This window comes from Toxorhynchites rutilus, chromosome 1 (assembly GCF_029784135.1).
Source record: "Toxorhynchites rutilus septentrionalis strain SRP chromosome 1, ASM2978413v1, whole genome shotgun sequence".
Taxonomy (NCBI): domain Eukaryota; kingdom Metazoa; phylum Arthropoda; class Insecta; order Diptera; family Culicidae; genus Toxorhynchites; species Toxorhynchites rutilus.
In genome coordinates, this window is record NC_073744.1 from 105,133,054 (window position 1) to 105,205,142 (window position 72,089).

Consider the following 72,089-nt stretch of genomic DNA (forward strand, 5'->3'; position numbering starts at 1 on the left):
GTGATTTCTTCGATATGGGGATATATTCACTACATCATGTCATATATTTCATATTTTTCATTATGAAATCCATATCCATGGCACCTATCGGTATCGAATTATCATCGACACCACGATTTTCGCTAAATGCTCCTTTCAGTTCGGCCTGTAAAAAACTTTTCTGAACTCTAATCCATCAAATTTGGAGCCCTGAAAAGGGCCGTTGATTATATGCTAAGCTAATATAGCACGCTCTCCTCGGATACGATGGGCCAGCTGGATGTCCTTGGGCATGATGTGACGCGTTTTGCATGGATAGCACACAAATTAGTATCTTCGAATAAGCCTCCTGCAGCGTCATAACCGCGGAACTTTGGAAGCGCAAGTCGGTTTTGAAGTCCTGAGCAATTCCACGAACCAAATGCTGCAAAGGTAGCTTGCGGATCAGCAATTCGGTCGACTTCTGATAGCGACGAATTTCATGCGAAGTTCTCGGTCGATAGCGATGTGGCTTCTTCACGCTTCCTGCGGCTGATGCGCTTATCCGAGCTGCTTTCGTGGTGCCTTACCACCGAAAGACTAACGAGCTGTCTGCTTAGTCCCGATGAAACGAGTCCTCACGGTGCGAGAGTAGAGTAAGGAATGAACGAAAGCAAGGGAAGTGTCATTTTATAAAACATAAAAGAATCGAATGTAAACCCCACCCTCTTTATTGTATAAGCTTACTGTATACTCACGAATATAATAAGGGTGGGATTTAGATTCTATACTTTTATGGTTTATAAAATGACGCTTCCTTTGCTTTCGTTCATTTCTTACTCTACTCTCGCTTCGTGAGGACTCGAGCTCGTTAGTCTTTCGCAGACAGCTCGTTAGTCATTCGGTGGTAAGGCAAACGAAGTCAGCTCGGATAAGCGCACCAGTAGCAGGATAGGTGGAGAAGCCACATCGCTATCGACCGGGAACTTTGCGTGAAATTCATCGCTATCGGAAGTCGACCGATTGCTGATCCGAAAGCTACCTTTGCAGCATTTGGTTCGTGGAATTGCTCAGGACTTCAAAACCGACTTGCGCTTCCAAAGTTCCGCGGCTATGACGCTGCAGGAGGCTTGTTCGAAGATACCAATTTGTGTGCTATCCATGCAAAACGCGTCACATCATGCCCAAGGACATCCAGCTGGCCCATCGTATTCGAGGAGAGCGTGCTATTAGCTTAGCATATAATCAACGGTCCTTTTCAGGGCTCCAAATTTGATGGATTAGAGTACAGAAAAGTTTTCTACAGGCCGAACTGAAAGGAGCATTTAGCGAAAATCGTGGTTTCGAAATAATTCGTTACCGATAATCTCTTTCTGGCAAAACGATGTGGTATGAATCACATTATTTGAATGATAGAATGAAGAAGTTTTCTGCCAATTTCCTTCAACCTCCAAACGTATCTTTCTCCCGTTTGTCGTTTTCGCGTTCGCTAATCCTTTCTCACAACACCCATTTCTAGTTTGAGAAATTGTTGAGTAAACATTGTTTGCCAGTGCGCGTAGAGTGGGAATTCTTAAAGATTCATTGCACCTCTAATAAATTGCCGAAAGACGTGGTCCTACGTTGATCGCACTTGATTGAAAAAATCCAAAACGAAATGTATTTGGTCGCAGCATTGTATGAGTAGAAAGCAAATAATCGCTCGAAAATGACTTGATTTTCGCGATGTGAAACATTTTCCGTTTTTCATGTTATGCATCCAATATTGGATACGAAAATTTCCACTGATGGGGAAAAAAATATTCAGAAGCTTTCCTGTTAATTGCGATTGATTGAAAAATAACAAAACCAAATGTATTTGATCACAGTGTTATATGGATAGAAAACATTAAAATAAACTATTTCGCATGAATGTATTTTTCAATTCCCAGGGGAACTGGCAGATTATTTTTAAGCAACTATGATAGCAACGAGAATTCCGCGCGTGTATGTGTGTGTGTGTGTGTGTGTGGCGGCTGCTTCGATGTTTCAAGCGGAACCGTGGCATCACTCTCCTCCTGATGGATTCCCTTTTGGCCTTAGGTGCACAAACAGGCTCTTGGTGACACCGTTCATCAGCGCTTTCATGATAAACGAAATTAGCTTCACTACAACAGCGACAACATGCTCCAATCGCTGTTCAATCATAACTGAGTGGGTTTACGAGCGGCGCTCGCTTATATACCGATTTTTGATTTCAATAGCCTGTTTTGAAAGCAATTTTAAGACTATTGAAACAAGTTTTTGGATGAAAAAGTAACAAGTATATGACACGTAGACATTTTATCTTTCAAATGAAGTGTTTATCATACCATTTCGTTCAGTTGTTTAAGAGCTATTAACGCTCAAAATCTCGGTCTCCGGCGTAACGCTTTCGTTCTCGAAACTTTGGTTTTACACCCCGGTATAGAAATGAAAGACGTAGTCCTACGTCAAAAGCTTGGGTTAAGCCCGGCCAGCCAAAATCAATCGCAAAACCGAATATTCAGTTCGAAGACATTTATTATGAGCTACTCAAACCAAATGAACTATCACAGGAGAGCCTTACCGATAACAATTGATGCATTTGAGCCCAGAAGGACAAGAGGTCGCAATACGCCGATAGACACGACGAGGTGATTCTGCAACATGACAACGCTCAGCCCCATATTGCAATTGGCGTCAAAAACCACCTGGAGAACATCAAATGGGAAATCTTACCCCACCCGCCGTTCCCTCCGATTACCATTAGTTCCGGTCGATGACACATGGCCTGGATGAGCAGCGACTTTCCTCCTATGACGATACCAAAAAATACAGCGTGGAATCCGTATGCTACCAGAAAGATGGGAGAAAGTTGTAGTTAGCGACGGACAGTACTTTGAATAATCTCTGACTTCTCTTCTTCTTTTAATGAAACGTCGAGCTTTTCAAAAAAAAAACTTTCTTTTGGGACTCTCATCGCGTGTGGAGCGTAGTCGCGATGGACTCCTAGCTGACACTATTTAACGCGTTCTTAACGTCGATCGTTATCACTGCGCAGTATCGGTTTCCTCTGTTTGGATGCTTTAATGGCTTTTTCGACCACTATGCAAATACCGTAGATCTCCCCTTCCGAAATCCAAACTGACTATCGGACAGTCCACGAGCTCCCTCCGTGCATTCCGTCAGCCTGTAAGAGGATGATTCTCTCCAGAAGTTTTCACAAGAGTGTCCAGCAGGCAAATGGAAATCCGGAAAGTAGCATTCGTCTAGACACTTATTGCTGTACTGAAAATATCAGGGAATACTAGGACTGCCGTTTTTAAAGCTACATTAGGGATTCCAGGCGCTTTCTTCGTTTTGAGACGCTTCATAACTTCAACTAGCTCATCGTTCGACACCTGCCTGCGTTCAGTGTTATCAAATCCATTTTCTCTATCTGGTCGTCGGGTCCTGCTACGGGAATAACCCTTCCACGATAATTTTTAGTTTTTCGGGACACATTCCGGAGGATGTCGTTGGGCCCCTGAGTTTCGCCATCACCGCTCGGTAGGTATTGCCCCATGGATTGACGTCCACATCCCGGCATAACTCCCTGAAGACATTTCTGAACTTATTTCAATTTTCGTTTGAAAAAAAACTTGAACTGTACACTCAATTTTTCAACGTCTTAATTGGAGATTTTTTTTTTTTTGTATTTTAAACATGAAGCAGAAATGTGACCATTTTATTTATTTTCTTATCACTACATGAGAGTAAAATGGATCGATTTTACGATGAATATAAGTCGCATTTAATTATCTATTTATTAACCCCGAAAAATTCAAAGTAAATTCATTCGTAAGTGGTAAATTTGAATTATTGGAATAACTGCACTGGTGTGGTTGAAATGGACAGTCACATCCATAATCACATCCAATGCATGATGGAAAGTGAAGGGAAGAATATTGGACTCTTTTTTATATTGCTTTCTCTTTTTGTGCTATTTCAGTCAATGAACGCACAAACATTGAGAGATAGCGAAATCATTCCTCTCGCGAGCGATAAACTTCTACGCTTCGTATATTATTGACTTGTTCATATCCCCCCACACTACATTTCCTTTATACCTGCATCGATGAAAATGTTCTATTTTTCGGCTTGTTTTAATTTCAGTAAAAACATGAAAAAACACATTTTTATAAAACATTTGGCCAATTATTTCGAAAACCAGTATACTAAACTGGAAAAAAAAGTTTTGGAAAACATAAGAGATTATTTTTGGGGATCTCCGTAGCCACATTGGTTGCGCGTTCGCTTAGTAAGCGATCGATCGTGAGTTCAAAACTCAGGGCCCTCATTGACCATCTTTGTGTTGTTACAGAATAGCTACGTCCACGCAACAATCATCAGCGATGGAGATCGATCCACGGTCGAAATAAGATCGATTCAACCATACAACTGCTCTGCTCTGCAAGACACATCGGGCTGCTGTTCTATAAATAACTCAATAATGATCAATCAACTGTCTCCGCTGTCCGGTGGTCCAACTGGATAATGGAAGAACAGAAAGAATAATCTTACGCCTAAAAGGCTACTGTGTGAATGTACCATATGTAATGGTAAAGAAGGAATACTGGCGAACGGCAACTGTGTAATGTGCTAATTATAGATATGATAACCATGTGACATGTACACGATTAAAATTCGGCTCTGTTACAGCTGAAATGCTAATGAGCCTTAAATAAATAAATGGGATAAAAAAAAGAGATTATCGGTTTTATGTAGGGGAGATAGGGGTAAGACGGACATGTTAAGGAAAACTTCAGTTTTTCGATACGCCTCGGCGCCCCTTCATGCTGTGCGGTGTTTTAGAGTTAAAGTCTGTTTCAGTTCGAATTTGGTCGCATAAAGTAGAACATTTCTCAGTATAAAAATAACATACAAATATGGAAAGGAAATCGTTTTGTAGGTTTTTCAATGAAATGTTAGGAAAAAAATGAAAATCATTCGTCAGCTGTACGGATGAATTTTCGAACTTTTCGTGTGATACCACTCTCAATTTTCTGCACAGCACTGCTGGTAACCGTATTTGCTATCTTGTTCCACCACTTTTCCATTTGAGCTGGTTCTTTGATGCCACATTTCTTCAGTTTACCTTTGATAATTGCTAAATATCACTTGATGGAACGAAAATCCGGACAATTTGGTGGATTGATAGTTTTTATTTCAATGAAATCGATCTTGTTCTCCTTATACCACTTGGCGACATCCTGTAGTGGCAGCTTGCCAAGCCAGGCCAGAAATTCGCCGGACTTTTGTGTGATCGAATGAATGATCAAATCCTGTTCTGAAGACACTACTCATTGTAAAATTTTTCCATTCATAGTTGCCCCTGTGATGAAAACCTTTGTTTTCTCTCCAAAACTACAGATCCCTTTCCAAATCATCAACTTATGGGCAAATTTATCGCGTAAACAAATTTGAACCTACCAGCAACACCCCCTTTACGCTAGGTAAGGTAAGACTATTTGCCCGAAACCCATTTTTACGTATGTTTCATCGACCGTTAAAATACATCCTTGATCAACACTTGCTCGTACACGGGTACGGGTTCTAGCAACTAGGTTTTGTTTCAGGAGGCGTTTACTGGCATGATGCGATCGCAAGCTTTCTCGCATACAAATTCGGCGAACTGTACTGTGGCTCGCCGTGAACTTTTTTCGCCAAATATAGCCTAGGATCGTTGTGGGCTGCTCGAATCGTCTTTGCTCGTAGATTCCGATCATATGTTCCACTTCTACGCCTGATTAGTTTCATCCGATCCAACGTAAGGGTCTCCCGGTAACGTTTGAGTACGGCATTTACAGTCGATTATTAAAATTTCAAGAATTTTGCGATCTTTTCTCCTGACAACGTCGGGTTATGAATGTGAGTGTGCAGAATTTTTTTCCGCCTTTTGCGTTTCATTGTCGATTACTTTGGAATGTGTCCTTCATTCTTGATGGAATTTTCACTACTATATAAATAAACCATCCGAATAAAAACGCTGTCAATAGTTTCTCCATGTGAAAACTAGGGGCACTGGACTGTATAAAAATAAGTGACCAAATGCTAACTGAAACACACTTTATTGCCTCCATACTCCGTTCTCCTGCACGCCGTCGAAAATCGTTCTTAGTACTCGTCTTTCGAAAACTCCGAGTACTCGCAGGTCCTCCTTGAGCATTGTCCATGTTTCATGCCCGTAGAGAACATCTGGTCTAATAAGCGGCTTGTACAGTATACACTTTGTACTTTGGCTCAGTCTGTTCGACCGCAATTGCTTTTGAAGCCCATAGTAGGCACGACTTCCGCTTATAATGTGCCTCCGAATCTCGCGGCTGTTGTCATTGTTCGCCGTCACCAATGGGCCAAGGTAGACGAACACGTCAACAACCTCGAACTCATCGCCGTCAATGGTCACACTACCGCCTAAGCGGCGTCGGTCGGCCTCGGTTCCGCCTGCCAGCATGTACTTCGTTTTGGACGCATTTATCTTCAATACAATCTTCATTGCTTCGTGTTTTAGTCTAGTGTACGCTTCAGCCATATTCTGCCGACAATATCCATGTCATCAGCAAAGCAGATTAGATTTGTTGAAAATCGTGCCTGTCGTGTTTATATCCGCTCTGTTCATAACACCCTGTAACACTATGTTGAATAGCAAGCAAGAGAGACCGAAGTTCCTTGTGGGATACGAATGAACTCGACAGTCCACCCGAAATTCGCACGCAGCATTGCGTACCAACCATCGTAGCTTTAATTAGCTCAGCTTCCCGGGAAAACCGTTTTCGTCCATAATTTTCCATAACTCTTCGCGGTTGATGGTCAAACGCTGCTTTGAAATCAATGAACAGATGGTGCGTGGGGAGTCTGTATTCATGGCCTTTCTGGAGGATCTGCGGCAACGTAAAAATTTGGTCTGTCGTTAACCGTCCTTCAACGAAGCCGGCCTGATAACTTCCCACAAATCTGTTCGCAATTGGTGATAGTTGGCGGAAAATAATTTGAGATAGCACTTTGTAGGTAGCATTGAGGACGGTGATTGCACGATAGTTCCCACAGTCCAGCTTGTCGCCCTTTTTTGTAGATCGGGCAGATTACCCCATCCTTCCACTCCTCCGGCAGTTGTTCTGCATCCCAAATTCACACAATCAGCCGGTGCAGACAAATGGCCATCTTAATAAGCTCCGCTCCGATGTCATCCTTCCCAGCGGATTTATTGTTTTTCAGCTGGTTGATAGCGTCCTTAACTTCGCTTATCGTTGGAGCTGACACCTCCTCCACGCTTGTCCCACCGACGAAATTGCTTTCCCCGCCGCCATGGTCCTCTGCTCCACCATTCAGGTGTTCGTCGAAGTGCTGCTTCCACCTTTCCGTCACTTCACGATCGTCCGTTAGAATACACCCATTCTTATCCCGACACATTTCTGCTCGCGGCACAACAAAAACCAACTCTGCATACTCCGCCTCCTCCAGGCAGCGCTTTTTCTCCCGGAAGATTTGGGTACGTTGCATCTTTTTCTGTCGATTTCATTCCACGTTCTGACGAGTGGCACTGCGCAACTTAGCCGCCCGCGCAGCGTTCTCCTCATCCATAACCCTTCTGCATTCATCGTCAAACCACTCGTTCCGCTGAATACGTTCCACGTGCCAGAGTATGTTCTCTGCTACACTGTTGATGGCTGTTTTAATGGTTTTCCAACAGCCCTCGAGAGGAGCTTAGTTCAGCTCGTCCTCTTCCGGCAGCGCAGCTTCGAGCGAATGCACGTAAATTCCGGCGACATCAGGCTGCTTCAGCCGCGCGAGATTTAACCGTGGCGGACGTCGGTACCGAATGTTGGTCACCACGGCGAGTTTTGGGCGCATCTTCACCATCACCAGGTAGTGATCCGAGTCAACGTTAGCGCTCCGATAGGATCTGACGTCGATGATATCTGAGAAGTGCCGGCAGTGGTCGATTTGTGTTTCTGTCTGATTAGGTGACCTCCAGGTGTACTTGTGTAGGAGTTTATGATGGAAGAAGTTACTACGAATGGCCATGTTCATGGAGGCGGCGAAGTCGATAAGTCTTAGGGCCATTTCGTTGGTCAGCTGGTGTGCGCTGAAGCCCCCAATTACCGGTTTGTATTCCTCCTCCTGATCAACTTGTGTGTTGAAATCCCCGATGACGAACTTAATATCCTGTTTTGGGGAGTGATCGTATTCACGTTCTAACTACGCGTAAAATTCTTCCTTGTCATCATTGGTACATCCCATGTGTGGGCTATGCACGTTGATGATGCTAATGTTGAAGAATCGGCTCTTAATTCTCAACCGGCACAATCGAGGACTAATTGGCCACCACCCAATCTCCCGCTTTCGCATCTCGCCCATCACTAAGAAAGCTGTGCCCAGCTCGTGTGTGTTGCCGCAACTTTGGTAGATGGTGTGACCATCCCTAAACGTACGGCTCTTCAATAGGCTCGAGTGCTTCCTTGGAAGTTGAGAGTTTCCAATCCATAGTCCGTTTTCGTCGAGTTTGTCCATGCCGATGCTCTTTTTTACGTGCAAGGCCTGCGACCAACCCCCTGTCTCGTCGTGCCAGTACTATTTAGAGTCCCACACTGATACGAGGACGGCGATTCAGCAGCCCCTAACCTGGAGAAAACAGACGCTCGGGTTTGACGAAGCATTCCCTCTACCGCCTTACTATAGTCTTACCGCGCCAACGTTCGCGTTGCACCCCCTCACTTTGTTATTGGCGGATTGACAACATTGTCCAGGCATGCCACCAGATGTCTCCATGTTTCGGCTGGTAGCATGACTCGCGGAGGCGTGAGGTAGGAACATGTGAGGACCAGAGCTCTAGTTAACGCTTATTTCCAGTTGTCAACTCATTATTTATAGAAAATGTTTATCCTATGTTTAAAGAAAAGACAACACTTATAGAGCGAGTAAACAAATTGGAAAAAAAGTACATTCGATTTTTCAAATATCGATTCTTTGGTGCCGATAATTAGTGAATCGATTCCTACGTCGTTAAGAAAATCGATCAGACCCGTCGATCTTTTTCTAAAGATCGCCCAATCCTAGTCTGGAAACAGTTAAAGAAAGACTGTTTTCCAAAGCTGACCTGGTGTAATCGGTTGTCACTAGCAACTGCTGAAAATTTCTTATTTTTCATCATGATTTATCACTGGTTAATTCTGAGTACTGAGTAACTCTGTTAATCAAATAATAATAATGAAAATATATTGTTAATAAATTAATGTTATAAGTTAATGTTAACAAAATCAATTTTTCCACTTTTTCCCAAAAATGACTTTTCTCAAAAATTCAAAACTTTTGACTACTCAACCGATTTAGATAATCGACATATCAAATTGAAGCTACTATTGAACTAGCCTTTCATTGAAAAATATTGAACATCAAAAACAATGGATTTAATTTGTGTATTTATAGATTGTAGTAGTTTTCTATTATTTTCATGGCTTTGGTCTAGAGAGCGCTATATTTTTTATATTTTATTTTGGAAAGCTAAGGACTTTTTACATAACATATTTCGATATCAGAGATGCTATTTTTTTTGGTTTTTAGATATGATTTTTCAAAGTTAATCCGTGGTCCAAAAAATCTTTTTTTTTCATTTTTCCCCAAAAATGGACACGTCATATCGACATACCTTGGATTCTGAAAACGCCTCACCTCAAGCATATACTACCTTGTAATTGAAAGCGTCAGAGAGAATTTGGGCTTATTAGTAGCGACACGTAGAAAACGTAACACACGAAATTCTTAGAGAAATAAAGAGAAATTTGTTATCAGAATCCATTCGTAATCGTTTCTTCCGGCGTAATCCACCACATTGGAGACCGCGACGTGAGTTCCGTTCGTACGCTCAATCGATTCGAGCAAGAGTCGCGATAGAACATCGAAATTTTTCAAACCGCTTCCTCGTCCTAACTTAAAACTACAATGTCAACACCACCAAGCAATGGTGGAATTTCTGGAACAATCGAACCTGCTGGAGCACCAGCCGTTGTTTCCGTGAAGCTTCCGGAGTTCTGGCAAGCAGAACCAGAAATGTGGTTCGCGCAAGCGGAGGCACAGTTTATTTTGACAAACGTAAACGTACTAAATTCTATCTTATTGTGGCAAAGCTAGAACAATCGGTGATATGCCTCATCACCGACCTGGTATCCAATCCACCGCAACATGATAAGTACAAGAAAATCAAAGAGCGTTTGATTTCTCGGTTCGGACTTTCGCTGATTAACTTCTCAAAATACTTTTCCTACAACGGATGCTTTGGCAGACAATCGGATATCCCCGTCTTGGATATCTTAGGTAGCCGTGATCCTGATCTTCCGCTTCATCTATATCTGTTCTTCAGAAACGCCGATGTCAACGTTTAATGATGTTTTCTTCGTCGTTTCCCTGTTTCATATCCCTCCTATCCGATCTATAAACTTTTACTTAGTCGCGGCAATACATACACACACTCTTTACAGATACACGGGCCAAAGGTTGTGCAGTCCACTGATCATTCAACAAGAGCCAAAGGTTGTGCCGCTCATGACAACGAGCTGATGTTTGTGCCGGCTAGTGACCATTCTATCCTGGATTCCTCGAGTCGAGAAGACGCACCACGCTAGATATGGGGTACAGACTAGGAGGGCGTTGCGGATTAATTGTCAGCTGCATCCCAACAGGAAGTATCCGGGTACACGTACAGAGCATTGGAGACAACAACATCACAATTACGAAAACACTTGTAATACTAACCTCGAGCCAACCGCGAGTAATCGGTTACATATTATTAACATAGTTATAAGACAAAAATTGTCGAAATATTGAACTCCCGGCCCCGTCAGGTTGACGCCATATCAGCCTTAATAAAAATATATATTTTGAATAAAAAAAAAAACGGATGCCTTAACACATTCGCCCTGTTTTGACTATTAGCGATGTGACGCTTCCCAAGTTGGCGGAAATGGCAGACAAATTGACCGAATTTCCTCAGGTCACGTCTGTCTCGTCTGTCAAATGAGGGGCTTGAGGGAGCAAATGGAAGTGCTCAGCATGGAGGTCCGGCGCTTGAAGCAAAAAGCAAAACAATATGACAACCGAACTGTGTTGGTACTACCGGAAGTATGGACAGCAAGCTGAACGTTGTCAGCAACCGTGTCAATTTCATGTTTCAAAAAACTAAGCCGGCGCTCACCCGATTCGACAGGAGTGAGCAAATCCTTCTCGAATGGACGACTTATGATATTTGATAAAACCAGCGGGTATCGTTTTCTTGTACATACCGGATCCGATTATTATTATATTAATTCGTTTATTTTTACAGGCTCAGTTACTTAAGTTTAAAGGAGCCGAATTCTTAAATATAATTTTAAAGCTATATATATATATATATATATATATAAACAATTTTCTTAGATCTATGGTTAGTAAGGTGGAAAACCGATTACTCGCGGTGTACTCGAGTTTAGGAGGGTGACATATTTTTAGGAGAAGGATGGGATATAAGGAAATTGTAACAATGTTGATGAACACTCATTTTTTAAATCTATTCGTATATCTATAGTGTATTTACATTTCAACTTATTCTACTGTTTATAGCAAGGGGACGAATTACCCGCTAAGGAAAGAAAGGAGGGTATAAGGATGTAGGGACAATCACACACGAAGATCTATAGCTTTAAGGAAAACATATATATGGGACATGTAATCAAGGTCTAACCGAGCCAACACATCTCTCACCGGCACATTGGGCTGCCTTCCTCTAGCCCGAAGGGAGTTTTCTAAATTCGATCTGGCAACAAGATACACCTCACACGACCAAACAACGTGTTCGATGTCGTGGTAACCTCGGCCACAAATGCAGAGATTGCTACCGGCCAGATTGAAACGAAAGAGTAACGCGTCTAACGAACAGTGATTGGACATTAGTCGGGAGAAGGTGCGAATAAAGTCCCGACTCAAGTCTAGACTTTTGAACCACGGTTTGAGGCTAACCTTAGGGATAATCGAGTGAAACCACCGGCCCAATTCATCTTCATTCCACTTGCGTTGCCAGTTAGCGATGGTATTTTTGCGGACTAAAGAATAAAATACATTGAAGGCGATTTGACGCTGATAAATATCGCCTTCAATTGCACCTACCTTTGCTAATGAGTCAGCCCTCTCATTACCCGGAATGTAGATACCGGATCCGATGTTTCTATTATACTCGCCACAAGAAAAGACAAATTCAACGGGCCAATTTCATTTCTGTTGCACGCTGCAAATGGAACATCGAATAAGACTTATTAGACCAAGTTCGTGTCAATAGACTACGGCCTACGGCGAAAATTAACGTGGAATTTTCTGATAGCTGACTAGCGCATGGCTTAGCTAATTGGTGCTGATTGACGCACTTTGGATTTGCGTAATAAAATTCTCATCGATTCAACGACAAATCTGCGATCGACAGGTGATGTGATGACCACGACCTTTCACAGTATAACTACTATTAACATGAACCATCCGTTCCACAACCCTTTATCAGGGTTCCGTCAGGTTACACTACCAGCAACAATGCGAAACGAGGCTCAACACGATGTTACGCACCACAACATCACCAAAGGCCCGCCAGTAGCGTCCAGAGCCCGCTGCCAATGAGGAGTTGTCGATGATGATGGAGTTAGGAATCTGCGCCCATCGAGTACCAGTTTGGCTAGTCCACTTCATTGTGTGCCTGAGAAGGATAGCCAATGGAGATTCGATGGAGATTATCGGAAGTTGAATAAGGTGACTGTTTCGGATCGATACCCGGTTCCACATGCGCTCGATCTGTTGAATTCGCTGCAAGGTAAAAAAATATTCACTACTATTGATTTAGAGAGAGCATATCACCAGATTCCTGTCGGAGACTGCAGTTATCACGCCATTTGGCCTTTTGGAATTCACAAAATGCAATTCGGTCTCTGTAACGCTAGCCAGACATTTCAGAGATTTATGAACAATATATCAGGGGAACTAGACTTCGTATTAGTTTTTATTGACGACATCTGCATCGCGTTATCATCAGTGAAAGAACATGAACATGTTCATAATGTTTTTGAGCGGTTACGAAAATATGGCCTAGTCATAAACGTGTCGAAGAGTAAATTCGCACAAAGCGAAGTTGAATTTCTGGGAAACTTGATCAACCAAGACGGAATCAGTCCGCTGCCATCTAGAGTTCAAGTGGTTTCAAGTTCAAGTGGTTTCAATTATGCATTACCGAATACAGTCAAGGAGCTTCGACGGTTTCTTGCTCTTATTAATGAAACGGTTTGTACCCAAGGCAGTTGATCTGCAACTGGAGCTTCGAAAACTTATTCCTGATAATAGGAAGAATGATAATAGAAAATTACATTGAGATGAAAATACATTGTTAGCTTTTGATCGTTGTGAAAAATCTCTGGCAGAGTCTGTGTTGCTACATTATCCAGATTCGAACAAAACGTTAGCGTTGTTGATTGATGCTTCTAACACTGCAGCTGGGGCCGTTCTTCAAGTTAGTTCTGGAGTTTCCTGGCAACCACTCGGATTTTATTCGGAAAAGTTCTCAGAAGCGCAAAAGAAACTTTTTTTTTCAACTTTTGGACGTGAGTTGACAGCTATGAAAATTGCAGTCAAATATTTCCGTTATTTTCTGGAAGGTAGAATATTCGTTATATTTACCGACCATAAGCCGCTTACCAGCGCTATGGGCACCATTTCTTCTAGTAGGCTTTTGCGATACATTTCATTGTTCACCACAGATATTCCCCATTTCAGTGCAATGGATAATACAGTTGCCGATGCTTTATTTATTCCGAATCGAGATTGTTACAATGATTGACAACCAGGAGCTTAAAAAACTAATGAATTCTTCAACGCTCAAAATAGAACCGATTCACATTTCAAATGTTTCCAGTTCAGTCTACCGCGGTGTTTCGATTTAAAACAGAAAACGTTTCACCATTAGGCTCCTTCGACCCTCCGAAATGCAGATTCCGTCATATTCAAGTAGACCTTGTTGGTTCTTTGCCTCCATCGAAGGAGAATCTTTATCTTTTAACTGTTGTGTATCGGTTTACTCGTTGGCCAGAAGCCATACCTTTGCCTGACATATCATAACCGCACCTACTGTTGCTAGAGCATTGACGCAGCATTGGATCTCACGACTTGGCATACCTGAAACGATTACTACGGATCAAGGGCGTCAGTTCGAATCCGAGTTATTTCGGGAAACGAAGTACATCATGGGAGCTCATCACATTCGAACAACAGCGTATCATCCTCAATCAAATGGAATGGTAGAAAGGTTCCACCGTACATTGAAATCAGTTTTAATGTGTAAAAGCCCAAATCGCTTGTGCGACGAATTGCCGTTAGTGTTACTTGGATAAAGAACAGCGTTCCGAGAAGATTTCAAGTGCTCTTCAGCTGAACTGCTGTATGGCCAACCATTACGAGTTCCCGGATAGTTCTTCGATCCACCTGTTGGGTCAATCAATCGATTCGAACTTGTCAAAACCTTGCATGACACATTTGCAGATCTTCGATCACCCAAACCAAATCATCACATGAAACCCAAAATATTCATTCACAAGGATCTGCGTACATGTGATCAGGTTTTCGTTCGAACCGACGCGGTGAAGCGTCCGCTGCAAAAACCTTATGAAGGTTTCATACGTGGAGAAAAACACTTCGAAATTCTAATTGCAGGCAAAAAGCAAAAAAATAATTGTAGATCGATTAAAAACAGCATTTATTTGTGAGGAGGACATTTCCAATCACCCTTATGATGATTCGCGAACACTAGTCACGCCAACCGGACATCGTAAACGAATCTTGGCGTAAATGGGAGCGCCTGTGGACACGTCATATCAACACACTTTGGTTTCTGAAAACGTGTTCACCTCAGACATATCCTACCTTGTAATTGAAAGCGTCAGAGAGAATTTGGATTTATTAGTAGCGACAAGTAGAAAACGTAACACGCAAAATTCTTAGAGAAATAAAGTTTATTCTGATAGCAAATCCATTCGTATTCGTTTCTTCCGGCGTTAATCCACCACAACGGGTCTAATGTTTTGAGATAAAATACAAAATTACCACTCCGGCGAAAATTTGAGAACCACTATATCGGTTTCACATGGAATGGCTGCATATTGAACTCAGAATGCATCAAATCGATTATTTGAACTGGAACCATATATTGCCTAGGTTCAAATCCTCAAATGATGTTAATGACCATCATTTGAGAATTTGGAGGTTATTACGTCCGTTTGACGAAAGATGATAGTGCTACCTATATGCAAAACAATTCTATGCCTTAGGATTGGCTGTTGGATTTTTCGGATCATTGTTCAAAGATGTAATACAACTTTCGTTTATATTTTCGTTCCAAACCATGTACCAAACTTTTGCCTATTTTATCTCTCTTTGGCTTCCAACGTGAATGTTTTACATTTTACATTTTCATTCTAACAAAGGTTTTTAATAATTTCCTACCAGTCCTGGTTCACTCCACTAAGTCACCAGACTTAAAATTGATTCATTGTATCAGTTTTCGCATCACTTTGTACATAAATTAAATTGAATAAATTAAATAACTTAAGAAGATTATCAATAAATAAATATAACTACACATGACTACAATAAAATTGTTATACATAGAATTAAAACAAGTTGGCGAGGATCTTCCGGGGCTTAAATATAAATTAGTTACTAAATGCTATCTTTTAATGGCTTTTGAAGCTTTTGATTTAATACTACGTTTGAATAAGTTATGTACAAAAATACTACAATGAGTAATTTGTATATTTGGTCTAAGGATTAAAACATAAAAAAAGAGTTTTTAAAACTGGAAATAATCACAAAATTGCTTTAAGCGTGGTTGCAAAAGTGCCTTCAAACTCTAGATTTGTCCAGTAAGTGGCAGCAAAAAGGTTACAGTTAGAATAGATAACATTTCGCTACCTCTAAACCATATCCGTGGCTTTATTCAAACTGCCATTTTTTCGTAAATTCTCATAAACTGTAAAATATGATCCAACGTTACTACAAGATCGCCATAGATGAAACCGTCACGTAAATGCCGGCTAGTTTCGTCTGTGTAATCATATTTTATATCTATTCTCTCGTCCTCGTCCAGAACTTGCTGTACGAAATTTTGGTCAATTTTAAGTACACATTCATAGATTTCACAAAGAACTTGTTTGAGGTTTTTTCTAACCTCCTCACGAATGAGGTTCAGCAGCTCCAGTCGACTCCTCTCATATCGTATAGCATATTTCGGGTCTTGCATGTCTTCTTTCATGCGTTCTATAGCTTTCGCAATTCGAATATATCGGCGAAATGATTCCTTCATTAACTGATAGAACGCTTTATGCACTTCCACGAGTTCCTTCATCGAAAGCTCTTTCAGTAGTTGGCTGAATGAATCATTTGAGTATTTCTTGGGTTCGCCGAGATCCGAATGAAGCCACTGAACGTGTGTGATACCAGTGTTATGCCAGTTGTTGAGAAAATCCTTGATTGAAGCCCCAAATATGGTTTGTGTCTAAAATGAAAAAGAATAACATTTATTAGAAATCTTTCATTACGAATGAAAATGCACAAATTTTGTGTAAATTTCCGCAGAGTACAATTGGTGATTAACCTTTTTATGACAAAGCAGGGCGTATAGGTTTTATATAATTTCATGGGAAATATTTTTCCCTATGGACCATAATAAGTTAGTTTATTATATCGGTATTTGATTTATTGGTTTGTAATACAAAAAACATAATAAAAATTATCAGAAAAATAAAATTAATAGTTAGATATGGTATTATACGAAAAAAATTCGTTTACTTGTGAAGCACAAGAGGACACTGCACATGTGGTCGGTGTTAAGTAAGACCGGACCATGTTTGACAGTTCTTTTTTTATTGTTTCAAACACACATTTACTGCCTCGGATATACATTTTATTTTTACACTAGCTGACCCGGCAAACTTCGTCCCGCTCAAAACTCGACAACTAATCAAGCAAATGAAGCCATATTTGGGATGTGAGGGTTTTCGGGTACGAGAAATGTTTCTATGATGGTATGACGCTCCTTCCTCCTCTGGAAAGGAGAGGTGGTTCCATAAAAATAATACACATATTTCAACCAAACATGACAATGGAAAATTTTCGGAAAACTCTGAAGAAAATGGAAAAATTAGAAAAATTCAATTCACTTGTGTACGAAGGTGGAAATGGATTTTAATGTGATAAAACGCACTCCTATATCGTCTTCTACCTATATAAATAAAAATGGATCGCAGAATATGTTGATAAGAGAAAAACGCGAGAATAGAATTGTCCGATTTAGGGCTGTCTTCATTCTATCATATTTCCTGTGTCAAACATTTATTCCATGTAACGAAAAAACATGTTATTTTCAAGTGGATGAAAAATCTTGAACGAGAATTGTGTCTGAAAATAATTTGATATTATAATGATGAATTTTGGTAGAAGTACTAGGATATTTTTTTAGTAAAAGGTAAATCCAACAGGGTCGATTAGAAGATCAATCAATAAACAGTTCTGCGATTGAACCCATGGTCGTGCGCTTAGTAAGAAAACGTGGATGGGATAACGAAAAATAAATTTTGGGCGGGACGAAGTTTGCGGGTCAGCTAGTAAATACATGAAGTCTGTATTCATGTCTAAATGTCCATTATCCAATCAGACAAATCAACAGTCAGGCAATCAGGCAAATCAACAATCTCCCTTGTCAAAAGAAACCGTACTATGCGCGTTTCTTGACATCGAAGGTGCTTTCAATAATGCTTCTTATCTATCAATGACACTGGCTATGAGAAGAAGACACTTCGATGACTATATAGTCGAATGGTTCCCTGGCATGCTCACACATAGACAAATCACCTCGAAGCTGGGAGGGCCGTCGATATATGTGATTGCAACAAAGGGTTGTTCACAAGGAGGAGCTCCATCATCCCTCCTCTGGTCACAGACTTCGAGGTCGTGGGCTTTGCCGATGATCTAGTCATAACGGTACGTGGCAAGTTCGACGACGTGATATCGAGCAGGATGCAGATGGTCTTAAACCTTACGCAATCATGGTGGATCACAGAAGGTCTGAGCAGTGTTGCCACATTTTCACCTGAACCAGAGGGGTAAAAAACCTTTCCCATCTGTATTTTTTCTACCATCGAAAACATTCGTTGTAGAGAAAAATCTATTCTATTAGCATAGAAAATATTCAGGTTTTTGCTATAAATACCACATTTAAATTTTCAATTCATTCGTGTGCTTGAGGATACCTCATAGTTTTTATGATTCTGCCACGATATATGATCTCAAAATAGCTTATTTTTGTTCTGAAAAAAATCGCTCGACAGTTGTCAAGGAGTGAGGTATAGTGAGAACTTTAAAAACAAGGAATCGAAGCGCAAAAATTGCGAACGAACCATCAATACTTTTTAGGCATCCAATTTTTGTCCACTGCACATGCTCGTTTGCTGATGCTGTGACGGGTATCAAGAAAAATTATACCGGTACGGAATTCATTTTTCAGCTCTTATATATTCCAATTTCAGAACCATGGAAACGACTCTAACACAACGTGAATGCTCGTCAAATTGAAAAAGTTTCTGGTATTTAACATTGGCGCAGTTTAACATAGGATCTATAGTGAAAAACGTACTTTTTCGTTTATTCCACGCCATTCTCAGAAGCTTCGAGATAAAAATTTGAAAAAAACTACTGAATGTGCAACTCTTTACGGTGTATCAAGAAAAATTATCAAAACAAAATTTCATCAAAAATTGAAGTACTAAAAATATATTGAAATTTTGAAAAAAAAAATTAATTTAGAGATTTAGTACTACTACTTTAATTCATCTTTAAATGTGACTTTCCTAGATATTTGTGATTTTTTCAGATTTTTTCCAGTGTTGCGCGGTACAATTTTTTTATATTTCCAAAGGGTCTAGCTGGGTAAGGGAGTAAAAAAGGGCCTTAAATCAAATCACCAGATGAATGTTAAATATTGTATAGGGTACTTAATAAAACATTTTGGTAGTAGTACCATATATTCGAGTCCTTATATGGTACACCACAGGATCTATGCTGAAAAATGTTCCTTTGCGTTTGTGACAAAAAAATTTAAAAAATACTGAAAGTACATCTTACTAAGGTGTATCGGTAAATATCTTCAAACATTTTTTTTCATAAAAAATCTAATAATAAAAAAAACATTTGGATATGCAGTACAAACATTTTTTATATATTTTCTGACATTTCGAAATTTTGAAAAAAAGATAACTTTGAGACCTCTGCTCTAATTTTTATTTAAATGCGTAGTATGTGTCTTTTTTCTACATGTGGCGTAATTTTTTTCCTGAATTTTTAAGAGCATTGCGAGACACAAACATAATTTTCTTCATCGTCTGCATTATTATTTTTATTTTCTTGAAATCGATTATTTTATTGTATTCGTGGTTTGTGATATTTGATTTTTTGATGAAGAAATTGTTTGAAAATTGTAGCATCATTAGTTAAATGTGCTGCAACAATATTATGTCACACGCAAAAGCACGCAAATTTTCTATATGCTCCTCTCATGCGACAACCGCACCACGCTTGCGAGAACAGCGCGACAGGAAGGCAAACCGAAAATAGAGATGTATGCGGCACAGCGAAGCAAAGTGAGAACAAAATCGATTGCTCGCACCAATACTACCCACAATCCAATCGACGAAAAAAACATCGACCTAACAACGACCGTAACGCTGTTACCTATTCACGATGACGCCCACAATCCAATCGACGAAAAAAACATCGACCTAACAAAGACCGTAACGCTGTTACCTATTCACGATGACGACGATTAGGTATCGACATCTGGATACGGCATTAGTTTGTATGAGGCAAACTATTCTCTATCATATTAGTCGGCCCGAATCAGTTTATATTTGCTAAAGTTTGTATGAAATTTTTTTCTTGGCATAATTTTTTCTACTTAAAGTACGTTGTCATGACCCTAATTTGAATTATTTTCTATAGACGTTCAGATATTCTCAAAAAAACTTGTCATTATAATATAAAATTATCTCAAAACATATTTTTTATGACGTTTTTTCACCACTTGCAGGCAATGATGATTTTCACTTACATAGAGTACTAATTTGATTAAGGAAAAATCATGTTCATTCATAATTTTCATTTTAAAAGTGTATTCATTCCTTCTGCAAATCCATACTGTCATGCCTATTCCCCAATATCGTCAACGCGGATAGTTCGTTAGTCGAAAATACTGAATAATTAAACAAACCAAATGGCATCACTGGTGGTTCTTTTTTCCACTCCGCTAAACTGTCATCTCAAACAAAAACAAATGGATCATACAACTGGTGAGTATGAAATATATTTCGGCTTTTTAATTAATTATTTTATCTTGTCTTATCAGCTTTGAATACATTTGACTCGTTTGCTTCCATCAATCGGTAAGTGAGAAAGATGATTTCTCCCATCACCACAGTGCGGATTTCCACTTCTATCACAGCAGCCAACAACATCCGTTTTCCTACAGCAGTAACCTCCAACCCCTGTTGGCAATGCCGGGGGACAGCATCAACAGCAGCAGCAGCAGAATTTGACCATGGTATTGTATTGCGAAGAACTTTCCCCATTAGAGGTTCCGTGCTTCGCGCACATTCAAAAATCCTCTTCAGACACGAAAACTCAACGACAAGGAGGTATTTATCAACTTGCTCAGCTGAATTACCACCCGGAGGAACCCGAATGCACTGATTCCGTTTTATAGTAGAATGAAAATAGGCGAGGTAAGCGAACGTAATCGCATGATATTTTAATGTTCGCATTTTTATCCGGATCCTACAACTGGTGAGTAGGGAATTCATTTCTGCTTTTCACTTACTAATCATTTTATTTTGTTTCAGCTATGAATACATCCGACTCAATCAATCGGCGAGTGAGAAAGATGATTTCCCTCATCACCACATTGCTTATTTCCACTTCTGTCACGCCAGCCAACAGCATCAGCTTTCCCGCAGCAGTATCCTTTAAGTCCAGGGTGCTATTCCGGGGAACAGCATCAACAGTAACAGCAGCAGGACCTGGCCATCGATAGTATTTCGAGCAATTTTCCCCATCGGAGATCCCGTGCTTCACGCACATTGAAGAATCCTCCTCAGCCACATATCTGTGTCATCAAGGGCAAGGAGGTATTCATCAATGTACTCAGTCGGATTTGAATCGTCAATCCAGACAACCCGGATGCACCGATTCCATTATATACCTTATTTTTATTATACATGGATTTTTATTATTTTTTTTCAATAAAATGATTAAAATCGATCAATGTATTTCCTTTTCATTTTCAATAACAAACCAATACAAACAAGCAGCAAGCAGGTCGACGCCTTGCACATGTTGGTGAAAAAGTGGTGTCAAGTTGTTCGATGAATGCATATGAAAGGTCGATAACTCGATTGCAAGGTGGCAGCATTTGAGGTCGATTGTTGACATTTCATCGACCCGATCTTGGCAGGCAAAACGGAATGTGGGTAGGAACCAGCAAGAGTAGCAGCGGCACGCGGCGGTACTCGATCGGGGGACTTGCTCTGTCACCACCGGCGTGAGTAGACGGGTTGAGTCAACGGTCGTCTGTGTTTTTTCTTCTCCAAGACGGGAGATAGAAGCGTCCTTTTTGTTGAAGTATTCAGCTTTTGGTGGTGATCCGACGCAGCCTGAATTGCTAGGGGAGACACGGAATACCTGGCGGTAGAAGAATTGTGTGGTGGCGGAAATTAGCGCCTTCGATCAATTGCTGAAGATTTGTGGTATTTTCGCAAAATGCGAGTGCAATATGGAGTGGAAGTGGCACGTGGCTGAAGGGTGGATTGGCGGATAAGTGGCTGGCTCAAGCGGCAAATTAAGCCGCGCAATTTTTGGTGTGCTGGTGCTGGTCGGCACTTGTGAAGAAATCACGGCACACGCGGTGCCCTGTGTAAAGAAGCAAGATGGCTGGAAATGAGTTGGTGAGTGAGCCGGCAACTTCCGGCGAGTGAATAGAGAAAAAGAAAAAAAAAAGTGACTAGAAATAAAGGCTGGAAAAGAAAAATAAGCGCTGTGAGCAGTGAGAAGGATAAAAGAGAAATGATAGAAAGTGAATTCGAAGAGAAGTGAAAAGGAATGAAGGGTGGGAAAGCAGTCGCTTCCGGTGAGAGAACAGAAAAGAAAGAGTGAATACAGGCAGAAATAGTGCGGAGAGAAGAGCGGCGGTTGGATGCTGGCTATAGGTCGACAAAAGTGTGTTCGCTGGAAGAGATCACGGATAGGCGGGAAGGAGTAAAGAATAGGAGCACATCTGAGGGAAGGAGCGAGGGAGAAGAGCGAAGAGGAGAGGAGCAGCCGCGCCGTTGGCCAGTCAGCCATATTAGGATAGTCCGGACTGAGCAAGGTGAGTGCGAGAGAGAGAGAGAGAGATTATTCGTGTGCGTGTGACATTAACCAATATTTACCTATACATACGTTTCATTTCCTGTTCAATGGCGGCTCGTGAGCTGGCCGAGTAGGCAAGTGAGAAGTGTGAGAGGCGAAGCATCTCACATGAGGACTATCAGCCCATATGTAGATGAGATTTCGTTACAAAATATTGATCGATACACCTTGATAAGATGTACTTTCAGTTTTTTTTAACATATTTTTGTCTCAAAGCTATTGAGAATGGCTTAAAAAAAAAGAAGAGAAAGAAAGAAGAAAAGAAAAGGCGCACCATATAAGTACCATATAAGGACTCAAATATATGGTACTACTGCCAAAATATTTTATTTAGTACCCTATACAATATTTTCCATACAGCTGGTGATTTTTTGGGGGCACTTTTTACTCCCTTACCCGGCCAGGCCCTCTCGATCATGTCTGTATATTCATAAATCATGTAGGACATACTGAGAAACGAAATACACCCAGGTTTTTTACGCGGTTTTTTTTACGAGTTTTTTTTACGCGGATTTTCGAATTAACGCGGTTTTTTTACGCGGATTTTCCAATTAACGCGATTTTTTTTTACGCGGATTTTCCAATTAACGCGGTTTTTTCTCGGATTTTCCGATTTTTGCGCGTAAACCTGAGCAACATCACTTCTCTCTCTCAGTTCATATCTCTCCCTTTCAAGCTCCCTCAGAGCGTATGCCGCACCCCATCACGATTCTCAAGAGAATTTTTATGTGACCTTTTTGACGTAGGATTACGTCTTTCGGGAACATATTGGGGTACAAATTGAAAATCGAAAATCGAGCGCACCGTGAAAATTGTCCAATTTCAAATGCTTATTGCTCAGTCATTTTATGATGGATTGATCAGATTTTTGCGTCATTCAATTCCGGCACTCTATAACATTTTTTTACATTGGCTAAAATAATATATGTCATGAAACTAACTATCGAACAATTGAAAAATCTCAACCCCTATCCTAACGGAAATACCCACTTCTGATTGGTCGAAATTGACGACACATGCGGCGGGTCCCTAACAGAGACATCTAAATCAAGCTGCCTGGAGGAAATCGGCATCGCAGATACATGAAAGTAGGGGGAGCTTTTATTTTCACCGACATGTATTCCCTAACAGAGATTTCAAATCCAAGGTGTCTGGGGGAAATCAGCATGTAAATACCCTCGTGGTCGATAGTTTAACTAACGACGCGCACAAATGGATAGTGCTCATTGTAACTAGCGTGGGCATTGCTGATTGCATACGTGCTGGCGGATAAGTTCGGAGTGATGAACGAGTTTTTTTTTGTTATTTTCGTTCCAATAAGAATATATCGATAGGTAGATTGAAGAATGATGTTTCAATGAGCTGAATAGAACTTATGCTAGATGGAATATAAATAAAATTAAAATTTGGAACTTTTATGTTGGTTGCTTCGTGAAATTTCATATCAATGACCGATCATGTATTTTGAAACTTTTAGCAGAACTGTAAGCGTAAAATTGTATATGGTAGCTATTGTGTTAAAATGACTTGAAATATGAAACAATTTTTTTTTCTCCCAACGAAAGTTCATGCGACAAGCAAAATTGGAAAAATGAAGGAGTATTCGAAAAAGTGATTCCACATATGCTCTATATATCGTATTGGGTGCTGTTCGCTCAATTGAAATTCGCCTTGAGGCATGTAGCATCGTGTTCCCAAATCATCGAAGGTAGATTGAAGAATGATATTTCAATGAGCTGAATAGAACTTATGCTAGATGGAATATAAATAAAATCGAAGAGTTTTACAATTTATCCAAAATCAGCATGCAGCAGATAGCCTAACGGAATCCTACGTCAACTATGCGGTCGTGTCTTGGATACAACCCTCCTGTGACTTTTTTCTTTACGGGGAGTTTCCAATTAACGCGGATTATCCAATTAACACCGTTTTTTTACGCGGATTTTCGAATCAACGCGGTTTTTTTTACGCGGATTTTCCAATTAACGCGGTTTTTTTACGCGGATTTTCCAATTAACGCGGTTTTTTTTACGCGGTTTTTTTACGAGGTACGTATCCCCCGCGTAAAAAAAACCTGGGTGTATGAATGATTCTTATTTTTTTAATGTATCATTCATTCACACAGCAATCACCTACAAATAACATCTGGCATTTGCAGCAATGTTTAAAAATAGTTGATTTCATTGGTTTTAACTTACTCCAGTGTTGAAAAAAAACATGTGGTGAGTTTAAATGCTCATAGCTATACGGAAAAAGATTTTTCAGTTTAGTTTGCACAACCACTACCCTTGATTATCCCTATTTGATTACTGTGTGGCATATCAAACGCGATGTCAATAGAGCTTAACATAGCGCTTAACCTGTGACGGGTTAGTACCATTACCCACCACCATTAGCGCAACAGTATGTAGCCGTTAAACGGGTAACGCTTCAACGCACACTCACACATAGACACGAGCCGAATATCTACTCCTCCTCACATCATTCTCACACTCTTTCATCGATACTCCACGAGGTAAGTTGCACAATTACCTGACGTTCAATTTTGGCGATATTTTTGAAAAAAAATACATTTTTTTTTTTGAACTGATTTAGTCAGCGCACAAAAATGTTTGTTTTGATATCACGGAACAAGGAAATGTAAACAAAGGCGCGGATTGCGTCAAAACATTCAAATATTCTGGTAATGGATGTTGGCTGGAAGATAATTTTTTTTTGTTTAAATCGTTTATTTTTACAGGCTCAGTTACATAGGTTTAAAGGAGCCGAACTCCTTACTGTATTGTTACTAGTATATATACATTTTTCTTTAATTCTAATGTTAATAATATAGGAAACCGATTACTCGCGGTCAACTCGAGTTTAGAAGGGTGACATATTTTCTTCAGGAAAAGGAGGGGATATGAGGATATGTTGACAATGATCACACTCACACTCTCAATCACACTCATCACACTCAATTCTTAAACCTATCTTATATCTAATATGTATTTACAATTCATCTTATTCTTAAGAAGGGATCCGATCTCTCACAAAGGAAAAGGAAAAGGAAAAACTAAGGGTATAAGGACAATCACACACGAAGATCGATAGCTTTAAGGAATACATATATTTGGGACATGTAATCAAGGTCTAACCGAGCCAACACGTCTCTCACCGGCACATTGGGCTGCCTTCCTCGGGCCCGAAGGGTGACTACTAAATTCGATCTGGCGACAAGATACAGCTCGCACGACCAAACAACGTGTTCGATGTCGTGGTAACCTTGGACTGGAAGATAATGTTTACTATATTTATTTTTATCACGAGAATCCATCATTCCTAGTAAATTTATGATTTCCGTTTTAATTTACCCCGAATTTCAACTTGGTGTACCTTATATATTTAACTTGATAAATGTATAAAAGTGTAATATGTGTAATATTATGGAATATAATTTCAGCCGATTTTTGTAATTTTCCTTATAAAATTCGGAACGTGTCAAAATGACGCGTAAACCTAGTGTTAACAACAACAAAGAATGTCGCTATTTTGACAAAAATCAATATTTCTAAAAAATCCTACGTACGATGACAGGAAATATATCTAAGATTGCATTAAAAAAGTGGTTGAAATCGGTCCACTAGAAAGAACTCCCATCAGTCTATCCAGGGGATAATCCAAATGACACTAATATTTTTTTGTTTGTTAAGTAATATTAGGCTGTCAAAAAAGTCCTGCGGTATTTTTTTTTGAATTTTCATTTGTTCATAAAATTAGTTACAATCATCTGTTTTAAGTCAAATATGCGCCGTTTTGTTCGATGACTTGTTCCCAACGAGATGCCAACTTCATAATACCTCTGTTATAGAAGCTCGCTTCCTTATTGGCAAAAAACTCGGATAGCAAATTTTCACAGGCCTCTTTTGTGGCTAACTTCTGACTACCTAGCTCGTTCGCCATGGACAAAAACAGGTGGTAGTCACATGGTGCAAGGTCCGGACTATACGGCGGATGCAATAGAACCTCCCATCCGAGCTCCCGGAGCTTCTGGCGCGTCACCAAAGAAGTGTGTGGCCTGGCGTTGTCCTGATGGAAGACAATGCGGCCTCTGTTTATCAAAGATGGCATCTTCTTCATGAGTGCTACCTTCAAGCGGTCCAGTTGTTGGCAGTACAGGTCCGAATTGAGCGTTTGGCCATAGGGAAGCAGCTCATAATAGATTATTCCTTGACAATCCCACCGAACACACAGCAGAACCTTCCTGGCCGTTAATGAGGGCTTGGCCACCGTCTGAGCGCTTCAGCGGGCTTCGACCACGACCGTTTGCGCTACACGTTGTCGTAAGTGACCCACTTTTCATCGCCAGTCACCATCCGCTTCAGAAACGAGTTGATTTTGTTGCGATTCAGCAGCGATTCACATGCGTCGATACGGTCAAAGATGTTTTTTTTGCGTCAACGTGTGTGGCACCCATACATCGAGCTTCTTTGTGAATCCAAGCTTCTTCAAATGTTTAATAACGGTTTGATGACTTATCCCCAGCTCTTGGCCGATGCTACGGCTGCTACTATGCCGGTCTTTCTCGGCTAATTCAGCGATTTTGTCGCAATTTTCGACGACAGGCCTTCCGGAGCGTGGTGCATCTTCGACGACCTCTACACCAGAACGAAAACGTTGAAACCATCGTTGTGCGGTGGAAATGGAAACTGTATCGGGTCCATAAACTGCACAAATTTTATTGGCAGCTTGAGATGCATTTTTGCCTTTGTCATAGTAGTACTGTAAAATATGTCGGATTTTCTCTTTATTTTGCTCCATATTTGCGACACTATAACTCACGAACGACTTAACCAAACAAAACACTATCAAGGACTATATTATAGCGCGCAAAAATACCTTTCCAACAAGCTATAGTATGACTCGATACAATGAATACAACTAGAACTACGCGCTTACAACGACACCTCGCGGAAATACCGCAGGACTTTTTTGACAGCCTTATATATACCTAATTAAACTGTGATATCAGATTAGTCTTAGTAAATTATTTTCTCGTTGAAAACAATCGCGAAAGCCACAAACTTTTTATGGTGTTCATAGTGTGCTACCACCTTAACACTTTAAGGACCGGGAAGAAATCTGTAAGACATACGCCTAAGACGTACCGCACGTTTTGACTTGTGTGAAGTTGCTCGATTTGCTTGCAAGTTTTTAAGAGGCTTTAAACTTTGCAGTTCATTCGCCTCTATGTGTGAATTTAGCGGATGAAAGTTCAGCGGATAAAAGTTTTTGTTGCGTGCAAGTTTCTGTTCAACGTCTTGCTGGATTTAATGAATAATGAATTATTTCAGTTGAAATAAATTAATTGCTTATCAAGTAACAACTTTCAAAATCATGCTCATTAGATAGAGAATTGAATGAATCATTCATCTTTCCACATAGTTTTTTTTTCATGATAGTGTCAGAGAAAAGTTATAGACTGAAACGAGAACGGTCAATATAAGAAAATATACAGAATTTTGAAAATCAAGAAAGGTAAAGGGACGAACGATTGTCTCGCGCTGCTATCTTCTGAAATCCAAATCGCATTTGCTCGCAAAGAACAAATGGCTTCCGTTTTTCTCGATATCAAAGGGGCATTTGATTCAGTTTCCATGGAAATTCTCTCAGAGAAACTTCATAATCGTGGACTTTCACCAATTCTGAATAATTTCCTGTACAATTTACTCTCAGAAAAGCACATGTTTTTCAATCATGGCAGCTTGAAATCTTCTCGTAACAGTTTTATGGGCCTCTCACAAGGCTCCTGCCTAAGCCCCCTCTTGTACAGTTTTTACGTCAATGATATAGATGATTACGTCAATGATATAGATGATTGTCTAACTAGAGATTGCACGTTGAGACAACTTGCAGACGATGGAGTTATTTCCATCACGGGTACTAATCCCGCAGTTCTGCAAAATTCCTTGCAAGATACCCTGAACAACCTGTTCATGTGGGCTCTCAAGCTGGGTATCGAATTCTCTACGGAGAAAACTGAAATGGTCCTTTTTTCTAGGAAGCACGAACCCGCCCAATTCCAGCTTCACCTATCCGGCAAAACGATCAAGCACTCGATGTTTTTCAAATACCTTGGAGTATATTTTGACTCTAAATGTACCTGGGGAATACACATTGCGTATTTGAAACAGAAATGCCAGCAAAGAATCAATTTTCTCCAAACAATAACCGGAACATGGTGGGGTGCCCATCCAGGAGACCTCATTCAGTTATACAAAACAACGATATTATCAGTGTTAGAATATGGCAGTTTTTGCTTCCGATCAGCTGCCAGGATTCATATTCTCAAGCTGGAGAGAATACAATATCGTTGTTTGCGTATAGCCATGGGGTGTTTGCATTCGACACATACGATGAGTCTCGAAGTTTTGGCAGGAGTACCCCCGCTTACTCTTCGGTTCACAGAATTATCCTACAGATTTCTCATCCGTTGCAAGATCATGAATCCATTGGTGATTGATAACTTCGAAAATCTACTCCAACTGACTCCTCAGTCAAGTTTTATGTCTCTATACCATGAGTACCTTACCCATGAAGTGCACCCTTCACCGGGCATCTCCAACCAAGTTTGCTTCCCATACTTTTGCAATTCCTCTGTCAATTTTGATCTGTCCATGCGACAAAAGATCCATGGAATCCCAGATCATCTACGCTCCGATTACATTCCGGAGATATTTTCGGCAGAATATGGGAAAGTTAGATCTGATAAAATGTTCTTTACTGACGGTTCATGCATAAACGGGTCCACTGGCTTCGGCATCTTCAATGAAAATTCCAGTGCCTCTTTCAAACTCAAAGATCCTTGTTCCGTGTATGTCGCTGAACTGGGTGCGATATATTACGCATTAGGGATCATTGAAACATTGCCCATCGACCACTATTTTATTTTTTCAGACAGTCTCAGCTCAATAGAGGCAATCCGCTCAATGAAAGTTGATAAACGCTCATCTTATTTCCTAACAAGAATAAGACATCTATTGAGTGTTTTGGTCGAAAAATTATTCAAGATTACCTTAGCATGGGTTCCCTCTCATTGCTCGATTCCGGGGAATGAGAAAGCGGACTCGCTAGCTAAGGTGGGCGCTTCAGAAGGCACACTTTTTGAAAGGCAAATTACTTATAACGAATTTTTTCACATTCCTCGTCAGGACACACTCGTTAGTTGGCAGCGCATGTGGAGTGAAGATGAGTTCGGTCGTTGGTTACACACGATTATCCCTAAGGTTTCGACGAAAGCTTGGTTTAAGGGATTGAATGTCGGTCGTGATTTCATTCGCGTGATATCTCGGCTTATGTCCAATCACTACAACCTAAACGCGCATCTCTATCGAATTGGGCTCGCAGCAAACAATCTTTGTGATTGTGGCGATGGCTACCACGACATCGAGCATATTGTCTGGTCGTGTATCCGGTTCCATGCTGCTCGCTCTCAGCTCTCTAGAGCACTGAGAGCAAAAGGCAGACAATCGGATATCCCCGTCCGGGATATCTTAGGTAGCCGTGATCCTGATCTTCTGCTTCATCTATACCTGTTCCTCAGGAACGCCGATGTCAACGTTTAATGATTTTTCCTTCGTTGTGTCCCTGTTTCGTATCCCTCCTATTCGATATATAAACTTTTACTTAGTCGCGGCAATACATACACACACTCTTTACAGATACACGGGCCAAAGGTTGTGCAGTCCACTGATGATTCAACAAAAGCCAAAGATTGTACCGCTCATGACAACTCTACACGAGCTGATGATTGCGCCGGCTAGTGACCATTCTATCCTGGATTCCTCGAGAAGACGCACCACGCTAGATATGGGGTACAGACATAGGGGGCGTTGCTGATTAATGGTCAGCTGCATCCCAATAGGAAGTATCCCGTGTCGGGCACAGGTACAGATCATCGAAGACAGCAACATCACAATTACGAAAACACTTGTAATACTAACCTCGAGCCAACCGCGAGTAATCGGTTACATATTGCTAACATAGTTATAAGGCAAACATTGTCGAAATATTGAACTCCCGGCCCCGTCAGGTTGACGCCATATGAGCCTTAATAAAAATATATATTTTGGATAAAAAAAAAAAAAAAGAAAGGTGTTCGAATATTGTTATCGAAGCTATTTTTACAGATATTTTACCTATCTTCCAGCCACCATTTCATTAATCGGAAAAGGGTCTGAGAAAAGTTATAGCCCAAGTTGTATGAGAGAAATTAATTATTTCAAAGAAAATAGAAAAAAATATTTGAAAGGACCGAAAACACATTCTCGAGATAGTACTCATTCGATAAAGAATATTTTTATTCAAGGGTATGAGAAAAGTTATTGGCCAAAACGTTCACGAGTTGTACGGGGGAAAGGGTCTGGCTGGGTAAGAAAGTAAAAAGTAAAAAGGAAGTAAAAATTTCTATTGTATAGAAATTTTGACTATTTTTCGAAACCCTATGTAATTCACCATAGGATCTATAGTGAAAAACGTACATTTCAATTTTTAGCACGTCATTCTCAAAAGCTTCGAGATAAAAAATTTTAAAAAATACTAAAAGTGCATTATAGTATGGTATATCGAGAAATATAATATAAAACTAAATTCCTAAAAAATTGAAGTACTAAAAAAAATCTTGAAATATTGAATTTTTTGACGTAGAACTACGTCTTTCATTAAGGTAGCCAAATCAGAAAACAGGTTAGGTTTTTATGAAATAAAGTTAACTATTTTTGCCGCGAACGGATTTTGGCGATTTATATATTCCCTAAGATTTTTTAATATGCTATTCATTAGAATCCCCTGATTTGTAAATGGTTAAAAATCATGAAAACTTCAAGCGTTTCCATTTTCCCATACAAGCCTTGACGTCGTCCTAGATAACGAACTAAGGTTCAATGAGCATTTCTGCGTCACTACCGCTAAAGCGTTTGCTGCCCTTGGATTTGTTCGTCGGTGCACCAATAACTTCAGAGATGTTTACGCAATCAAATCGCTAACTGCTCATTAGTACGTAGCATTTTGGAGTATGCTGTCTGCGTGTGGTCTCCGTTTCACAGCACCCAAATCACACGAATGGAAAGAGTACAGTGTAGTTTCATTAGATGTGTTCTACGAAAACTGCCTTGGATAGATCCAGACCATCTCCCCGACTACTCGAGCCGCTGCAGACTGATCGCGTTGGAATCGTTAGCTTCTAGGCCAACCTTCAAAAAATATTTGTGTTTGATCTGTTGAATGGAAATTTTGATTGTCCATCCTTATTATATAATGTATCATTTTATGTACCATTTCGACAACTACGTGAGCGAGATCTATTGTTTATCAATCGCCATAGGACTTCCTACGGATTCCATAACCCCTTAAAGAATTGTTTCCGTGAATTCAATAGTGCTTTTGCTGTGTTCGATTTTAACGTGTCCAAAACTGTTTTTAAAAATAGGATTAAGAATTTAATATAAGGATTCAGTCTGAGGAATTATAAACAATTCGAGACGGTGATAAAAAAATAAATTTGTTCTGTCCATTTGTGTGCTTTCCCGAACAGTGCTGTCAATAACGAGCAACTTATCGACGACTAATGAAGGGTAAATCGTCGGATTTAATGTCTCCGTGAAAAAAGGAAAAGTAGAAGAATGGAGGAGAATACTTGCCTAGAGTATAAACAGTGGATCTCGCTGAGGCCAACTTTCATTCGGCATCGGACTGTTGAGCAATCCAGTTCACTTTGCTTTCGCTGCGTTTCGATCTAAGATTGGACCCCACCAGTGGTAATCCAACTTGGATATCGTCGTTTGGTTTTTCTGTTCGTTTTTCGCGTTATTCGTATCGTGTGTTTTCTTTCCGCGTCATAAATTGGACGCTTCGCGTGGTGTGTGATGAGCAAGAAAAAGAGGAAGGCAGGCTCAAGCCCTGCCAAAAACGAACGCATTGCCAGGGGTAATCAAATTTCGAGGCAAGCGTCATCTAATGACGCACGCGATGTTGGTGCAGTGAAAAGCGCTCGCACTGAACCGAGCCTTCGCGAGTGTAACACTGCATCGAACAACAGCGAAGTAGGCAATTTCGGCGCGTCGGTCGAAAATGTGAACGCCGTTACCCAGGCAGCGACCAAAATCAAGCTCCCCAGGCTGGTGGTGAAGGCGGTCGCTCTTGACCAACTCATCAGCGAATTCGCATCGATGGGTGTTACAGTAGAGTACAAACTGTGTGGCATGATTCAGTCTTCTTCCAAGCAGTTAACATTGTTTGTTTTCCGTCATCATAAGGGCTTCGTTGGTGCCTTTGAGAGTGCATCAACGCATTAAACTGACGTTATGGCGAAGCAGAAGTTAAGGCCAAAAAATTATTTGAGGAATACCAAGCATCTGGAATGTCTTACTGGAATGTTATATGTTATTTGGGTTCGCGTGCCAGTCGCAAAACTGTCTTCAACTAGGATTGCATTCGAGCTAATATTGATCATAATGAAGCAGTGCTACTGTTTTCGAGGTTGTTGATATTAACAAAAATTAAATTTCGCTTGTTTAGTCACCAAGAAAGTAAATGTCGTTCTGGAATTTTGTATGTGGTTAGGTTTCGCTTGCCAGTAGCAAAACTTCATCCACTAAGGGTGACAGCTGCGCTTCTCTCGAGAATGAGAAAGTAATGCAACTTATTTCGAGGCCACTAATATTAACAGAAGCGTTTCTTTTAAGAATAGCGCAAAATGATGAGAAGTGTTTATATTCCTAGTAGTTTCAAGCTATTAATGGATGGCTCTGTATGCATGCTATGGCGAACGCTTGTTTGGCACTTGGTTTACGTTGTACGAACGATGCCTAGAGGTGCGATTCCTTTGAGGCAATACTAAATAACATGTAGCACGATATTTGATACTTGCAAGTGTTGTCATTATTGTTGTTTCCATGCGGTGCCAAAGATATATTGATGTAGTTATGAGATGTGGAATAATGGTGCTGGTGCAACATGTATATAATCGACTGTAGCCGAGTCTATGTCAATTGCGAAAAAGGCCACCGGAATAGCGCTCGAGGAAAATTTTCAATGCATTGACATGAAATAAATTGCGATCAGCTAGTGTATTGTTCTGCGAGGGCAATAATGAATCATCAATCAATTATCGTCGACTGATTCTACAATGAAAAAACTGTTTCAGAGATTATTCTACTAAGCAGTTGTTTCACAACGTCACAGCATTATAGAATAATATCCGAAGGTATAAACAAGCGACTTATATATAACAGCGTAGTTCTACGTCAACAATGCGGTCGTTTGAACTATTTATTATCAAATACGAATTCGAAATTTTTCGTTCATGCAATATAATCTCAGTACTGAATAGTCCTACAGCAACGTTATAGAAATCAAACGGAATATAGTTGATAACGTTCATTGGATTTGCTATCTGTGAACAAACAGAAAGAAATCGATTTCTCGTTTCTTCCCGATATTTGTGTCCACTGCATCTACATACATCGAAATAGAAATTTCTGTGTAAAATATTCCGTGTAAATTATGTAAATTATGCTTTAAAGTAATTTATATCCCATCTTTATGCGTTTATATTTCACGATTTGAAAGCATTTCAAAAATCGCCTAAAAGTTCCGACTTCGCACTTTGTATGTTAAATTTTTTTTTCGAGTGTGAAAAAGTTCTATTTCCATTTCGTTAAATTTATTAATTCCCCTCCTACAACTTGTATACATTTTGGCCCATATCTTTTCGCAGAATCTTTTCCGACCAACGAAATTTGGCTGAAAATGGATAAAAGTATTCTCTGTCCAATGAGTATTATCTCAAAAATGTGTTTTGGGTCCTTTCAAATAACTTGTTGAAATTTTCTTTAAATTAATTAATTTCCCCCAAACAAGTTGTATAGGTTTTGAGGTTTTCTTAGACCCTATTCCGACCAATGGAAATTTTACTGAAGATAGATAAAAATATTCTATCTCGAATAAGTATTGTCTCGAGAATGTGTATTGGGTCCTTTCAAATAACTTTTTTTCAATTTTGTTCAAAATAATTAATTTCTTCCATACAACTTGACCTATAAATTTTTTAATACCCTTTTTCAATTAATAAAATTGTGGCTGGAAGATAGGTAAAAGATTTCTCTATCGAATATGTTCGATAACTCTATTCGAACAACTTTTTTTGATTTTCAAAATTCTGTACATTTTCCTATATTGACCCATGCTCACGTTTCAGTCTATTACTTTTCTCTGTCACGATCAAGAAAAAATGAATTATGTGGAAAGATGAATGATTCAATTCTCTATCTGATGAGCATGTTTTTGAAAGTGGTTACCTGATAAACAATCAATTCATTTCAACTGGAATAATTCATTATTCATTAAATCCAGCAAGACGTTGAACATAAACTTGCACGCAACAAAAAATTTTATCCGCTAATTTCACACAAGTCCGTAAAGAAGGAACGCGAAAACGAGGAATCTCGTGAGCGGTCCGCAACGGATGGGACGCGAAACACGAGAAATCTCGTGAGCGTGAGCAAAGTATTAAATATATTGGAGCAATCAATATTTTGCAAACAGTTTGATTTTTGTCACATTCATACTAAATGATGAGAAACAAAATTAACTCTGAAAATGGTGAAATGCATCCAATAAAATTGAAATAATTGAAAAAAATCTACTATGTAAAATGTATGAAAATATATCTTATTTAATGTTAATATTATTCAGCTGAACAATGGGTATTACATGGGTACTACAAAGTTGTACCAATTCAATATTTCTAAAATTGTGTATCCTATTGGCGGAACAAAACTATGTACTGGTCCAATGTTCTCGGCAAATAAACACATAAACAAACAAAACATACGTTCTAAATTTTCTTTGTCTTTGCATTCTATGCATAAATTAAGATAGTGAACTTCCTTTCGGAAGCGAAACAGACATCCGACTCATTTTGCACAGCGGCGAGAGAAATATATAGAGAAATATTTCACGGTACTCTTCTTTCGCACTCACACATATCATTTGCATTTGGAATTTCAATTACTTTTGAGCGTACCACGACGTTCATTGTTCTATGGGCGTCAAATTCTGCAGTTAACGCTCGATCAATTCGGCTAGTTCATACATAACGTTATTTCGCGCCAACCATTTTTTCGCATACAAAAGTGTTTACGTTACTGTCGATTACACGTGCATTGTCGGCGCTGTTATTGATAAACGGATTTCCTAACAGAAGTCAACAGAGTAGTAAAACAAACATCTTAAGATTGTACCTTCGCGTACATTGTTCTATATTTACAAACGAATCACGTCTCGTGAATCGACACTATCACTTTGGTAAAGACATTATTTATGAGTTGCAATAAGCCAATCAAAATATTGAATACAAAATGAAAACGGAAATAGGTTGGAACTGATATGCGCAGTGAAGTGTGCTAGTAGCACGTATAGATTCTAGAATGCGCATAGGAAATTTCTGCCAAAAAATCCCGCGGCATGACTAAAGTAATTTTCTAACCTATTCATTGATCTATCCAGTCTTCAGTCTTCCGAATAAAAAAGCACGTGTGCCCATGTGTGAACTTACTATGACGTCGGCGTAAATCCCGTACCGGACAATGCAATTTCACGATCATATTCCATAACCAATTAATATTCAATACGTCGTTCCATTGTAAAGTACGTTATACACGCTGTCATTGATCTTCGCTGTGACGCTAAGTTCATTCATTTCATTGCATGGTATAAGTTTGAATGGACGTGTACAAACGACTTTTACAATTTTTCAATATTACGCAATGCAACGGAAAACAAATCGAAGATATACGCATATATACTAAAATACTAATCGAACAAAACATGCACACCTTGCGCTGTCGCTAACGGTATTATGTTATTACACTCTTAATTCTAGAAAAAAAAGCGAACCTTTAATTTTCACACTGGGGAACCTCAATGCACTCGATGAGACGAACATATTATCGATCGGGCGACGTTGCGTCTGGAGATAATTGTCTCATATCTCTGACTAAGCATTCGGCGATAGATGATTTATAATGAAAAAACAACTTGAGCAAGGTTCTCTGGAATTAGTGAACTCTTGCAGCATGTTGCAAAACATAGAGTTAAAAAATGCCGGGCTTCAAAATTTCCCTTTCATCGCCTGCTACTCAACCGATGTCACCGATTGCATTTTCAATTAATTTATTATGTTCTAGAAAAATCGTCTACATTATTCTTTGTATTACACGAAGAGGGCTTTATCACGGAAAGGGCAAAGTAGAATTAATGTATAAAGTTGTATAATGAATATCATCGGTCTCTTAGAGACGACACAATTGGGTCATTCGTTTTATTTTTCCCAAATTGATGCTTATTTTCGTAAACAAATGTGATGAGTGTACAGTACACTGTACACATGCTACTTGACGATACTCTCCATTTATTTTGTGCAAAATTTCATGAATACTTTTCTTTTTTTGATGCATATTAAAACAACACATATTAAACTAACTAAGCGCGCATTTCGCGATTTTTGCTAATTATTAATTACTAAAAGTTGAAAAAAACGCCTGTTCTTAGCATTGAAAAATTGTACACCTTAAATTTCACCAAATAAATTAATCTTGTAAGAAGGATCTTTGCGAATTAGCGTACTTTTTTCGTCAGTGTGTGATGTCAACATCAAACCACTGCTTGGATTTTGGTTTTTTGTTGATGTTTGAAAAAGTTTTTATCAAATTGGAAAGAAATAGATATTGTTATACGTACAATGGTTATAAGTAAGACTTGTCGTGGTAAGAAATTTCGGGAAATAGCATCTGTAGTCGGAAAACCCCACTCTCAATCATAAACAAGTGGAAATATGAAAGAGTTTGCTAAGGTAATCCCTAAGTATATTCGTGTGTATCCGTCCATTTCTTCACATACCAACTGTTCAAAATTGACGAGTCATTTAGACATATTTTTTAAAAATCCGGCAGTGATGAAACTCTTATTTCTGGAAATTTTGGCACCAAAATAAATTCATAAACGATTGTTTAAAATGAAACAGAAATCTAAGTGCATCAACTACAAAAATTGTAGGAAAAAAAGATGATACGATTTTGAAAGATCATTTTTTTTTCCAAAATATATATTTTTATCAAGGCTCATATGGCGTAAGCCTCACGGGGCCGGGAGTTCAATACTTTGACAATTTTTCTTATTATCTATGTTAGTAATATGTAACCGATTACTCGCGGTTGGCTCGAGGTTAGTATTACAAGTATTTTCGTAATTCGGATGTTGCTGTCTCCAATGCTCTGTACGTGTTCCCGACACGGGATACTTCCTATTGGGATGCAGCTGACCCTTAATCAGCAACGCCCCCCAAGTCTGTACCTCATATCTAGCGTGGTGCGTCTTTCTCGACTCGAGGAATCCAGGATAGAATGGTCACTAACCGGCGCAATCATCAGTTCATGTAGAGTTGTCATGAGTCATCATTGATGAATTACCATGATTTAACAGAAACCCTTATCTTATCTTAGTAGGCACTGTTGACAGTATTCTGCTTTTCAGCAAGCTGTGTGCAGATTTGTACCGCAAAACAAATTGGAGAGTTTCAGGTTTCATTTCTATAATATCCTAGCTGAAACGAAAAGCTAAGAAGTAAGAAGATGCCAATAGGTTAGTTCTCTTTGAAAAAATATTACACACTCGAAACAATTGGATTTTTTTCTCGTAATTTTTGATTGCAATTGTTTTTTTGACGTGGGATTACGTCTTTCGGGAACATATTGCGGTACAAATTGAAAATCGGAAATCGAGTACATCGTAAAAATTGGTCAATTTCAAACGCCTATTGCTCAATCATTTGATGATGGATTGATGAAGTTTTTGCGTCAATCGATTTCGGCACCCCATAACATTTTTTTATATTGAAGAAAATAGTATATGTCATGAAACTAACTATCGAACAATTGAAAAATCTCAACCACTATCCTAACGTAAATACCCACTTCTGATACATGCGGCGGGTCCCTAACAGAAACATCAAAACCGAGCTGTCTGGGGGAAATCGGCATTGAAAATATATAAAAGTAAGGTGAGCTTTTGCTCCCGCCGAAATGTGTTCCCTAACAGAGACATCAAAACCAAGCTGCCTAGGGGAAATCGGCATTGCAAATATATACAAGTCGGGGGCATTTTTGTATTTCAAGTATGGTGACTATTTCAAGTATGGTGACTGATACAATTAATTCTAACAAATATAAATTAAATTTGGAACTTTAATGTTGGTTGCTTCGTGAAATTTCATATCAGTATATATTTCATATCATATCATGTATTGTGAAAAATTTAGCACAAGTGTAAGTGTAAAACTGTATATAGTAGCAGTTGCGTTAAAAATGACTTGATATATAAAACGATTTATTTCAATTTTCATAAATTAAAACCAAGGTGTACATTCACCTTTGTTACTGACTCGATGCTCTAGGTGCCCGCAATATTGTGACATGGTGACAGAGATTATGACAAAGCAACGTTTAGACAAAGCACTCAATATTTCTCGTATTTATGCATGGTATTACAGTGATTTTTTTGCCTTTTTTAAAAGATAGCCTTGACAGGTCATATATACGTTGTAATGTAATAAATTCGATGCTGTTATTTATTTACATCAAATTACATTTTTCTAGATCTCCTCCACCAGTCTTCCGAAAAACACTTACACATGTCCACGCGATGTGAAAATTCCATATTTTTGTTTGAATTCGAACATGATTTTCGCTAGTATTGAATGTTTATCCCATACACGAACAATTATTAACAAACATAAACATGTAAAAACAAACACGATGTTTATAATTCATGAACATCATGTACAAACATATCACCCGATGTCGCATAATTCATTGCTTTCGTTTCGTTTCTTTTCATACACGGAAAGAAATTTTCACCCCAAAACATTTCATCGTAGAATACTCTTTCACAGAAACGAACTTGAAATTTAGTTCGCATTACAAAAGTTGCTCGAATTAAGAGGCTATGAGTTCATGCACATTTTGCAAGTCTGATTAAATAATCCTTGGTTTCGTGCAAAGAAAACATTCTCTGAATAGAAAGAAGCTTTCTATGAGAATTTTTTTTGCGTGCATGTTGGCAATTGAAGTCTGGGGAACCGACTGCACAGCGGGCGACGTCGTACAAATGCTGACCAAAAAAATAAATACCCAAAAAGTAGTTTTAGATGCAAGATGTGTGCCGCTGATCTTGCATCTTGCATCTAAAACTAATTTTTGGGTATTTTTTTTTTGGTCAGCATTTGTACGACGTCGCCCGCTGTGCAGTCGGTTCCCCAGACTTCAATTGCCAACATGCACGCAAAAAAATTCTCATAGAAAGCTTCTTTCTATTCAGAGAATGTTTTCTTTGCACGAAACCAAGGATTATTTAATCAGACTTGCAAAATGTGCATGAACTCATAGCCTCTTAATTCGAGCAACTTTTGTAATGCGAACTAAATTTCAAGTTCGTTTCTGTGAAAGAGTATTCTACGATGAAATGTTTTGGGGTGAAAATTTCTTTCCGTGTATGAAAAGAAACGAAACGAAAGCAATGAATTATGCGACATCGGGTGATATGTTTGTACATGATGTTCATGAATTATAAACATCGTGTTTGTTTTTACATGTTTATGTTTGTTAATAATTGTTCGTGTATGGGATAAACATTCAATACTAGCGAAAATCATGTTCGAATTCAAACAAAAATATGGAATTTTCACAACACAGCAGAACCAGTAGAGAAATTTTAGCGGCTAAAACAAACCATTAATTTCTCGATGTTATCACAAACTGAATGAAGGAAAAAAACTAAAAGCTACACTTACACTACACTACATATGCTATGTGTGCATGCGATTGCATCATCCTTTCTTCTCCTCTTCTACGCTCGTTTTATAGCTCGGGTCACGTTCGTCGCGAACAAGCAGTACAGGCAAACCTTTTTTTGTGCGCAAATATGCTTTTTTCGCACTGAAATGCATATAAACCATCGAAAAAAACTAAATGGACGATAACTTCGTCAAATATGCCTCTTTTCATACACCGCACAAAAAATATGCACAAGAACAGAAGATCGCATAAAAAAATCGAACAAAAAAAAAAATTCGCACGAAAAAAAATCGCACCAAAACAGGTTTTATTGTATTGGCCATTTGTATTCAAAGATCCAGCCAAAATTGTTGCTCCCGTGGTCGAGTGGTTAGCGTCACGCCCAACATGTTGACATGTTGACATGTGGCTGAATAATTCTGGTACTTTATATTCTTTATATTCGAAAAATATTGTAATCGAAATTTGTTGTGGGTAACTAAACATCTCCGCCACGCTCTATCCAATTTTAGTACTTGTTCAAATAGTTAATAATAGCGAATGTTACATGAATTTAATATATAAATTATGGCGTGCACTAAATAATTATATCAATTGTGAAAAACTCTGATATCAATCGACGTTTATTTTGTTCAGAACAGATGAAGAGGTTTATTTTATTTGCCCAATATTTTAGACGAAGCACCCATTGTCATGATAGGAAAGCATTTTTTCCATGTCAACATACCAACACACCACGCGTTGAGTGGTGGTGGTGTCCTACGCACTGCCGGTGCTTGGGGTGAAAATACAAGAGAAACTGAACATCATGTGAAACATTAGGATTAAACATCGTATGTTCAAACTTACTACGAATACAAACATGTCACATTTTCAAACACAGGTACGAAAAAATAATGGTTGTATTCAAACACAAAACTGCGAACAGCAGCGAAGACATGTTTATCCCGGACGCAGTGTCACATGGAAGACTGTCCTCCACAATATACCCGGTCCATGGCTGCAGTTCTTCAGTCTTGGGCTAGAAAAACTCTTGTTAAGACCTACTCCACCTGGTCCAACCAACTCGTTGGGTTCCTCTTCTCCTCATCCCTACCGAATTCGATGCGAATTCCATCTTCAAGGGGCTATTGATGACTCAATGGATGCTAGGCTCGTCGTAGAGTTATGCCAGTTTGTGGTTCATTTTCGTTCACTTCGTGTTCCTGAACCCCACTAATAGTTTAATCTCAGCATTCGAAGTTCGCAAATTCCAAGTGTTCTCGAACCCTTTCATCATTCATGTTTCATGCTCGTAGAGGGCTACCCGCCAGTGCGTCTCTACCGATTCAGCAATATACATTGAGCAGAAGAACTGAAGACTGTGAGAGAAGCTGGAAAATTTGGTTGGACCCTACAAATCCTGTGGACTCTTTCATAGAGAAACCGTCACAAAAGTACAAATGATTCTCAATGCGTCCATATTTTGCACCAAAAATCGTTAAGATGAATATAAAAAAAATTAACCCCTTCCCGTACGATTCAATTTTCGAAAGAGCGGACCAAATGCGAACGCTTCGATGGATGACGCATCGAGTAATTTCACTTCTCTGCTGAGCGTCTCTGTGCCGCCTGCGTTGCAAGCGCACCACGAGAAAGACTCAATGTACGTTTTGGCACAATCATTTCAAATCGAGTGAGACTCGATGTTGTACGTGAAAGGGTTGAATTCCATGAATGTCCTGCACGAATCAAAATTGAGAATTTAGCTCGAATAGTTACTCAAAATTTCCGATCACCGAACAAGACACAACATATCTCGTCGGTCCGTTTTATTGTGAACTGGTACTCAGGAATCCATCCCTTCCATGATAATCGCAAGGAAGCCAGGTTATAGGGGTTCTAGAATTCATTTCCTTTTCCTGGTGACTGTAAAGACTTAACCGGCATCGTTATTGACTATTTCAAGTTTAAATCAACAAAACAAGTTTAAATCATCGAAAATAGAGAAATGAGAATAGGTGCTCTCCCAAGTGCCATTCAGTATGTTTTTTGTTCAATTTCGCGGATTCTGATCAATCACGGAGAGCAACTACGACATGTTTCTACCACAACTATTCACAACTATTTGAATGAATTTAAGGATCAGTTGCCTTTGTTTTTCTGTCACTTCAAGGTTTCCAGTCGATGGTCAGGCTTTCTCCAAATCATTCCAAGATATCATAAATCGAGGATTCAAAATAATTCAACTGGTTAGCTAACTAACGAGCGGAGAGTTCGCTATTTTAATTTTTATCCATAATAGATATAATTTAGAGAAAATTTGAAAATTTTAGAAATTAAAATTTTCCGTACGGCTCTATAATGTTTGTGTTCGTCGTTCCTCTGGCAGTTCGATTACCACACACATAACCAAAGGTAAGGTATGGATGATACCACTACGCCAGATCGCCTCCAGTGCGCGGTATTCAAAACGTCAACGAATTACTCAGAACTTATTTCAAGGTTTTGCAATAGTCTTGTACGTATCCGCACAAAGAACTAGAACTTAGAAATGTAAAGATTTCAGCATAAGAATCAGGCGTGAAGTTGATGGTCAATTCGATAAATCTGAGTATCATTAATTAGTAACGTAAACGTAATTCTAGCTGGTGCATCTCTACGTATCATTCATTACAATGTCCACGGCATTTGAAGTGATTTGATAAATCACCATACTTCCAAAACAACACTAAATATAATAATATTGCAAATCAAATTGATACTTACGAAATTTTTTACTGATTCCTCTACTGATCCAAGTGATGTATTAAGCTGTTCCTTCATCCTTGTCATGTCACCTTTTGTGATGGGGTAGCCATTGAATGACGGAATTTGGTTGTTGCTGTTGTGATGGCACGGATTGTACCAATACTCAGAGTTCCCAATGGATCGGCTTTGAACTATTGACAGAATACATAGTAGAACTGCAATTACGTCGTATATTCCTGGGGGGAAGAAGAAGGTCGTTTATAATTTCAAAAGTGCTAAACATCCTTTCCGAATCGATTAAACAATGGTGAAGCTTGTGATTCAACCCCCTTCTACTGCTTCTTTTTCCAATTTTTTTTTAAGGTTGCTAAACAAAACCGGTGTTTCGAATACAAATTTATGGAATGTTCTTGTATACAGATGATAAGGAATAAAAAACAGTCTGTGATAAAACTATTCTATCTTATTTACAAAGCATCAAATCCATCGAAATTTTCAAATGGCTCGACGATTCATACTCAGTGCATAAATTATGAAACACAGTGACATAGTGACATGAAATTATATTTTACATTTCCTCACAACCACGTGTTTCTGTAAATGTAGTAAAATCGAATAAGCAGTTTTAGGGGAGTGCCGATTCTAATTAAATTAATTAAGAAAAGAAAAGATTGAAACTCAAGAATTTTTCTTACTTAATGACATTTCTTCACATTTTCATTACATGGGAGGTAAGGTATTTTCTTCGCGCTTTGCGCCTCCGTCCGTTCTGCTTCCATCATTACAGATAATTTGTCTCGTTTTGTTTTATATCCATTTACTCTTTATCAGCAATTATGGAAGATTAACTATAAAAAGAGATTTAGCTCTCTCGTGCTGTGATGTTCATCCGCAGCCGGAGCCCAGCGGGTTGATATTTTCCTATGTGATATTTTTCTCATTTCAAATTTTTCTCGTGTAATTCCGGTACAAGAAAATCAATTATGTGTAATTAATATTGCCTGCACTAGTGGCGACTAATTGATAAATAGCCGCCTGTTGTAAAATGAAATATTTCGCGATTTTGCGGGAGCAGACTTGTTCCTGCTGGTACGCTATGCCGTGTGGACGAATACAACAGCAGCACTAGACAAAAGATGCAATAAAAATAAAACAACTTCTTCCGATCGAGCACGAAACCGGTGATCAAAGATTGAAAGATAAATAAAACATCGGCATCATAAACAGCAACGACGTGTTACCGGGGGGAAAGAATCTCTGCCTGCTTTAACGAATGCCATCTTCTCTCCTTGTTGTCCGCTGAACTTATGGGAATGGTCGGAGCGAAGCAAATAGGACCAAAATAAAGAAGTAGTCGCAAATTCAAACGAGCATTTAAAAAATAAACCTTTCCCATATCCACATTAGGCTACTCTTCTTTGATAATAACCCGACAAGCCACTTCGTGGAAAGTAGTGGGAGGGGGGATGAGCGGTGCGAAATCGGACACAGCGAACAATATCCTGCAGGTACCGCCAAACTAGTTGATTTAATTATTGGCTTAGTCTCGATCGAAATAAATTTCATTATTATTGCAGGCAAAAAAAAACATTGTATGCGTGCGACGGTAGTACTAACATTAGCTTAACGATTTACCTGCGGTCGTGACATTCGGAAATGAACATGGGATAACCCGCGGGAGTCAGTTTCATCACTATTGATAAACATGAATCATTCAATCTTTCGTTCGATACATAATCTTTGCGTGAGCGCTGCTTCAGTTTCTCAATGTTCAATTGTCATCATCATCATTTTGTCAATGGACCGGCCATAGAAATGACTTGGTTCAATCATGTAACAAAATAAATACGACACACGTTTTTCTTCTTATTAATTATTGATTTTAAAACGGAACTTTCGTTTTTTCGGATGTCACAGGGAAAATTGTTATTACCGTTCACATCCATATAATTTTTTGTGACACGAATCTTCTTGCAATTTGATTAGGAAACTCATGGTTTCCTTTAGTTACTTTTGAATTCGAAAATCGCACATTCGTTACGAATATTCATCTTTCACTTGTTATTTTGTGATTGTTTTATTGTTTCAGGTGTTATCAAAACGAACAAAATAGATGACACAATCCATCAAACATGCTGAGATATGACAACTTGGGCCATATTACAAAAGTTACCAAAATTTTAAGATTAAATTCAGTTCATCAAAATGGTTTTTGAACATCTTGGTGATTTAAGTCAACAAAAAAGATGACACTTTTTCCTAATTATTTGTTTTATTTGTTTCAGCACTTTGTGCAGCATATGAACGTGTAGATTGAATCAAATGATATCTCGTGTATAATTCCGGTTCGTTAAATAATAAACAGATGCCTTAGGATTCATCGTTTTTGTCGTGTATTTGACATGTAGCTGAATCAAAGATTATGGAATAAATTCGTGTAAGTGAACTGCTCAGAACGATAAAAAATACGTGCCGTTCCGTTAATTTGAGTCATTTAAAAAATCCGCAGTTTTACGTTAAATTTTCGAATGATTTTATCTTTATTGAAACTCAATTGCAATCATGTTTATATTGCTCATTATTAACTGAGGGGCTAAGAAAGAAGGAGGTGTAAGTGATTTGATCGATTTCTCTTCATCAACTTTCTTGTTAGTTAACAACCCAACTGCAAAAAACATTCCAATTTAGACACGAATGTCACATTGTGATAAAGTGTCTTAAATCAAATAACAAATTCCAATTTAAGATTGCTATAGAATCCGATAGATGAGGTTCAGACCTCTGTTCCACATTGTCAAATACAGCTGGGAATAAGTTTGCAGCTAAGTTATGACCAAAAGAGAGAGTCGATGTAAAGAAATCGATGATGTCACTTACACCCAGTCTTGCCACATTTTAATCTGTACCAGAGGGGACAAAAACATTTCTCGTCTGTACTTTTCCTCCAAAAATCTGTACCATCTAAAATATTCCTTGTTGAGAAAAATCTATTTTATTAACATGAAAAAAATACTCATTTATTTACTTAAAAATATTACATTTACATTTGCAAGTCATTCATGTGTTTGATGATACTTATATATAGTTTTTCTGAAACTAGATTGCATACTATCATTTATTAAAATGCTGCTGGCACGATGTGTGATCAAATCTCTTGATCTTAAAATAGCGTCAAATAGCCGATTTCGGAACTTGCTTTGTTATGATTTGTTTTGATCTGAGAAAACGCTCGACAGTTGTCGAGGAGTGAGGCATAGTGAGAACGTTACAAACAAGATATCGAAGCCTCAAAAATGCGAGCGAACCGTCAAGCACCAAGCGATACTGCGGTGTAAAAGTCGCCTTGTACCTTTGTACAAATGTAAGATATTTCACACGTGGAAAAATCTGTACTTTTTAACGAAAATCTGCACTTTTTAACGAAAATCTGTACCCTGTACCATACAAAATCTGTACCAAAAATAACGAAAAAATCTGTACCCTTCCAGATAAATCTGTACGTGTGCAACACTGCTTACAAATCTTTCATTTTGAGCCCCTCATCTATAACAATTCGCTATTTTTCGGGTACTGCCATAGTTCCGACCGTTCAGAACTTCTGCGGCTTATCGGCGAAGAGTGGTTTTCAATTGACTTTCGACAGCGTCAGCCAATCTACCTAGTTCGATGTAACGTACACTTCACTTTCAAAATCGCACGCTGTATCGACTTGTACGTTATATCGAACATAACAAAAATTCGAGGATCATGGCTTAGATTACTCTATTGTGCTGCTGTTTGGGTGAGGTTAGTAAATAATGATGAAAAAGTTCAACTAGAAGATGAAGCAAACTTCTCTCATGATGTTTCTCTTCATACTGTTGATTAAAGCTGTTTAGAATCCGGAGTCACAAAACCAGTTGTATCTCGAGATTGGTTAAAGGTCCAAAAATGTTTTTATATTACAAATAAACCTCTACATTTTTGATGAATTTTCGTACTTTTCTTCGGATACCTCTATACCTCCGTATATCTCTGGACTCTCTGTTGATCAACATCAGCGGCGATTTTACTACACGATCTTTTCATTTCTGCAGCATCCCGAGTCACCTTGGCACCCTTACTCAATTCCGCTTGACAATTAGCTAATATTTTTCGATTGGGCGCGGTACCACTGAAGGTACCACTCTTATACATTTTCGAGTCCATTCTGAAGTTTGTGATGAAAACATTGCTTTTCTGTCCACAGCTGCAAATCCCTTGCCAAATTCTGGCAAGGGGAAATTTACTTAAATTTGCTAAGAACTTTTTTTTTTCAGGGGAAATGTACTTAAATTTGCTAAGAACGTTTCAATTGGCAACGGTCTCATAGAATTCCAGGCCTGGGAACTGTCCAAAATACATCTTCACGTACATTTCGTCATCCATCAGCATGCATCCTTCGTACTTCGTCACAAAACTTTGCTGTACAATTTTCGAGCGCATCTTTCGGCCATCAGATTTTACTTCAGTGTCCTATTTGGTTGCTTGCAGACACATAAAACACAATTCAGATCCAATAATCAGGAGGGGGGAAAAGTGCTGTTTTTATTATAATAATCAACTACATAGAGAAAGTATTGTTATTAAAGTTAAAAATAATATAAATAATAAAAATGAACGAACGACATTCTTTCATCAATTAATGTCAGCATTACAAATCATCAGGGTCCAACTGACATTTTGGCAGATACTGAAATTTCAGTATTATTGACTTCTAAACATATATAAACTTAATTATAATTCAATTTTACTTCTCGTCAAATGTCGGTGTTTATTATTCTGAACGATAGAGTTATATAATTCGAAATTTTATTTCATTAAAACAACTAAAAATACGAATTACACATATTACAACATTTATTTCAATTCTGGATTGGTCAAAAAAATAAATAATCAAAGCCTGAGTTTTGAAAACGTTTCCTCTTTTAATAGGAGAAACAACTAACAGCATACGGAAAAAAGACAACATGGGGAAAAAAGGTGCAAGAAATTTATTTTTCAGGCAAAATGCACTTGAAAAATAAATTTTATTGAATCCGCATGACCCAAGAAAACGCGATAACTTTCTCCGGATGGTACTTTGCTTAGAATTGTGTATGTGGCGATGTCGTAGTCCGAGAGTCCTAGGTTTGCGTTAATTATCTCAACACCTCCTATCCCAGCTTCCGATGCATTCTCTGCCTCCTATCCCACTAAGATGCATTCTCTGATCCATCGGAACAACAGTTACACGTTCACGAAAACGTTTCAACACATAATACACTGTCGATTTAACCACTTTCAGCAATTTCGCGATTTTAGTATCTGACCACATCGAATTTTTGAAGAGGGTGTCCAAATTCAAATATCTTCCTTCGGCATCCATCCTCCACAACTTTTTCAAAATAAAACGGATCAACTGAAATTTTCACCGACGAAAAATACAGTTTTTTTTCCAAATAATTCGATGTCAAAAGATTTGAGATACGCCTACTACGACCGCCGCTATAAAATGAACAATTATTCCGGATTTTAACTAAATCAAACCGGAAGGTAAATAGATAAAATGACAATTTGTACCTTTATTCTTCAGCACAAGTGTTCAAGCCACATTTTCATCAAAGTCCTGAGTCTGGGCTATGGTTTCAGACATGAGACTATAAACAACTTTTTCACAATGCACAATACATATATAGATTGTTTTCATGAGATTTCCAATGCTCTAATTGAAATTCGGGAACCTATACCCAGGCCACAACAAAGTGGCCTTTGTTGAACCTGTGAGATTGACATCAAACTCTCAGCCTATTCCGAAAAGATTTTCACACATTGAAAATGTGTACGTTATATCGAAGTTCCCCTGTATAGCCATAAGTTCTATGAGTGAAACCGCGAAGCAGAAAAAAAAGTTAACAAGGCAGTCGTGTAATGTAATATTCCTCCTACATTCTCATCAAGCTTCACGGTTCCATCCAGTATTTGTGCAGTTTCCAACGATGAAGATCGGTCTTTCCGGGAGCATTTATGTATAACTTTTTACTGCATGCAAATTCATGAAATTTTGGGTAAAACTTGTTCAGAATGCAATGTTTACATGTGCAAAATTTCGAATCAATCTTTGAAGTGGTTATCGTGATGGCTTCCAAGCAAGAAGTGCTTTGACAAAAAATATGTTCACGGTTGTGGAGAATCAAGGCCAGTCCAACAGATGGATTGCGAAACAGTTGGGAATCAACCATTCGATTGAGTCCCATGTGTAAAATCCTTCAAGCTGGAGTAAAGCGAAGGGAGGCATTACTTCAATCGCAATCCGAACCTTTCGATTCGGGACAAGGTCAAGAAGGTCAATTCTTCCGTCTGATTCGACAATAAAGCGGGTTTTACTACATGTCTTCAAGGTGAGGTGCCTAACTGAACCAATGATGAGAATACGGTGGCCAAATCCCACGCCAGGAAACTGTACAGCGAGTGGTTGCTGCAGCCAAAATATGGTAATGGACGACGAGACGTTAGTCAAATCATGTTAGATGGAATTGCATCAATGAGATAAAACAGGAGAATAGGTATTCACAATTAAGTATAGTATTCGTATTCGTGATAATATTTTTATTTCCATAAGCATTTGGCAAACAGCGTTTTATCCGAATGTCTTTTTTTGAAATAAATATATGGTAATGGACGACGAGACGTACATTAAACTGGACGCCAAGCAGATTCCCGACCTAGAGTTTTTCGTCGGCTGGCCCCCCCTAGATGTTCTGGAGCAGTGTCTTACCGAGAAATACTTGGTGTGCCAGGCGATCTGTGGGTGCGACAAATTCAGCAACCCGTATATAACGAACGGCACCATCAACGGTCAAATATATAAAAGAAGAATGCCTCCAGAAGCGCCTGGTGACACTCCGTGTTGGGCCGGATCTGACATAGTTTCCTTACGCGAAACCGGTGATGGAGTGATACGAAGCCAACGAAGGGAAGGGAACAGGGAAGAAATTAGTTTTTCAATGAAAATTAGTTTAATCTCACCAAAACCACCTGAGAAGTTTCATAAACATTGGATCCATTTCAAGATTGCCAAATTAGACGTCGTAAATTTAGCAGAAACAGTTTTATAAGTTTGGTCATTACAAAGCAAGTGGTCACAATTTATATTTATCATCATCAAGTGCAGCGGAAGGGTTCTTTTCTCGAACTCCGACGATTACCAAGATTTTTCGGTTCGATTTTATGAGATTATTGTCAGCGGAGTTCTGGATGATTATCAGTTACTGAATAATAATTTTTAATTAATTTATTTAATTGAATCATTCCATCAATGTACAGAGTGAATGCCCTGGAACATACAATTTTATAGGACAAGTATAGAACAAGCATATAACAAGTAAATGAATTGATAAAAAGCATTCGTTTTTTTTGTTTTCACACTTTTACACACCTCTCTAATAATTTATTGGATTTTCAATGTTTTTCCCGTTTTAACTTGTTTTTCACTTTGTGTTGTGTTTGTTGATATGTTGATAAATCACAATCGCCTCTTATGCAAAAATGAGTGTTGCCTCGGTATGTTGACAACTCTCTCAATTTTTCGGCACCGATAATTCAGAGATGAACAAGCCTACGGCTGAAAATCTTTTCAATAAAGTAATTAGAAAATCTTGTGTCATAAGCTACATTTCATGATGGATTTTCGACCGTCAATGTCCAACTAAACGTTTCGAATATAAATTATTCATTTTAATTGTTATTAATATTGAAATCATCTTTTTCGAACAATCGAATTGATTCCTTGCTGTTTGTGTACAATAGAGCTTGCTCATCGTAGTTGTCAATAAGCGTGTCATAATTTTCCGTTGTCCTTTTCTTTGTGATAAAACTTCCCGCAAATGAATTTTTACCTGGAATAAAAAGCAAAAACTGGCAGTTTATGCTTCAAAATTTCAATCGTATAAACCAGTTATTTCTGTTCAATAGAGGTTTAGAGATTAGATAACCGATTTTAGAATTTTTTTTGTATTACGCTGAATTGTACTGGTTTGTAAACATTTTCTAGCACTCTGTCAATGTATCTTTCATCTCAAATGAGATTCGAATTTTAGCATATTGAAATTAGCATAAAAAATTCGGTAACAATAATATAGATTGTGGTAGTAGTAAAAGATGTTGAATTGCATCAATGAGATAAAACAGGAGAACAGGTATTCACAATTAAGACTGAACTCATTCGTGATAGTATTTTTATTTCCGTAAGCATTTGGCAAACAGCGTTTTATCCGAATGTCTTTTTTTGAAATAAATTCGAAAACACGTTAATTTAAGTTTGGAGAAGCAACACTTACTGTGGAACATTTTCGTCACTCTGCCAACCGAATTTAGATTCCTCAGGTTCACCGCTCGGGCACGAGTGTGTACAAAACGGACCGCCGACACTCCGGGCTGTAGATTCACTGAGCATTCACATTTGATACCTTTTTTGTCACGAGCCGTTAGCCAGTGCAGCAATGGAATTTCAAATGTTTTCCGGATATTTATTATAACTGCTCTTGTACACATGTTTTCACTTGTCTTGTTGATGCAAATTTTTTAAAATACGAATATATACGGCTTAAGAACAATTCAAACATTCACAATCAATGCCATAAACTGTATTTGTTAAACTTTATTACAAAGAACTTTCTTCGTATTTCCCGCTGCCACAACACATTGTTAGTGCACTGGCTATCATGAATCTCTGGCAATTGATATCCTCGCACTATCAGTTGCCATGAATGATTCCTGTACCGGGGGATCTGTTCACAGTGACAAACGGATTAAGACTAAAGAAATTCGCACCATCAGCCGTTAATATGTTTTTTTGCGCACAACCCTCTCAGTTAACTAATCTACACTCGTGTCTGTGCAGTTCAATGAATTTCCATTCACACCTTCGTGCGCTAAGATCCATCTCGTGCAAAGCTTTACTAATGCTTTTTTTTCTTCTGAATTTCGTGTACACTATTCTTCCTTAACAGTTAATGATTGTTAAAGTAACATTGTACAGATATTCTATGTCCCGTATTGGCTACCAACACACCACTAGTAAAAAGCCGGCGCGACGGAAAAGCCGAAACCAAAGAGAGAATTTGAGTAAAGCGCGAGAGAAACGCGAGTGGAGGAAGGATAAGCTCACCATACCACAAATATCTTAACTCGTGCACCGCCGATTCACGAACGATCAAGAGTGAGTAATGCTACCGTTGTATTCTATATGTATTGCCCGGATTTTACCGAAGCAAAATTAGTGTTGTACCAAAGCATGGTTCGTTATTACGCGGCAGGTTACAGGTTTCCACACAACGCTAAATTCATTGATGAGAAGCCGGCGAATATGCACTTACTTTGTGCTTTCTTCGTAAGGAAGTTTGTACACGAAAAGATATACATTTCCTATGATATGGAGTGTACAAATATTATATGACTTCTCCACTACTTACGCGTGTACATTGTAACCTCAATAGATTTATAGTACATAAATAGATCAATAGTATTTGATAACTTATTGTTCGATTGATTGATTGTTTCTATTGTAGAAGCTATCTCGCGTCTGGCATTTACCCCCTTATTAAATAACACTTTATCTCAGCTGTCGTACGCAATGTGGCATAAACAGCAAATAGAATGCTCTGGAAATATCTAATTTTATACTGAATTAAAAATAAATGAACATAATGTATTTATTGAAAAGAAAACTGCAATAGAAACTTATCGTTTTCTCGTGAATATTCACGGTAAATATGCAAACAATTATTTCGACGAACCTAATATGTTGACTCTAAATACTTGAAAGCGCTGGTTGAAGATTCAATCAGAATTGACAAAATTAACGGCAACAGAAAATGTTGTTCGACCTCCTGCAACCACTGGGAATGACTCAATAAGCTAGTAAGTGAGCTCCACGTGAATTATAATTAAGAAAACGTCTGATTCTATCGGAAACAATGTCATAGTACTTCAAAAGTTGGTTCGCGTAGAAAAGTCATTTGTTGTTGACCCATTCCAGCGTGACGTGACAACGTTTCTCGTAACTCGTGTCGAGAAAATTCAAACTCGAATGGAATTGATTTTAATATTATGTAGCTTTTTCGAGTTTATATTTTAAGTGTACTAGATTTCAAGAACAATTTGTCTCGAAGGGAAATTTTCAATATTTCTTCGACAAATTCAAGATACCCGATGTAGTGATGGTACTCATATAAACATTCTAAGGTCTTCGGAAAATGAACACATGTACTTTTTTCCACTTCGAAGCTTCCCGCACCGGGGTCCCTCGCTCATTAGGTGCTTTCTTTAGACTGTCCCATAATTTGTGAGAAATCCTCTTCGCATCAGGGGTATTCAACAAATTTCGGGCGAGATCCGAATGTTCTTCCATGAACTCCGTCAAATGTTCCTCTTGGGAAGAGTTGATGCTTATTGTATTTCTTTGTGATTTCATAGTGCTAAAATAACAAGTTATTAATTATGCAACATACTAAACATATTGTATTTATACTCACATACAGGTACAAATAGACGTCAAAACCAAAGGAAATACAATTGAAATTTTATTTAATATTCGGTTTAGTATAGTAATGCATCGAAATCCGGACGCTTAAGCGCTTACGAATATAACTTCAACTACTAAAAAATATTGACATTCAATATCATTAAAAATTAACGTTCCTATGGAATTAGAAGGCCTTCATCTATGTTATAATCATAGAACTCCACAAAATCATGTTATATTTGTTCAAAATTTGAAATTTCTTTCACCGTGTCGTGATTTTGAATCCGGACACTTTTTTAATTATGCTTGGAAATCCGGACACTTTTGCTTTTAAATCCGGACACGTGTTTTCTTTGCAATTCTTTGGGATAAATTATTTATTAATTATTGTAGAACTTATTAACGGGTGCGTCATAACATTCTGCGTCAAAGAAAATACTATTGAAATTTTATTTGATATAAGGTTTAGTATAGTAATGCATCGAAATACGGACGCTTAAGCGCTTACGAATATAACTTCAACTACTAAAAAATATTGACATATCATATCATCAAAAATTAGCGTTCTTATGGAATTAGAAGGCTTTCATCTATGTTCTAATCACAGAACTCCACAAAATCATGCTATATTTGTTCAAAATTTAAAATTTCTTCCATCGTGTCGTGATTTTAAATCCGGACACTTTTTTAATCATGCTTGTAAATCCGCACACTTTTGCTTTTAAATCCGGACATCTTTGCAATTCTTCGAGAGAAATTATTTATTAATTACTAGCTGACCCGGCAAACTTCGTCCCGCCCAAAATTTGTTTTTTGTTAGCAATACCTTCAAGGCAGTCGTGTAATGTAATATTCCTCCTACATTCTCATCAAGCTTCACGGTTCCGTCCAGTATTTGTGCAGTTTCCAACGATGAAGATCGGTCTTTCCGGGAGCATTTATGTATAACTTTTTACTGCATGCAAATTCATGAAATTTTGGGTAAAACTTGTTTAGAATGCAATGTTTACATGTGCAAAGTTTCGAATCAATCTTTGAAGTGGTTATCGTGATGGCTTCCAAGCAAGAAGTGCTTTGACAAAAAATATGTTCACGGTTGTGGAGAATCAAGGCCAGTCCAACAGATGGATTGCGAAACAGTTGGGAATCAACCATTCGATTGAGTCCCATGTGTAAAATCCTTCAAGCTGGAGGAAAGCGAAGGGAGGCATTACTTCAATCGCAATCCGAACCTTTCGATTCGGGACAAGGTCAAGAAGGTCAATTCTTCCGTCTGATTCGACAATAAAGCCAATAAATAGTTGTCTTAGAATAAGACAACTATTGAGTGTTTTGGTCGAAAAATTATTCAAGATTACCTTAGTATGGGTTCCCTCTCATTGCTCGATTCCGGGGAATGAGAAAGCGGACTCGCTAGCTAAGGTGGGCGCTTTAGAAGGCACACTTTTTGAAAGGCAAATTGCTTATAATGAATTTTTCCACATTCCTCGTCAGTATACGCTCGTAAGTTGGCAGCGCATGTGGAGTGGTGATGAGTTCGGTCGTTGGTTACACACGATTATCCCTAAGGTCTCGACGAGGGCATGGTTCAAGGGATTGAATGTAGGTCGTGATTTCATTCGCGTGATATCTCGGCATATGTCCAATCACTACAACCTAAACGCGCATCTCTATCGCATTGGGCTCGCAGCAAACAATCTTTGTAATTGTGGCGATGGCTACCACGACATCGAGCATGTTGTCTGGTCGTGTATCCGGTTCCATGCTGCTCGCTCTCAGCTCTCTAGAGCACTGAGAGCACAAGGCAGACAATCGGATATCCCCGTCCGGGATATCTTAGGTAGCCGGGATCCTGATCTTCTGCTTCATCTATACCTGTTCCTCAGAAACGCCGATGTCAACGTTTAATGATGTTTCCTTCGTTGTGTCCCCGTTTCATATCCCTCCTATCCGATCGATAAACTTTTACTTAGTCGCGGCAATACATACACACACTCTTTACAGACACACGGGCCAAAGGTTGTGCAATCCACTGATCATTCAACAAGAGCCAAAGGTTGTACCGCTCATGACAACTCTACACGAGCTGATGATTGCGCCGCCATTCTATCCTGGATTCCTCGAGTCGAGAAAGACGCACCACGCTAGATATGGGGTACAGACTAGGGGGGCGTTGCTGATTAATGGTCAGCTGCATCCCAATAGGAAGTATCCCGTGTCGGGCACACGTACAGAGCATCGAAGACTGCGACATACCAATTATGAGAACACTTGTAATACTAACCTCGAGTCAACCGCGAGTAATCGGTTACATATTACTAACATAGTCTAAGCAAACATTGTCAAAATATTGAACTCCCGACCCCGTTAGGCTGACGCCATATGAGCCTTAATAAAATATATATTTTGGATAAAAAAAAAAAAAGCAATACCTTCAAACATTAACGATTTCTTACTATGAGCAAGTTCATGGGTCCAATCGCAGAACGTTCATTGATTGATCTTCTAATCGACCCCGTTCAATTTTGTATGGCAGCTCCTTCTGGGAGAGGAGGGTAGAATGTCTAACCACCGTAATAACATTTATAACACCCTAAAATCTCCACATGTAAAATTTGGTTTCATTTGCTTGATTAATTCTCGAGTTATGCAGAAATTTGTGTTTCATTTGTATGGCAGCCCCACCTAAGAGAGGGGGAGGAGTATCTAACCACCATAGAATCATTTATTGCACCCTAAAACCTCCACATTGCAAAATTTGGTTCCATTTGCTTGACTAATTCTCGAGTAATGCAGAAATTTGTGTTTCATTTGCATGGCAGCCCCCTCTTAGAGTCTACCCACAATAGGATCATTTATTGCACCCTAAAACCTTCACATGCATATTTGGTTTCATTTGCTTGCAGGGTTGCCACATTTAAATCTGTAAAAGTTTCTGAAAAAATCTGTATATCTGTATTTTAAAAAATCTGTATCAACAAACTAACGGAAAAAATTAATTGAAGGGTTTATTTTAATTTTGAATTTATTTTTCTTATTTATGATTTGTTAAAGTCATATCAATACAACAAAATAAATCATAAAAATAATTGAAAATTGAAAATTGAAAATAGTATATTTTTCAATATTAGAAAAAAGGTTGAAAAATCGAACATTTTTTTAGTGAGGAGCAGGGTTGCCACCAGTGTCGAAAATATTCACCTTCACGACACTCAAATACGGCGAATTTCAGCCTGCCTTGTATTGATAACCTACTGCTCAAGCGAAAGTCGATAAACAATAAACAACACTATCAATGAACACCCGTGGAATGAACATCAACATCAGCTTGCCATGAAGTTCATTTTTCATTTGCATCTTTATTTTCGTAATGGTATTCGTAACGTAAAAATTGAAGATCATTGCGTGTTAGTGAAAATCAAAGCATAACATTCAACTTCAACCAATTGAGAGTGAAATCGATTAATGGTAAAGCATGGCATTCATTACTCAAAATTCTTGTTTTTGACGACTTCGGCAATAGAATGTATAGATAACTCTTGCTATGTTTTATGAATTTACTCCCGATTGGCCGGAAATGGCATACTCATAAATGGCATAAAAACTCACTGCAAGCGATGAAGATCAACTTAATTTTCGTGATAATCACATTAAATTATTGACAGTAATGAAAGTGCCTGAATGCAGGCTTTCCGAAATTCGTTCATGCTGTTTTCGTTCAAAATTCACGCGTCTCGACTCATGTGTTATACTCATTATGACAGATATGGTGTTGAGTTTAAACAGAAGAGAATTTATGCGACACTGGGAAAAAACTAATTCTTTCATTCGTGAATAAATTTTGATAATTTGTGGCACTGGTTGCCACATTTACAGAATATTCTGTATTTTACAGACTTTTCGCCAAATTTAAGATACAGTATCTGTATATACAGAATTACAGATTTTCAGCAAAAATGCAGAATTTACAGATTTTTTAAAATTCATTTTCAAGTATTGAATCTATTACAGCGCATACATAGATACCTTTTTTTTTATAATTCGTTTATTTGTACAGGCTCAGTTACATAGGTTTAAAGAAGCCAAACTCTCAACTATACTTTTACTATTAACATGTTTTCTTAATTCTACGGTTAATGAAATAGGAAACCGATTACTCGCGGTCGACTCGAGTTTAGAAGGGTGACACATTTTCTTTAGGAAAAGGATGGGATGTAAGGAGATTGTAACCATGTTCACACTCACACTCACACTCACTTTCACATTCATACTCACACATCACACTGAATTCTTAAACTATCCTCACATCTAATATGTATTAACAATTTAACTTATTCTAATGTTAGGGAACCGATAGCTCGCGACGGACGAAAAGGAGGAGAAAATGGGGGGGAAAGGATGTAAGAACAATCACACTCGAAGATCGATATCTTTAAGGAAAACATATATTTGGGACATGTAATCAAGGTCTAACCGAGCCAACACATCTCTCACCGGCACATTGGGCTGCCTTCCTCGAGCCCGAAGGGAGTTTTCTAAATTCGATCTGGCGACAAAATATAGCTCGCACGACCAAACAACGTGTTCGATGTCGTGGTAACCATGGCCACAAACGCAGAGATTGCTGTCGGCAAGCTTGAAACGAAAAAGCAGCGCATCTAAAGAACAGTGATTGGACATGAGTCGGGAGAAGGTCCGAATAAAGTCCCGACTCAAGTCCAGACTTTTGAACCATGGTTTGAGGCTAACCTTAGGGATAATCGAGTGGAACCACCGGCCCAATTCATCTTCGTTCCACTTACGTTGCCAGTTAGCGATGGTATTTTTACGAACTAAAGAATAAAATTCATTGAAGGCGATTTGACGCTGATAAATATCGCCTTCAATTGCACCTACCTTTGCTAATGAGTCAGCCCTCTCATTACCCGAAATGGAGCAATGTGAAGGGACCCAGACAAAGGTAATGACATAACAGCGTCTGGATAAAGCACTCAAAATTTCTCGTATTCTCTCAAGGAAGTACGGCGAGTGCTTTTCCGGCCTCACTGAACGGATAGCTTCGACAGAGCTAAGACTATCCGTTACAATGTAATAGTGTTCAACAGGTCGTGAGGCGACGTTGTCCAGCGCCCAGTGTATTGCTGCCAATTCAGCAATATATACTGAGCAAGGATACTGAAGACTGTGTGAGGTGCTAAAAAATACGTTGAACACTCCAAATCCTATGGACTCATTCATAGAGGACCCATCAGTACATAGATACCTTGATTCATAAAAATGTTGAACGCAACGCAACGAGATGAAGGCCTCCCAATCTATGGTGGGATAGCATATGTTCCAAGCTTTATGTAGAAAAATCGAATGCATTTAAAGCTTTTCGGAAACGTGGAACCCCTGAAATTTTTCAGACGTATTTGGACCTTGAAAATCAATTTAAAAACTTGATCAAAGGGAAAAAACGTGCTTATTGGCGAAATTTCGTGGGAGGTTTGTCACGAGAAACGTCAATGAAAAAATTATGGAAAGTGGCTCGAAACATGAGAAATCGCTCTTCAACGAATGAAAGCGAAGAATATTCACATCGATGGATTTTGAATTTTGCACGGAAGGTTTGTCCTGATTCCGCTCCTGTGCAAAAAATTGTTCGAGATATACCACAAGGTAGGTGCGATCTTGATTCCGAGTTTTCGATGGTAGAATTCTCTCTTGCTCTGCTTTTATGTAACAATTCTGCTCCGGGATCGGATAGAATTATGTTCAACTTGCTGAAAAACCTCCCTGATGTGGCGAAACATCGCTTGTTGAATTTATTCAATCGGTTTCTGGAGCATAATATTGTTCCAGATGATTGGAGACAAGTACGAGTTATAGCTGTTCAAAAACCCGGAAAGCCCGCGTCCGACTTCAATTCGTACCGCCCAATAGCAATGCTGTCTTGTATACGGAAATTGTTGGAGAAAATGATCTTGTTTCGCCTTGATCGATGGGTTGAAACGAATGGCCTACTCTCAGATACACAATATGGGTTCCGCAGGGGCAAGGGGACGAATGATTGTCTTGCGTTGCTTTCTTCAGTAATTCAAATGGCTTACGCCGAAAAAAAACAAATGGCTTCAGTATTCTTGGACATAAAGGGGGCCTTTGATTCTGTTTCAATAGAGGTTTTGTCAGACAAATTACACTCTCGGGGTCTGCCGCCTCTATTGAATAATATGTTATATAATTTGCTTTGTGAGAAACATTTGAACTTTTCTCACGGAGATTCGGCAGTAAGTCGGGTCTCTTACATGGGCCTCCCCCAGGGCTCATGTTTAAGCCCCCTTTTGTACAACTTCTATGTAAGCGACATCGACAATTGCCTTACACAAAATTGCAGCCTAAGACAACTTGCAGATGATGGAGTGGTGTCTGTCGTAGGATCAAACGAATCCGACCTGCAAGGACCCTTACAAGATACTTTGAACAATTTTTCAACCTGGGCCATTGGGCTAGGGATCGAATTCTCCACGGAGAAAACAGAGATGATGGTTTTTTCTAGGAAGCATAGACCAGCAAAACCAAAGCTTCAACTTTTGGGTAAACCGATCACTCATGCTATGTCATTCAAGTATCTTGGGGTCTGGTTCGACTCCAAATGTACTTGGGGGGCCCATATTAGGTATCTGAGTAAAAAATGTCAACAAAGAATAAACTTTCTCCGTACAATTACCGGCACCTGGTGGGGAGCCCATCCCGAAGATCTTATTATGTTGTATCGAACAACTATTCTCTCAGTGATGGAGTATGGCAGTTTCTGTTTTCAATCAGCTGCCAAAACACACCTCATTAAACTCGAGCGAATTCAGTATCTTTGTCTCCGTATTGCGTTGGGATGTATGCCCTCAACGCATACCATGAGTCTCGAGGTTTTGGCAGGCGTACTCCCACTAAAAGATCGCTTCAATTTATTATCTCTTCGGTTCCTCATCCGGTGTAAGGTTATGAATCCATTGGTGATCGGAAATTTTGAGCAATTGATCGAGCTAAATTTTCATTCTAGATTCATGAGTTCATATCATGAATTCACCTCTATGCAGGTTGTTCCTTCTTCGTATATTCCCAACCGTGTTTGTTTTACTGACTACATCAATTCCTCTGTACATTTCGATCTGTTCATGAAGGAGAAAATCCATGAAAATCCAGATTATCTTAGATTGGGGTTCGTTCCTACAATCTTCAATGCAAAGTATGGGCGTATCAATTGTGATAATATATACTTTACTGATGGGTCCTCTATGAATGAGTCCACAGGATTTGGAGTGTTCAACGTATTTTTTAGCACCTCACACAGTCTTCAGAATCCTTGCTCGGTATATATTGCTGAATTGGCAGCGATATACTGGGCGCTGGACAGCGTCGCCTCACGACCTGTTGAACACTATTACATTGTAACGGATAGTCTTAGCTCTGTCGAAGCTATCCGTTCAGTGAGGCCGGAAAAGCACTCGCCGTACTTCCTTGAGAGAATACGAGAAATTTTGAGTGCTTTATCCAGACGCTGTTATGTCATTACCTTTGTCTGGGTCCCTTCACATTGCTCAATTCCGGGTAATGAGAGGGCTGACTCATTGGCAAAGGTAGGTGCAATTGAAGGCGATATATATCAGCGTCAAATCGCCTTCAATGAATTTTATTCTTTAGTTCGCAAAAATACCATCGCTAACTGGCAACGCAAGTGGAATGAAGATGAATTGGGCCGGTGGTTTCACTCGATTATCCCAAAGGTTAGCCTCAAACCGTGGTTCAAAAGTCTGGATTTGAGTCGGGACTTTATTCGCACCTTCTCCCGACTCATGTCCAATCACTGTTCGTTAGATGCACTACTCTTCCGTTTCAATCTTGCCAGCAGCAATCTCTGCGTTTGTGGCCAAGGTTATCACGACATCGAGCACGTTGTTTGGTCGTGCGAGGTGTATCTGGTCGCCAGATCGAATTTAGAAAACTCCCTTCGGGCCCGAGGAAGACAGCCCAATGTGCCGGTGAGAGATGTGTTGGCCCGGTTAGACCTTGATTACATGTCCCATATATATGTTTTCCTTAAAGCTATAGATCTTCGTGTGTGATTGTCCCTACATCCTTATACCCTCCTTTCCTTCCTTTGCGGGTAATTCGTCCCCTTGCTATAAATAGTAGAATAAGTTGAAATGTAAATAAACTATAGATATACGAATAGATTTAAGAATTGAGTGCTCATCAACATTGTTACAATTTCCTTATATCCCATCCTTCTCCTAAAAATATGTCACCCTTCTAAACTCGAGCACACCGCGAGTAATCGGTTTTCCACCTTACTAACCATAGATGTAAGAAAATTGTTTATATATATATATAGTTTTAAAAATATATTTAAGAATTCGGCTCCTTTAAACTTAAGTAACTGAGCCTGTAAAAATAAACGAATTAATAAAAAAAAAACGCAACGAGATGTCTTTCGTTGGAGGCAGTTGTTAAGCAAAATATTGAGCGATTTGATGAGCTTAAACAATTTTTTTCGTTCCATGTTAAGTATGACCATAATCAATTCGCCAATCGTATATTGACTCATTTAAACAATCCTATGACTAAACCGATTATGCTGTTTCTAAACTTTGTTCTACCAGTCATCAATAACGTCAATAACACTTTTCAATCAGAAAGTTCTCAATTTTGCGGACTTTATATTGAGACAAAAATGTTATTGCTGATGTTATTAGGTAACTTATGTTAATGCTGATATTGATGTGAAAGATTTTGAAGACGTTCTGAAGAAGCCTGAGGATGTTTACGTTGGTATTGATGCGGAACAAGCCGAAAAAGGATTGGATGCAGCTAGGAAGCTGCCCATCAAATCGATTTGTCGTGACTTCTATATTGAACTCGTGAAACAGATTTCAAAGCGATTTGATTTCAGCAATCCAGTTATTTAAACCAAGGCGTTAAAATTTCGCCAAGCTACCAAATCTTAATGATTCGATGCGCAAATTTTCTCAATTCTCAGCGTGTGTTGAGCGAATATTTTTGCTTTATAATGCCAACTAAACAAAGTCCGGAAATCGGTTGGCACCCACAATTATAGACTCTATTTTGGTTTGAAGAACTACGTATCGGCTCAAAGAGGAGTTTCAAGGATGAAACTGACGAACAATGTGAACATCATACAATTAAGAGGATTATGTGAAAACATTCTTGCGATTTATTTTTTATTTGGTTGTATTGATACGACAACCCATAAATAAGAAAAATAATGCCCTCCAGATTTAAGTGAGAGGGAGAAGATATTTGAGTGGAAAGAACTTAGCCTTAGAGCGACGTTATACGAAAAGCGAAAAGTGTTAGCGAAAAGTACTCACGGTATCCTCCAGAATCGGTAGACTGATGATCTTCTATACGGATGTCCACGTTCAGTACGAACGGTTTATGGTGAAGGTCAACATTTAGAAGGGTGGAAGGCGGTTCGAACAACTGAATGGAGCGCGGATCACTGACGAATACCAGGTCGAAAAGCTTGCAAATCGCCCAAGACGATAGTCGCGTCGCGAGGGCTGGCCATTTCGAGTAACTGTATGAGGGTGTCGGCATGTTTAGTATAGATATCGAGATGATATATATTATATATATGTAACACAGAAACAGCGATTCGTGTGAAAGAATGACTTGCACAGTGACTTGCTCGAGATTCTCGCTGTAATTTTGCGAGTATTTTTTTTTAATTTTCAAAAAACTCAAACTTTGACCGCTTTTCGCCACTCTCCCTTAAGTCCAATTGAGCTGATATTTTGTATGGGGTGTTTTTTCGAGGTGGTGAACATTTTATATGGGCGAGGGATAGGGACCGCACAAAAAAGTAGCCTTTTGTAGCCTTTCGTTTTTTCGCCCAAAAAAATCTCACAAAAACAGGTTTCGTGGCTATTCGATACTATTTTACTGTTGCCTACGTTTGTAACTTGTAGAAAATTGATTTGCATTTTTAGATTTTCAGCTAGAACTTAAAAAGGATATCTATTCTAATTCAAAAAGTTTCATATTTTCCAACTAAGACGAACATGCGTTTTAAATTATGGCATTAGCAATGTGTTCTAGTCATTATAAGCAATCGATGAGATGAAAATTTTGCTATGATAAACTGACGCAAGAATCGTGTTAATTTTCATAAACTCATGTATGACAAAAAATTGTTTTTCCATTCCTAAGTATATTCCATCGTTACAATAATCTAAGCCACAGAAATCACTCAGCGGATCACGAATAGAAATAATCAGAAATAATGATGTACCGGACAGGCTTTTACAACCTCAGCAGCATTAGGTTTGACACATATCCAACGTCAACGATATCGTAACATCAATCAATCCATTACAGTATATTGTCAACGTTGACGTTACGTTGTATGTGTATCGCACTACACGTGCTACTTTTATCATTCTCTATCCTTCTGGTACTTATATATTTCTACCTCTCAATTATTGTTTATATGTCGGTAAAAGGTCAGGATCCTTATTATGAACAGTAACACATGTTCCCAATTGCTCTTTTGTCTTTTTTGAATGCATTTTTGAGTGTCCTGCTGTCCAAAGGCAGCAGTGTGAATAAGAGGTGGTGGAAAACAATTTGGTTTCATTGCTTCTCATCTGCCCATAGTCCTGATATGAGGGGTTTATACATTGTGAACGAGATTTGTTTTCTTTTCGTTTGTTCCAGCCCGCTTATGTATCATTTATAACTCTATTAATAGTGTTGTATTCCATCTGCTGATGCTAATTGGAGGTATTGTGCAGAAAATGAATCAATATAATCTTCTTCACTTGCATCACGTAAAGGCAGCCAAATGCAACAATACACGATTAGCGACACAGAGAGGGAGTTACAAAGATTAAGCATTTTAAAAATATGAACGTACTGACAATTAATAAATATTAAAAAAGCTTATTCTAATTCCGGCTATATACGTCTTATTTGTTAGAAAACGCGCTTGGGATGATTTTTTGTTAGAAATTTGTTATTTGAATCGTTGCAGCAAACTCTTCAAAAATTGTCATTTTATGACTTTAAGCTTAACACGTTCAACCCTGTCACCCAGAAACGGGTGACGAATGTATTGTGTGATTCCCCAGATATGGATGACACTTTTCTCGTTCAAAATGAATCGCTAGACAACTAGACAACTAGACAAAAAGCTTATCAAGCCAAACATTTAGAGATTCAGAACATGTCAATAATCTTAATAATTCACATAAAAACTCATGTTTTTTTATTTAATTTACTCAAATACTAAAAATAACGTAGTTTTTTAAATTTTACATTATGTAGACATTTACATTTACATAGAAAGAGCATATTTCAAATGCCCTCCATAAACATTTTTTATGTTCTCCCCAGAATGAACAACAAACAAGAGAGCGTGTTTATGGGGGGAAAATATCAATATCTTTGAGTAGAGTTGAGATATTGACAAGTTCTGCATCGCAAAATATTTGTTTGAATGTAGAATTTGAAATATAAAAGTTAGAGGAAAAAAACCGTTCTTTCATGGTGACCCTAACGCAACTTAGAAAAAAAACGTTATATCGGTTATTTCAAGAGATAGAAAAAAAACTTTGTTTTACAAAGATTTCTTGCTTAAAATAACTGGGGCTACAACATTGTCGAACCATGTTTACCTCTATCTAAAAAGATTAAAAAGTTGGAGGTTTTATTCCATCGATAATCTTGGTCACCCTATTTTTGATAACATGAAACTGAGCACTCTATCATATATAATAACTTTGTGGAAGACAGTTTTTGGCTAGAGAATAAGTTCTAGTTCTAGATGCTAATTTCAACAAAAAATGCACTTCCTGGACCTTTGTGCACTAGTATCTCATCTAGACCAAGGTGTGTATATACAGGGTGGGCCATTTAAAGTGGAAGCATCTGGCAACCCCATAACTTTTGACAGAGATGTCAGATTAACAAATGTCATACCACGTTGGAAGCGTCATTTCAGTACAATTTTAACCATGGAACAATACACACCTAAACAACGCGCTGAAATTGTTCAGCTGTACATTCAAAATAACTTCTCAATTGTGTTAACTAAACGTGCGTGGAAAAATAAAAATAAAGTTAAAACATCGCCTGGAGACAACACTATACGTCGATTATATGCCAAATTTATATCGTCTGGTAGTGTTGGTAATGCCAGTCATCTGTCCAGACAACGACCAAGACGTTTCGACGAGAATATTGATGCCGTTCGAGCCAGTGTTTCAGAGACTCCATCGACATCAGGTCGCCATCGTTCGCAAGAGTTAGGCATCTTTTTATTGCCATTTGTTCGTGAAAGTGAATTGGACAATTACTGGTTCCAACAGGACGGCGCTACATGCCATACAGCGGCTGCCACGACCAAATTATTGCGCGAAATGTTCCCCGGAAGATTAATATCGAAAAACGGCGATTATGACTGGCCACCGAGATCATCTGATTTGACGCCTCCTGACTTTTTTTATGGGGATATTTAAAATCCAAGGTATACACTGGTAAACCAAGGACCCTGGCTGCGCTGAAAGACAATATCCGACAAGAAATTGCTGCCATATCGGCCGAAACATTGGGCAAAGTGATGGAAAATGCCGAAAAAAGGGCACATTTTGCGGTCAAGGCAAGAGGCGGTCATTTACGAGATATCATAATCAAAAAGTAGTTAGAACAAATCTCCTTGGACCAAAATAAATGAATTTCAAAAAAAAAATTTAAAATTCCACTTCTTTACTTTGCTATTGCAAAAACAAATCCTTCCACTTTAAATGGCCCACACTGTATAATATATATACTAAAGGTGTGACCGTGTCGTCGTGCACCAGAGGCCGAGTGGTTAGCGTCTCATATTATCATGCCGAGTGTTCGGGTTCGATTCCCGTTCTGGCCGGGGATTTTTTCGTCAAAGAAATTTCCTTCGATTTCACTGTGGTCACGCGTATTCAAGAGCTTGCCCCTCGGAATACATTCAAGGCGTGTTATTTGGCTTAAGAAATCTCAACCAAGTATCAATAAATGACACTAGTTAATGCATACGGTTGAGAGTGCAAAAGTTCCACAGGGAACTTTAACGCCATTCAAGAAGAAGAAGTGACCGTGTAAGTGCGCGAGGGGAAACGGTATAAATATACAGAGGACTGTGGAAAGGGATTTGACTGCAAATAGAGATATCTAAATTTTTCGTTTATTCGATTGTCGATTTATCGTGGGGTCATTTTTGAATATTCGATTCATTCGAATAATTGTCTTTCAGTATTCAATTAATCGAGCGAATATTTATTTCTTGTAATCAAAACGAACAGACATTTTTTTTTTTTTTTTTTATTCAAAATATATATTTTTATTAAGGCTCATATGGCGTCAGCCTAACGGGGCCGGGAGATCAATATTTCGACAATGTTTGCTTACAACTATGTTAGTAATATGTAACCGATTACTCGCGGTTGGCTCGAGGTTAGTATTACAAGTGTTCTCATAATTGGTATGTTGCAGTCTTCGATGCTCTGTACGTGTGCCCGACAAGGGATACCTCCTATTGGGATGCAGCTGACCATTAATCAGCAACGCCCCCCTAGTCTGTACCCCATATCTAGCGTGGTGCGTCTTTCTCGACTCGAGGAATCCAGGATAGAATGGTCACTAGCCGGCGCAATCATCAGCTCGTGTAGAGTTGTCATAAGCGGTACAACCTTTGGCTCTTGTTGAATGATCAGTGGACTGCACAACCTTTGGCCCGTGTATCTGTAAAGAGTGTGTGTATGTATTGCCGCGACTAAGTAAAAGTTTATCGTTTGGATAGGAGGGATATGAAACGGGGACACAACGAAGGAAACATCATTAAACGTTGACATCGGCGTTTCTGAGGAACAGGTATAGATGAAGCAGAAGATCAGGATCACGGCTACCTAAGATATCCCGGACGGGGATATCCGATTGTCTGCCTTGTGCTCTCAGTGCTCTAGAGAGCTGAGAGCGAGCAGCATGGAACCGGATACACGACCAGACAACATGCTCGATGTCGTGGTAGCCATCGCCACAATCACAAAGATTGTTTGCTGCGAGCCCAATGCGATAGAGATGCGCGTTTAGGTTGTAGTGATTGGACATAAGCCGAGATATCACGCGAATGAAATCACGACCTACATTCAATCCCTTGAACCATGCACTCGTCGAGACCTTAGGGATAATCGTGTGTAACCAACGACCGAACTCATCTTCACTCCACATGCGCTGCCAACTTACGAGCGTATACTGACGAGGAATGTGGAAAAATTCATTATAAGCAATTTGCCTTTCAAAAAGTGTGCCTTCTAAAGCGCCCACCTTAGCTAGCGAGTCCGCTTTCTCATTCCCCGGAATCGAGCAATGAGAGGGAACCCATGCTAAGGTAATCTTGAATAATTTTTCGACCAAAACACTCAATAGTTGTCTTATTCTTATTAGGAAATAAGATGAGCATTTATCAACTTTCATTGAGCGGATTGCCTCTATTGAGCTGAGACTGTCTGAAAAAATAAAATAGTGGTCGATGGGCAATGTTTCAATGATCCCTAATGCGTAATATATCGCACCCAGTTCAGCGACATACACGGAACAAGGATCTTTGAGTTTGAAAGAGGCACTGGAATTTTCATTGAAGATGCCGAAGCCAGTGGACCCGTTTATGAATGAACCGTCAGTAAAGAACATTTTATCAGATCTAACTTTCCCATATTCTGCCGAAAATATCGGCGGAATAGAATCGGAGCGTAGGTGATCTGGGATTCCATGGATTTTTTGTCGCATGGACAGATCAAAAATGACAGAGGAATTGCAGAAGTATGGGAAGCAAACTTGGTTGGAGATGCCTGGTGAAGGGTGCACGTCGTGGGTAAGGTACTCATGGTATAAAGACATAAAACTTGACTGAGGAGTCAGTTGGAGTAGATTTTCGAAGTTATCAATCACCAATGGATTCATGATCTTGCAACGGATGAGAAATCTGGAGGATAATTCTGTGAATCGAAGAGTAAGCGGGGGTACTCCTGCCAAAACTTCGAGACTCATCGTATGTGTCGAATGCAAACACCCCATGGCTATACGCAAGCAACGATATTGTATTCTCTCCAGCTTGAGAATATGAATCCTGGCAGCTGATCGGAAGCAAAAACTGCCATATTCTAACACTGATAATATCGTTGTTTTGTACAACTGGATGAGGTCCCCTGGATGGGCACCCCACCATGTTCCGGTAATTGTTTGGAGAAAATTGATTTTTTGCTGGCATTTCTGTTTCAAATACGCAATGTGTCTTCCCCAGGTACACTTAGAATCAAAATATACACCCAGGTATTTGAAACCTGGGAAACAGACATTTATAATAAAAAAAAATTATATGATCATAATTTTAAAAGTTACATTAAATATAATTTTGACATAAACATGGTGCAGCATAATGGTTTTTGAATGAAATGGTATTTCAGTATATTTATATTTCAGTATTATTTACCATTTCAGGATTTTTCGAGGACGATTGAAAAAAGATCACACCATGAAAATGATGCATAATATTTTTATTGCACCAACATAGATTTTTTTCTGTTCAAAATTACCTGTTCTTCGAATGTTGTTGAAATAGCTAATTTGTTTGAATATTTCAGCTTGGTCCCTATAACTACTAGTTCAAAAGAAGTATATTTATAGAGTCATTGATCATTAGTACGGTATATTTTCCTTGGCACTCTGAATTTGAATACTACTATTTTAGAATGAGAGGTGAGACCACCTTCTTCAAGTCCGCATTTTACTCCTTTGCACTGTATTTTTTGAAAAAATGGTTCCCTTTTCATTAATCGCGATTACTTTTATAATTATTCGATGTATTCATATTTTGATTTTTCATTATTCGATACAAAATTACTCGATTAAAATTGCAGATATTCGATTATTTGAATTATTCGAACGACTAACCGACGTCTCTAACTGCAAAACGCGGGAAAAATATTTCCATCACCAACCGACACCGAGAGCCGATTTGCTCTTTTGAGCTGAAACATAAAATAAGATAGAGTATATTACAAACCTAGCTTTAACCGTAAAAGACTTAACTTTCAACTTTTCAATGCTCTTATTGCCACCAAAACAATTCCACACACAAAAACAGGAAGTGGGTTATATCTATGGTATAACCGCAAGGGTGACGTAGGACTATCGTTGATTTAGAGATCATTTGTTCGAAGTTGAATCTGAATTCATTCTGAATGAATGAATATTTGAAGAACTTCGAAAACGAGAGCGTTACGTTGGAGGCACAAGGTTTTATGCATCCAATATTGGATACTGAAATATCCTACTGATGGGGAAGAATAATCTTCAGAAGCTATCCTGTTAATTGCGATTGATTGAAAAATCACAAAACCAAATGTATTTGGTCACAGTATTACATGGATAGAAAACATTAAAATAAACTTTTTTTTTTATCTGTATTATAGTGACTTTCAACTCATTTGGCTGGTTCGTCACTTTTACTTCCATTTTTGGAAGAATGTCGGGAGTGAGAATTGAACTCGTGACCTTTAGCGTGAGAGGCATGGATGTTACCACTACGCCAAATCGCCTCCCATTTAAAATAAACTCTTTCACATGAATGTATTTTTAAGTTCCCAGAGGAACTGGCAAATTATTTTCAGTAACGATTAGATATTTCCACATTTTCCTCGATACTGGAAGCCCACCAGTGGTTAATGCTAACTCGATAACCATCTGTTAATAGCACTTGATTGAAACATATTTGGTCACAGTGTTACATGGATAGAAAACATTCAAATAAACTCTTTCACATGAATGTATTTTTAAATTCCTAGAGGAACTGGCAGATTATTTTCCGGATCGATGCTGAACGGCATCCAAACGGAAAGAATTCCGTGCGTGTATGTGTATGTGTAGCGGCTGCTTCGATGGTCACCTTCTCTTCTCATGAAGGATCGGCTTCTCTGTGCTCCCTCACAGTTTCAAACAAACTGCTTGCGTTTCAGGGCAGATCTCGATCCTTCGCCGTCCATCACCCTCAGCAACGATGTTGTCTTGTCGATGTCCTCACGAAAAATGAATGCGTCTCACCACCAGAATATCGCTTAAGTATGCTTTTTGTGCGTGATTGAATCGAGAGAAGGCGTGGTTTACGATGGCAATTTGGAAGGCAAACTAGAGGGGAATGAACTCTCTGAGCTCGGAACTTTCGGCGACTGAGCAATAATCGATTGCGGGCGCATACAATATTGGATACGGAAATATCCTACTGATGAGGAAGAATAATCTTCAGAAGCTATCCTGTTAATTGCGATTGATTGAAAAATCACAAAACCAAATGTATTTGGTCACAGTGTTACATGGATAGAAAATATTAAAATAAACTCTTTCACATGAATGTATTTATAAATTCCCAGAGGAACTGGCAGATTATTTTCAGTAACGATTAGATACTTCCACATTTTCCTCGATACTGGAAGCCCACCAGTGGTTTATGCTAACTCGATAACCATCTGTTAATAGCACTTGATTGAAACATATTTGGTCACAGTGTTACATGGATAGAAAACATTCAAATAAACTCTTTCACATGAATGTATTTTTAAATTCCCAGAGGAACTGGCAGATTATTTTCCGGATCTTTCTCGATGCTGAATGGCATCCAAACGGAAAGAATTCCGCGCGTGTATGTGTGTGTGTGTGTGTAGCGGCTGCTTCGAGATCTTCCCGGGGAACCGTTTGTGGCATCACTCTCCTCCTGATGGATTCCGTTCTGGCCTAAGGTGCACAAACAGGCTCTTGGTGACACCGTTCATCAGCGCTTTCGTGATAAACGAAATTAGCTTCACCACAACAGTGACAACATGCTCCAATCGCTGTTCAATTAGAACTGAGTGGATTTCCGAGCGGCGCTCGTTTATATACCGATTGGTGATTTCAATAGCCTGTTTTGAAAGCAAATTTAAGACTATTGAAATAAGTTTTTTGATCAGAAAGTAACAAGTATAGAACGCGTAGACATTTTATCTTTCGAATGAAGTGTTTATCATACCATTTCGTTCAGTTGTTTAGGAGCTATTAACACTCAAAATCTCGGTCTCCGGCGTAACGCTTTCGTTTTCGAAACTTTGATTTTACACCCCGGTATAGAAATGAAAGACGTAGTCCTACGTCAAAAGCAAAAAAAAATATCTTGGATATACAAAATCCAAGATGACTGAAAGGACTTTCTCATAAGTCGCGGTACGGTATTGTATTTATCTAGACATAAGCCAGATTTATACGTTGTCAGTTACTCAATGCGAGTTAAGCGCTGAACGAACAAAAGAATGACAAACATACCCATACCCCAAAATTTGACATTTGATTTTTATGTATGAGGCTACCCGCAACCGTGCTACTAC

General features: G+C 38.8%; 1 protein-coding gene and 1 long non-coding RNA gene across 3 annotated transcripts; one reads left to right on the plus strand and one right to left on the minus strand.

Moving 5' to 3' along the window:
• Positions 1 to 15,681: 15,681 nt before the first annotated feature.
• Positions 15,682 to 51,904, minus strand: LOC129763184 (uncharacterized). The gene is made up of 3 exons (XM_055762008.1): positions 51,458 to 51,904; positions 43,140 to 43,357; positions 15,682 to 16,546 (listed from the first exon to the last, which is right to left on the minus strand). Exons 1-3 carry the CDS (start codon positions 51,669 to 51,671, stop codon positions 15,989 to 15,991), a joined length of 990 nt encoding a protein of 329 aa, XP_055617983.1. The 5' UTR covers positions 51,672 to 51,904; the 3' UTR covers positions 15,682 to 15,988.
• On the plus strand, positions 20,111 to 21,357 carry LOC129763185 (uncharacterized). 2 transcript variants are annotated; one of them, XR_008740823.1, is made up of 3 exons: positions 20,111 to 20,390; positions 20,447 to 20,883; positions 20,940 to 21,357. It is a non-coding gene; the product is annotated as an uncharacterized LOC129763185 (long non-coding RNA). The 2 variants fall into 2 exon arrangements; XR_008740822.1 differs by lacking the exon at positions 20,111 to 20,390 and having other exon boundaries at positions 20,413 to 20,883.
• Positions 51,905 to 72,089: the final 20,185 nt, after the last annotated feature.

What these genes read in the sequence shown, in the direction of transcription:
- LOC129763184 (XM_055762008.1), bottom strand. Translation starts at nt 51,671, where the DNA reads ATGTGTACAAGAGCAGTTATAATAAATATCCGGAAAACATTTGAAATT. An exon ending in AGTGACGAAAATGTTCCACA is followed by an intron (nt 43,358 to 51,457) that starts GTAAGTGTTGCT and finishes TCTTCCCCCCAG; the next exon opens with GAATATACGACGTAATTGCA. An exon ending in AGGAATCAGTAAAAAATTTC is followed by an intron (nt 16,547 to 43,139) that starts GTAAGTATCAAT and finishes TTTTCATTTTAG; the next exon opens with ACACAAACCATATTTGGGGC.